Source organism: Rhopalosiphum padi, chromosome 1, assembly GCF_020882245.1.
Source record: "Rhopalosiphum padi isolate XX-2018 chromosome 1, ASM2088224v1, whole genome shotgun sequence".
Lineage (NCBI taxonomy): Eukaryota > Metazoa > Arthropoda > Insecta > Hemiptera > Aphididae > Rhopalosiphum > Rhopalosiphum padi.
In genome coordinates this window covers 12,411,456-12,463,315 of record NC_083597.1, presented here as the reverse complement: position 1 = coordinate 12,463,315, position 51,860 = coordinate 12,411,456, and the positions used below count along the sequence as shown (strand labels likewise).

At 24.1% G+C, this 51,860-nt stretch overlaps 1 protein-coding gene across 4 annotated transcripts; it reads left to right on the top strand.

The window, feature by feature from the left end:
* Positions 1 to 18,774: 18,774 nt before the first annotated feature.
* LOC132917820 (prothoracicostatic peptide) lies at positions 18,775 to 49,769 on the top strand. Of its 4 annotated transcripts, none has more exons than XR_009660342.1 (6): positions 18,775 to 19,167; positions 43,221 to 43,359; positions 44,428 to 44,685; positions 44,913 to 45,038; positions 47,486 to 47,578; positions 49,540 to 49,769. XR_009660342.1 is itself a non-coding variant. In XM_060978755.1 (6 exons), the coding sequence occupies exons 2-6, from the start codon at positions 43,240 to 43,242 to the stop codon at positions 49,584 to 49,586; spliced, it is 636 nt and encodes a 211-aa protein (XP_060834738.1). In that variant the 5' UTR covers positions 18,775 to 19,167; positions 43,221 to 43,239; the 3' UTR covers positions 49,587 to 49,769. The 4 variants fall into 4 exon arrangements, 2 of the variants coding, with proteins under 2 accessions (XP_060834738.1, XP_060834737.1); XM_060978755.1 differs by having other exon boundaries at positions 44,913 to 45,030; XR_009660341.1 differs by having other exon boundaries at positions 18,776 to 19,167; positions 44,889 to 45,038.
* The last annotated feature ends 2,091 nt before the right edge of the window (positions 49,770 to 51,860 follow it).

The following is a 51,860-nucleotide window of genomic DNA, read 5'->3' as shown; positions in this document are numbered from 1 at the left end:
ATCTAAAATTAATTTTATTTTCTCAAAAATAAACATAGACAATGTGCATCTGATATTAGCGTGGTCTTGAATAGTTTACCTATATCAGCAAAAGTTTAGTAATATACTCGTATTTTACTTTTGTATCTACAAATTACAAGTTATTTGTTGGGCTTTAAAAGTGTTAGTTCTCAGGATGATGATAAAAAACGTGTTTATACATGTATGATAGTATTTACGATGGTTTAGAATGCTTAGATTTTCATATAATTTTATTTCTTTTAGACATCAGTTATACTGATTTTTTTTACAAAGAAATTTTGTCAAACACATTATTATAGACTGGGTGGTCAACTTTGAATAGATTTTAGTCTCGATAAAACAGTTTTCGATCAAATTAACATATTTTGTACAATAATATTATAATATCTATAGGCTATAACGTACATTTATTTAGTATTTTAGCTGTTACACAAATAGGTATTAGTATACTAAAGGTCTATGCATAGAATTTTTAATTATTTTTCTATAACAATTTATTTATTATATTATTATTAATTACAAACATTTTTAACGTTGAATTCAATAACCGTACGTGTTATATATACCTACTTAAAATAAAATGTAGTAGTTATACACTTTGGTAGGTTAAAACTAACCACTTTTGTAAGGTTGTTTCATTCTAAGTTCACTATTTATAATTAATTTATAATTTGTTAAAATTGATTATTTATAATCATACTATTTATACGGAAAAACATGTATTTTAAACACATTAATATATTATTGTGTATGCGTTGTATATTGATGGTACAATGTGCACATGCATAAGTATAAGTATACATTAACTAATCCTCTGTTGCAACTTAAAGCTTACTTACTGACTTTATGCTTATGATTGTAGGTAATTGAGTATTGTACTATAATATCTGTAATTATACTATCTGACAAGTCTGTAGATTAAAAATAATAACGTGCGGTATTTTATTATTGCAATGAATCGACAAAGTTTCAGATTTTGTTTTTTATCTTGGAGTCAAAATTAATCGTGTGTGGTACTTTTAAACAACTGGTTTTTAATTTTTTATATTTTCTTTCAGTTGTGTTGTTGACGCATTGTTGTTTAATTACTGAATTATTCTAGTAATTAATAATAATATTACCATTCACTCATCTAATTAAACCTTTCAATTATCTTATGTACTCACCATATTTGATAGATTGTTTTTTTTGTAATATTTTATTCTAATAGAAAAATAATTTAATACAAATCTATATTTTTAGAGTTTTTTGTATTGGTATTGATTATTTTTCTTTTTTATTATAGTGCCACTTTAAAACTCAAAACAGTGTTTGCAGTGGTTTTAAAGTTATAATTCGCAATAAAAAAAATAAATTATAAACTGTTAGAAGACTTCATATCTTACATAACTTTGAAATGTTTTTGAGAAATAAAAATACGTAAGTATTATGATTAATATTCAATTGAAAAATATATCTTTATTTTAATGAATAATTATAATTAGTTTATTTTTTATTTGTTATCTAAATTTGTATGAAAAATGAAATATATTTTTTGAGGCTTGTTATTAATTAAATACTGTAACTATATTGTATATGTACTGTATAGTCATTCAAAATAGTTTTTACTGTGGTTATACCTTTTTATATATATAGAAAAGTACTTTAAAAAACTATTTAACGATTCGTAATGTTATTTGCTAATATGAGATTATTTTTAGATTTTCTCATTAGTTTTGCTAAGCGATATATTATTTTATTTAAGATAAAATAACGTTTCGTTAAAAATAAAATTCGTGGAAAATGTTTTGGTTAAAATACAATATGTTAACTTTGGAAGAGTTGTAATGTAAAAGTAATTCTCTTGGGGGTTAGGTTAACTCAGAATTGTGATAAAGAGTACTTCTCCTTAATAAATAAATTAAAGAACGTAATTATTACAGCTCAAAGGTGGAATAACAGACAGTAGGACAAAATACAAAGAGTAGTTATGAACAAAGTAAACTTATCTTTATAAAATATTTGAAGGATAGTAATATAATATATGTGTGCGTGGACAGAAAACATAAACAATGTTAGATATAAAAAAATCAAAACCAAAAAATTTAGACAATTTAATTTCATGGTCCATTAACAAATTATCCTCTATAATAATACTACCTACTGTAAATATTGCGCTTGTTATCGTGATATAAACAAGATTATAGAAGATAAAATAACTTTGTTCTTAGGCATTTTTTTTTTTAGACAATATGGTTTAGAATTTTAAATACTTTGTATATATATCTATGTTTAAAAATATAAATCGTGAATGATTGTGTCAAACAAACTATACTAATGGTCACTCGTGTATTTGCTTTCTATTGCTAGTTCATTCGATTTATTTACTTTTATTTGTTTTTATTTGAAGCATTGTTATTGATCTGTCTTGTGATATATAATTTAAAGTTAATGCAAGTAAGAAATTCTTCTAAGAATAATCACTGTATTCTCACTAAATATTTTATTGTTCACTTTTTATGAATTTGAGATATTATACTTATATACTCGTATTCATACTTAGAATTACACAACTTTCAAAAAACAGAATTATATTTTTTTTTTAACTTAATTTCATTTGAAAATATATATACGACAAATATATAGTTATTTGAATATGGTACTAGGACATAATCGTGAATATAAATCTATTATTAAGTATATGAACATATATTAAATTTGTGTTTCAGGATAACGTTGTAAATATATATAATAATAATGATATATTTTGAAGTTAACGGCCTAGATATGATTTAAAATCCAATTTTATAGAAACTCACGGAAATCTTTTGATGTTTTCTTTATATCCCTAGTACAACATTTGATTTCTATAACCTGTACCTAATATGATATTCATAAAAAGAAGGCTGAGAATAACGTGAATCACATAGTAATGAAATATTGTATGGGATTCCCGGCAAATATAAGTAAAACATTCATGAACTCCATTTGTAAATACGTAAATACTGTAGAGATATATGTGTATTTAAAATCAAAAATTATCTTGGAAATAAAAAATAAATGTGTTTATTGTTGTGAATATTATACATAAAAAGAATACAATTTTTTATTGTGTTCTCAGAAAATGTTTAAAACTGTTGAAAAATTGTTGAACTTTATTGAAAATTATGTAAATTAAAACATCGCCAACACTCTTATGGTCTTAGTCTTGTATAAATGTATTTAATTGAATCAATACGTTTTAATTATTATCATTTTATAACCCATATGGTATACAATAAAAAATAGATTAATAACTGAACTAGCAATGTGAGCCATTTTTCGTTGAAATTTGTATTGAAGTGATGATATATCACTATATCAGAAACATCGATTGACTTGTGCACGTACGTATAGGTAATATGTTAACATACTTAATTATAATTACATAATATTATAATATATTTACATAATTAGCTTATACTCAATAGTGATAATTACTATTAACAAGTACTATTAATACTATTAATTAAGATTTAAAACATAACTTCAAAACGTCGTTGTGTATACGTATATATGCATAATATTTATTTTTATTTCGGGTGTTTTTTTAAAAATAATAATACAATTAATAAAAACTAAAATATAAAATACAAACAGAAAATTATTAAATAAATTAACTTGGTACTTATATAAAATTTAACATAATAACACAATACAATTATTTTTGTTTTTTATTTTCTTAAATTGTTAAATAAGTTGCACCGAAATGAAATAATACTTAATAATTAGGTATATTAATTGTAGTTAAATTATAGTATATACTATAATATAGTTATCGTATTATCAAAAATATTTATTTGAAAAATAGTTATATTTACGGGGATTAACGCGCCAGAGTAATATACTTTGATAATAGTTCGGAAAAAAATTAAATATATTTTTATTATTTTTTATCGTGAAATGTTATCGGCGGTGAGAAAGGAGGGAATTTGACTAAAATAATTACATGGTTGACAAAATATAAATTTAGTAATACACATACTAATAAGCTAATAATCTATGGAATCAATATCTTCAATCTGCGAACAAATTTCAATAAATATTATACTAAATGGTATTTTAAAATACCATCATGAATAAAATATAAGCATAATTTTTCAATTTGTTAGGAAAAAAACAGAAAAATATGAACATTAGTTTTAATATAATACGTATATGTACATTGTACATATTATATAACAATTTTTATATTTTTAATTTCAGTAAAAAATATAAAACTGCAAATTTAATTTGTAGCAATATCCATATTTTATATTTTTATAAGTATTTATTTTTTCTATATATCTTTAGTTATAACAAAATTTAATGATTAACATTTTCAATTTACATATAATATGAAATTACAATTATTTTTACTAGTTACTGATTTGTCATTAATTAATTAGTAAACTATTCGTTTACAAATAACTTTTGATTTATTTGTTAATTTTTACAATAAATAACCAATTATTAATCATTAAGTATAATATTTACTAATAAATATAATTTATGTGTTTGTAAATTATAGTCATGAAAAAATAAATAAAAAATTTTAAGATCTAAACAAAAATCATATAGCAAAATATGTAATAATATAATAGTTATATAACAGTATATTTATAAAGTGTAATTAAGTTTTTAGAATTAGTAATTAAAAGAGTTAAAATGATTAGTAAAAATAAAAAGGTAGTTATAAGGTAGTTAAAATGTTGAAAGTGGTTTATAATAAAAATATTATTATACCTTATTTTATTTTATTTAGTTTGTTGGAAAAATTTTGATTTGTTTTCCTAAAATGTATACTTGTATATTGAATATGATATTATTTAGTTTACTTAACTTAGTTAAATATATTAATAAATATAGCACAACTGAATTTGTTATAGCCATTGGTATTTAAAAAAATATATAGGTGTAAATGCTACTAAATCCACCTGATATTATATTTTGGAATGATTATACCTATCGTTTAGCTGTACACGTCTATATTATCAATTACTAAATAAGTGCTTAACTTATTCCACGAAAAATATGTATAATTGCGTGAAACTTTAATAACATAAAAATGAATTGATAATTAATATTTAATCGAATTTTGTAATTTTTTAGATAACAAAACTTTTTGGAATTTCTAACTTAAACTAAGTTCGAGTTACCAACTTTGTAAGTTTACGCTCAATTAAACATTATATTATACATTTTATGTTGATTCCTTAATATTATAGTAAACTTCCTTAAGATAATTACTTTTTTTTTCACTAAACCATATCATATCTTACAAATTGTACAGAAAAATAAAACATAATTTGTTACTTAATAATGTTGATAATTGATTATATTATGATAGTGTCTCAAGTTTTATGTAATAAACTCTCTAAGTTGATTTAAAATTCGACCTAATCAATATAATGGTGTATTTTAAAGATATTTAATATAAGTAAAATTTCAACAACAAGGTTAATCAATCCAAAATTAATTGTCTATTATTTGTCTTATAAAGATTAACCTATGATTATTTTATAAAAACACGGTAGTCAGTAAAAATGTGATATTTCACATTATTCCGATAATAAAATTATTTTCGGTATCGTTTGAAAATAACAAAATTGTAGTTAAACTGTTTTTTTGCACTATTTCTAGTACTTAATGCTAGTTAACACGAAAATGTTTGTAGTTTCATTTATTAGATTATCAAATGAATCTGATATGAGATTCGTTGAATAACATGAAATTATTTGTTTCTTGGTTTTTATTTACGGGTAGTTGCTGGTGACTTGTATACGTGTGTGTGTATCAAGTACTATTGTTGTAAGTACATTTAAATAAACATTGTATTATTTTATGTCTAAATTAGATACAGAATATAGTATGATGATAAGACATAAACATGCAAGTCACAAGAGCCCCGCAGATTACACTTGCAAAAATAAGTTTATAGAATTATAGATCATGCCACGAAGAAAACCAAGATATAAAGGACAAAGAAATTACTTTTTGTGAAGCTATAGTTTAGACTTTCCACGCTGGTATTGCGTCACTGTGAATAAAGTTAAACACTTTGTGAATTCATAGTACACATATAACAATTCGTGTTTATCGTAACTCGAAACTGGCACATTGATCGTTACGATTTGTCAACTATAGATAATATTATTATATCATTGTGAGCATTTTTTTTAAACATTTTATAGATATCATAAAGGCTCCTCCATATAATAAAAATGTTAACACTATTATATTATATTCCAGTATTCAACCATTATATTTTTGTTGTTTTCCCGAGATTTTTCCCCTGTCATATATAGTCATAAATTTCAGGTGCCTAATATTCAAAAGAAACTCGTTATTTTTCATATCTGGGATGCATTAAAATCATAAAATTCAATTTTATATATTATTATTATTATTATTACTATATTAAACATTTTATTTTATCATTAACATTTTATTTTCGAGAAAATTGTAATTGTTTTTTATTTTTTTATTATTATTTTTCTTGGTATAGTTTGGGTATAAGAAATTTTCGTCAACAACGCTGAATTGACCCATCTTCCTCCTAATTATTATTGAAATAGAATATAGTTTACGGTACCTATATTTAATTTATATTTTATAACAATAACATATTATCTTGATGAATTATTAATCAACAGAGATGTTGAATAAAGAATTGTATCTTTTATTTTACCTCAAAAATAATTGCAACTTGAAAATAAAATTAATTAAGTTGTTTTATAATTAGAGCTTACTTGGTCATAATAACTGAGAAGATAATACATTTGTGTTTGGTGGACAATTTAAAATATTTATGTATTTTTTAAGTTTTTTATACAGCAACAATTAAATTACATGGTCTTATATTAAAACAACTTAGTTTATACTTTTATGTTAAGAAGTTAGATTTTTAATGTTATTACTTAGTTGTAATAGAGTAAAATTAATTTAAACTCAGTAAGTTGGAAATTGTTAAAAGTTCCACAAAGTAAATATTAAAAAATTGTCACATCTTCTTAAATTTTAGATTTTTAATTTACGTTTAATGAACACACTACATACACCTACACAAATGAATTTAAAACATGAATTTAAAAAAGCGACTAAGATACCTACAGAATCATTGGATGTGATGTGCATTTAACGCAAAGCTCGATATTTTTGATAAACCGCAACAATAATTTGTTTTGAATGTACCAAAAAGAGAGACAAGAATCAATTTAAAACTAATGACAAATTGGTATAATCTTTAGATGATTTTAAAAATATTGTGGAGCCGTCTGTCTATCAAAAATGTACGATAAATAGTCTAACTTATTTTTAATAATCTAAAATAAAATCAAAATTTATGAAATATTTTATTACACAAGACTTTCAATTTTTTTCAACACGTTTAATGTTGTTTTTAAGTTTTGAACAAATCATAATTATATTCATAAAAATAAAGAAAAATAAAGTATATTATACTTTAATATTCTATTACGAGTAGGTACATGACATTTTTTTATGAGTATTCTTGTCAAAATATTGAAGTATACATTATGTTTTAGTAAAGTTTTAACTGTAATATGGTTAAAAAAAAGAAATGCATCTAAATATTTGTATCAAAAAAATTTATAAAATGATAATTCAAAATTTAATATTATATTGTACGTTCTGTAATTATGCTTAGTCTAAACAGACGAATTCATTTTATTCATATTTTATTAAATAATTATTATAGATTATAATTCTAAATATTGTGTTAAAGTGTAATATTTAATTTTTTTTTCCATAATAAATTCATCAATATGTATTATGTTCTCACACAATATTATGTTTAGTAAATAATAAATCATAGTATCTAACAGTATCACAGATAAGAAATAAGTATACGTATACAAAAGGTATCTTAAATGTTTTTTGATGATTTATCACTATTAATAAGTTAATATGAGCAATAACAAATGTGTAAGTTTCAAAATGCTTTTTAGTCGTCATTGTTTCTTTAAGTTTTGTTTTAATTAATCGTTTTCATTCTTTCGTTGTATTCTTTTTAATATAATTTTTACGCACACAATATAACATTTATTTTAAATGTGATAAACAATGGCAATAAAACAGGGATTTATAAAATATTCGTTGCGACTAGACGTTTCACGGAAAAAATAAAATAAAGAATAAGCTGTGTGGTGGTAAGTACTGGTAACAAGAAATATAATGTAAAACAATCTTGTAATTTATTCTATTCAATAATATTGACAAGGGCTTAAAAATTATGACGCGTACGTACTACGTATTATTGTAGAACCCGACACATTATTAGCATTTGATTGCTTTATAACACATCAAAATATCTTTCTTTACAGGACGAAGCAACCTAACATAATCACAACATAATATGATCACGGATCGAGGCAATAGTTTATTTATGAAAAGGAAGATCATATTATCAATAATCATTTTATGTTAAGATTAGGTATATACTTTTTTTCATGTTTACAATTATTAAAATAGGTAATACGAAATAATTTTTTTTTATTATTTTTAAATCAAAATTGACCAATTTCAAAATCTGACGTTTTATTGTGTATTGTTCAATATACGGTATGAGTAAATACCATACATGGAAGTATTTAAATCACGTAATCAGCATACAGTTTGTATGGTGGGCACGATACATCACGAACACGGATCTCCAAAAATGTATATAATATTTTATTATTAGTAAACAAAAACTGACGTTTTGAATAACAATTAAGATCGAACCATTTATTTTAAGTTATACCATATTAAAATGAAGTAATTCAAAATTAATTGAATATTTTAGATAATCAATTCATTTTTTTTTTATATCATTTACATATGATTCGAACATGTTGCACATAAAATCTGTATTTGTTTGCTACAATGATTAGCCAATTATAATGATTAGATTTTCTTGGTTTTTGTCATACTAGAATATTTGTGGACCATGGTAAATCATTGTACCTATCTGAAACCGAGTGAGCTACCAAATCGTTTCAAGGTCAATCATATTTATAAATACAAAGTTTGATATCGTGTAATATGCTTACATCCTTTAAATATATTTGTGTATCCGTTTGTTTAAACGAAAATCAAATAGACAACAAAAATGAAACAAAACTACCCTCAGCTGTTGTCGAGGATGATCATACTTGATATACAAGGATTAGGTAGAAAAAATGAATATCGAAAAGATCAAAGCTGATCATCTTTAACCTAACATGCAAGGGGTTTTGATATTGAACCATATTAAATAAAAAATATTTTATATTAAATTAAAATAGTTATTAAAAAAATATTATTATAGTATTACCACTATTTATTGATTTTGCTTTTTCGTAATATAGTAATATGAATGATGGTTGTACAATTTTTAAGAAGTTAGTACTTACAAGGCTGTTTATTATATCAGTTTTAAATTGAAAAAAAAAAATAAACGAATTAAGTAAATAGACATTCAACTGGAACTTTAAAACATTTTCAAATTGTTTACTGACTCCGTCTCTTTATACTATTTGGGACAGTTTATACATTCAAAATAAAAATATAAAGAGATACCTCTGGGAGAGAAATAACTTTTTTTTAGAACACACAATGGGATGGAGTAATTCTAAATCGATCAACTGTTAGGGTTGTTTATTTTTTGTATATCAATAGCAAAGATTCTAGGATAAAGTAAACACCATAATTTAAACAAATATTAAATTCATAAACTATTTCAGTTACTTTAAAATATGATAATTTTGTAATTTATGATATTTTGTAATACTGATAAACTATTATTTTTCTGAATTAAATATATATATATATTCTATAAGTTTATAAGTATATGTATGAAAACCGGAAAAATGGTACAAATTCTTCACCACAAAATAATTTACAAATTGTTGTGGATTTCACAAATTTTATCAAAATTTTAACCTCAAACACTTATAAAATAATTATGAATAAGTGTTTTTGATATCATATTGTTCATTATAAGAACAACTCATGAGGAATAGTGTACTAAATTTTCAAAAAGTTTAATTTTAGAATCAAAAATTAAAAAATTAGAAAGTTATTTTTTGGAAATCGATTTGCTGTACAGTAAATGTGGAGTGTAAATAGACGCTCTAGAATGTCTCAACCTATATTACTACCTAAATATATTTTATGATATATTTACTATTAATAGAATACAGTAGGTCAAAATTGTCGAATTAAATTTTACTAAATACATAACATATTTATCATTTTTTATTAATTTTTAATTATTATGATAGGACCTATCTATTTATATCATTATGGCTGTGAATTTGTAAAAAAGTACTTTTTTTTTGGTGGTTGTAAAACGTAGCTTCATAAGTATATAATTTAAATTATTTAACAATAAATCCATTTAAAGTACTTTTATTTTGCATTTTATGATGTTTTTAATTTTTAGGTCATTTTTTTGCCTCTTTAGGTCATATTTTCTTTTTTTAGTTAATTTGTTGGTATTTTTAATTAAATTCCTTAAATTAAAATCTTGAAAACCAGAAAGATTTTTTAAAATGTTTCAGACAAATAGCATTATTAAAAAATCAATAAATTTCAAAATCAAAATCAAAATTAAAATTAAATTAACTTTTTATTAAATAATTACATTTTTATGCTTATAATATATTGATATCAATATAAATATAAAAATCAAATTAAAAACAATATTTCAAGTGCATTTTTTTCTATAATTTTTGACATTTTAAATGCATTTTTTTCATTTTAAGTGTATTTTTTAACATTTGAAATGCAGTTTTTAAGGTTTTTTATTGCATTAAATTCACAGCCCTATACATCATATATTATCATTATTAATTTTTGAATCAAAAAAGACTTACTGTAAAAAGGTGTAAATAGTTAAGTGATATAAATATGTAATAGCATTAAATTAATCTGGTTTGAAATTGTTTTTTTTTATTTTTTGTATATAAATAAAATTATAATAATAGATACTTTAAAGTTTCAAGACTACACAAATAATAATTTTGAATCACTACAAAATAACTAAAATCGTTACTCTTTGTTTTAATATGTCATTTCGTTCAAATTTAAACTTCAAATGTCCATAAAAATAAACGATGCTTTTATATTTTTGGTTCAATGGTTCAATATGAACTTCTAAATATAAAATTATGATAATAAAATATTTGGTGAAAATTTTCAAGTAATAATTTTTTATGATTATTTGCGTTTTTGAGCTACACGAAATAAAAACAAATCGATTTTGTAAAAAATTGGTTTTACATAAAATTTCCCGTTTTGAACGGCTTTATTTTTTGTTTGCTTTCCTGATTATTTTAAAAAGGACGTGCACATCGGAATTAGTGTGAGTACTTTTGACCCCTCAAAGTTCTAACTAGAATCAATTTGCCATCAAAAACCAACCTCGAAGTTGAAGATTAAAGCATTTTTACTGTTTCAAAAAGTAATGTCCGATACAAAAATAAATAAATAAATTAAAAAAACTCCACTTTAATTAATCTTATTATTGCTTCGCTTAAAATTTAAAATACAAATATTGTATACTATAAATGCTGTATCACGAAGTTCTGAAAAATGAAATAAATTATGTTTTAATCAATATTTTTTTCAGAAAATTAATAAACGCTTGAATTACACATATAATAGAACCTTTTTTTTCCTTTTATTTTTTTTAAACGGAAAATAAAAAAATTTCATTTCATTTAATTTTTTTTTTTTTGAATAAATTCAAAAGCAAATTTATAAACATATATTGAAAAAAATAGTTTTAACGTTTATAGTATTGAATTTGAGTTATCCGTTTGCGACTTATGAACGTTTATTCATTCAACTTTCTGCTACTGAGTAATTTATATATATACTATATTTTAGTATTTTACTACCTTAAATATTTTTTATATTCATAAGTTATAATTATGTCTAAATTAATATAATATTAAACAAAATACATTTATATATTAATAATTTCATAATTTCTTAAGTTAACTTAGATAATTGTATATTATATATACCTCCACCAAAATACAGATTTACTATGTGTCATAAAAAATAACTATTCAACGCTTTACTGGTTTAACATATGTCGATAGTAATAATGAATCAACAGTCATAATTTTTTTTTTAATTGAATAAATATATTGTATGCAGTAAAAAGGCTTAAAATGCAATATTGGTAGGTATTTTTTTTATACTTAGTTATTTTTAAAATGTATAATTAATATTCAGTCACATGTATAGGTTTAAATTAGTGTAACTGACATTAATACACATCAAATTATATGATTGAGTTTACAAAATAAGCTTTTTTATAGTCTGCTAATCAATCATTAATTTTATTTATAAAGTATTTTATATTGAAAAATATTACTATTGTCAATGATTTTTCATTATTTTACATTATCAGTTCACATACGTTTAATTATATAAACAAAATTTTATATTTGAATACAAATAGGTTATTATAAAAATAAAATTATAAAAGATTATTACTACAAGGGGGACCACTGCAAGTGTTATTTAAAAATTGACAGTCAAACGTATAATAGAGAGTGTTAAATTAGCCTGTATTATATGATTATACAGATTATAAATCCATTAACTATCTGAATTTGAAAATATTTTTTTTGATTTAATATGGTTCAAATAAAAAAAAAACTTTTAATTAAACTTTTAAACTTAAAGTCTGTTTATAAAACTATTATTGTTATACTGTATGGTCTGCTTTTTATACACATTTAATGTATAATAATATTTTCGTCAAGCATTCTTACTCCCATTTTTTTTTTAATGATATAAAAATTTAAGCATTTGAAAACGTGGTATTTTTTAAGTAGGTTTAATGTTTTATACTTAAAAATAAAAATTTAAATAAATGCATTATTAAAGGATAAAAGGAAGAGATGAGCATGCTTGGTAATTAGTTTAGAGTACTAGTATAATACAGTTGCAAATCCGTGTGTAATATTTGTTTTTAACATATTAAGTCATTTAATAACGAGTATTGAAAAACCATGATATAACAGTAAAATATATAAATTTACCGAAGTCTACTTTACACAAGAATATTAAAAATGTATAAAACATCAGGTAAGAATTGTTTTCTACAAAATTGCTTCATCCGATTCAATTGTTATCCACATCTATGTAATAGAGTTGTAAAATATTCTTAAAATAAATAATTCAGATTTTTAATAACATTTTGACGTTTTTACTGAATGGAAAATATTACGTTTGGTGTGAATACAAACATTCATACCCATTCTATATTAGCTTAAATGCTATCCCTATCTATGGGCATAGATTCAGGGAATGTTATAGTTTATAGAATAATATAGTACTCATACCAAACTATAGATACCACAGAATTAAAAAATTTAAACATATCTACGTATTCTGAAGCGTTTTAAATACAAGTTTTTTTCATTTTAAGGAAAATTGCATATTTAGAAGGGAATAGGGGTGAGATAAAACAGTAAAACACATTTTTTTTTTGAACCTAATGAATATTTCATTGAATACATTTTGTACCTACTCACTTGTTAATCACATAAATTGTTGAATTGTATACATGGTAGGCAACCAATTTACTGAAGGCAGTTATATAGGTTATGTACAGTAAACGATTTATTAAAAACATAATATTTTAATGATGTTTATTGCACACTGGATTTTATTTCTCTATTAAATCAATTATTTTCAAAATGACAAAATAAAAAAATAGTAATCGAGTTGTTGTATGTGTCGAGTCTTATTGATATATGGTTGGTTTATACAATACTTAAATAAATAATTGGTCACAGCTGTCCTTACGTTTGAATATACAATGATTCTGAGGGAAGCTAAAAATACTTCTTAAGCCATACTTTCTCTTGTTTTAAATGTTTTCTTGTTACTTAATATTATAATATATTTGTCAGTAAATAAATTGTACATATTGCGTAATTAAAATAAATAAATAAGGTTTATTTAAAAACTTTTGAAAATGATATGCATAACAATTTTTACTTCAGTTCCAGTATGTATCCAGAGCAGTGATTACTATTTTTCTGCGTAAACTTAATGGAAAATTTAAAACTCGGTTGTCCATGTACGTATTGTGATGAAAACATACATATACATATACGATTTTATTTTTAAAATATTTTAATCGTTAATATACAACAGTGAAATCTTTAAATACCAAACACTCTCGGTCATTGAAATTTTTTCCGCTATTTGGAGGTGTCCGTCATTTAAAAATGCAGTCTGTAGAGAGTTTGTAGTTTGTTCTTAAAAAGACTGTCTACCGTTTAGAGGTGTCCGTTGTACTTAGTATTATAGGCATCTAAAATACTACTTTGTACATAATAATATAGCAGCGAAAATATATATAACATAATATTATATTATTTATAAACCTAATTAGTTGAAGTTTGTGAACTGTGTACTATAGTTTTAACCTTTCATTAATCTTGTCAGGCATTACACTTGATATTCAGACTTTATGTATGCACGATCATTCTCACATATTTGTCACTTAATGTCGCGAACGAGAAATGCAAACATTAAACTGATTAATCTCAAATCTATGAAAACAACGTTTATGGAATGAAAATATTATCGTAACTCGTATCGTATTCCATGTAAATATATACAAAAATCTGGAGTATAATATTCGAAAAGTACGCAACACCTTATATCATTGTACCTATAGGTAAAGCTTCGAAACGAGCTCACCGTCACGCGTGTTGTTTTTCGTACAAAAATATTTGCACGTGTGTGTGTGTGCGCGCGCGCGCAGATTCGACCCTTTTTTTTTATTTTTTAAATCCAAAGACTTTTAGCGTATTCGAAACGAAAACATTTTCATGTTAATGCTTAACACTCGTCACTCGCGTATTTAGAAAACACACATAAATTGCGAGTGCGAGTTTCACTGTAGTATAATGTAAATTTGTTAAACAAATATAATATGATTGTACCTATACCTATATAGGCGCTATATACAGAAATACTATTTTGACAAAAACAATATTGTGTTAGCGTGGAATACAATATATTTTAACATATCCCTTACTAACCTATAATCTTATTCTATATCTCGCGCCACTGTACTGTTCCTACATCATTTTGTGTAGTATCTACCCATCATGATGGCTCTTGTGTCTCCGCGTTTCGGACAATATCGTTATTGTCGTATGGTTTTTATTATTTTCCCCATAACAGCTATTCTTTTTAATAAATTATCGCAACATTGTCCTCCTTTTAAATAATAAGATTCCTCTTATCGCTCCTTTTTTATTGGTATGCTTTTATTTATTTCAAATATGTTTCGAAGTTTCTCAAATTAACTCTGTTATTAATTTCTTTCGCTCCGAAGGCTTTACATCACCACTATATCGTTTATTTATATTATTATTTAGTTAAGTATATAAAACAACGTTATGTATTTACACGTTTCCGGTCTAATAATTATTGAGACGTATATTATTGTTAAATGTTTGTCTCGCTTAAAAAAATAAATTTATTCTTTGAAAATTGAACAGCTTATACCAATACATATTTTAAACTACCTATATAAACTCTCGAAACGACGAAACAAATAAGTTCGTTAGTAAGTCTTAAATTAGTACGTTATCTTGTTTCAATTTAAAAATAAGGGATATCACAATATTTTTAGTCCGACACACCTACACACAGGATAATTGTTGTAGAAAACATAATACTAATAATTCTGTTTTTTTATTGATTTTAATAATATTTATTTTTTGTGCTTTTGAATAAATATAAAATCTTATACTTAAGAAAGCTTGTACTTATATAAAAACATTAAGTACCTTCCCACTATAAAATCGTTTGAAATATGAAATGGTATTGAATATATTTCTACTTAACATAGTATGATATCTATTATTTTATACAAAAAGTATTTGTAGATCAACATTTTAAAAAGAGAGGACCTATACTTTATGTATCATACATATAAATAATGGAGTATTTCAATTTAAAAAAGCAAAATTATCACTTAAAAATATAAAAACAAAACATTAAGTTTCTAGTTGCAATATGTAATATTTATAATTTATAGTGGTGGAATCGATGGTATATTTGTAGAATGGATATTACACGTTTGGGCGTTTTATTCCAAAACAGGACACAATGGAGTACTATAGTCTATATTTGATATAAGTATATCTTTTTATGTAAATTATTATTATATATGCATTTATAAGTTAGAAATAATGTATTATGATTTTATGGACATGAATTAAAACTAAAATCCATAATAAAACTAATCTCGTAAATTTTTTAAATTATACGTGTGGTTGTTCAACGATAATAGAGAATATAAAAACTCGATTTGTAATTTTTAAACATCATTTAAAATATAATAATATAATATAATATTAATTATATTTATTATTATTTTATTAGTTGTTATACTAAATTTAAGGTATCTAACACATTTTTCGTGTATACGAATAATTTATCATAAATATTATTAATACCAATTATAGTATAAATATATAAATATATTTATTCATGCCATATTAAATGACTTATATACTTCTTAACAAAAAATACTTCAATTATTTTAATGCTCGATGTGGTATCTTTTATTGATATATCGATAGCCTAAATATTATGTTGATTTTGAATATTAAATAGGTAAAAATGTATAATTGTGCTGCATCGTTGTGGAATTGATGGATTCAATTACAATGTCCTATTTTTTTTATTACATTATTACAAAAAAACAAATAATCAAATAATAACACTGTAAGTAAAAAATAACAATTTAATCTAATAAGTTTGTAAGGTTTAATATTGTACTTGTTTTATCTATTAAAAAAAATATTAACTGTAGCTACCTAATAAAAAATAAGTAATAACTATCAACCTGTACTAATATAAGTACTTCAGTAATTTCAAAATATGATATGTTTTTATTCATAAACGATAAAAAATAAATATGCTACTACATTTTAAATCAATTCTGGCGTTGCTGATATGGGTCTGTCAAAATTAAATTAAAGACAGTTCATGTCAATCTATTAGATACGTGTATAGGAACATCGTTACTCAATAACTGTTTCGTTTTGAATTTTGACATGTATTTTTCATTTATCAATATTATGGTATTATGCCATACTATATAAGGAGAATAATTCACAGTTTAAAGAGATAAGATCAGTGAACAGATTTAAATATAAATCAACTTTTGGTTTTGATTTTACAATACTTGATAACAACTTATTACTAAAATATTTACATAAATGATAAAAGTATTTAGTCTTGATGATGAAAAAAAACTAAATTCGTGAACTGTTAAAATATGTACGGAGATTTTAGAAATGATTACGTATTGCCGTTTAATATATTTTCAAACTAAGATAGTAAGATATCGATCATACTTGTAGTACCTACTATATGTATACCTTTTATCCTTCTAGGATTGTTCCCCGAGGATTTCCTAATTTATTTATAATGTTGGCAAATTGAAAATACTATAGATTGAAAATTCAGACTTAAAATATTTTCTGATGTTTTTGTCATGGCAAAAACTATTCCCAAAAACTGGGAAAATAGCTCTGCTCTATAATTTTGAAGAATTTAGCTTTTCCTAATTATTTAAAAAAATACTACAAGTGACCCCAAAAATTATCAATTAGGTCCAATTTGTTAACAAATACTATCCTAAAAATCTAATTGACGGATTCTTCTGTTATAAAATCTGATGATGACAGATATTAAAAAATGTAAATTAATAATGAAAGTTTAAATAAAATATAAATACATGTAACGATATTGTATAATACTGTCGTATTAGACAAAAATATATTACTTTTTTAATTCATAAAGATTAAACTATTATTTTAGACTATTTAGTTGTTATTGCAATATATCTGGATACTTGAATAATGAATATATCGTAAGATATATCACTCGTAAGATTAGTCAGGTTTACATTTTTTAATCTCATCAATAAATATTATCACAGCAAATTTTTGACCATTGTGATTAATAATGATTATAATAACATGATTACCGTAGAGGTATTAATTATATATATTAACACCGTCTTGTTATTCCTATAATACTATATTAGCTATATTATTGAATCAAGTTAGAGTAGAGTATAGGTATACGCACCGAACAATATTATAGACTTCCCATTAAAACTTGTACAAAAATGATTTTCTGATATAACAAGTAAAACATATCTATTTATTACTACTTTGCCGAGCATGACAATTTGTTATTAATATTTAAAAAATTTTGATTTTGAAATGGATCGGTGCAGTATTATTGATTTACCTTTATTTTTTTATAATTATCAAATTTTATTTTTTTATTTTCCTCTTTGACATTTGGTACAAATGATGTCTGCCCGAAATGAATATAGTCTCGGAGAGGGGATCCAGGACCGGGAACATCACCCTTACCGGTACAGAAGGTAAGTATTGAGGTAATAAGAAACAGTTGGCAGCAGAATTTGACGACCGACCGACAAGTGGCATACACACACACACACACACACACGCGTACACACATGCTTTTCGGGTAGACACTTTAGAGTTTAGAGCAGTATTATCACTGCATGTACACATGACTACTGTAAGTAAATATATATATATATTAGTTGCGGGGGAGTGTTTCGTTTGGCGTGGGGGGTAGCGTTCGCGCGGGCGCGCGTGCTGGCCGGAGGGTGTAAAAGATTGCGGGGGCGGGACCAGCGCGGAATTTGTGTATATAACGTGTTGTCACGGGTTGTCGAGCCGCACACGACGTTTAAAAAAATATCGCGGCTGACTATAGTATATATTAGTTATAATAATATTATATTAGATCCACTTCCGGCATATCTCGTCGCCGTATACATACACGCGACCGTCGTCGGTCCGATATCCGCGATCGAGTCGATCTTTTTTTCCGTCCCAAAAACATATTCCATAATATTTTCGCTCTTCGGCGCCACACGCGCACGTTAGTGCCGCAACTTGCACCCGTACGCCTTTGAGTCGTCGTCGTCGTCGTCCGCACACACGGCGTTGTACGCAACAGGCTTTTGATCTGCCGCCGCCTTATACGCCAACGGCACGCAAACGGCGTACACGCGTGTACATTTAACACCGTTCGTCTGACTACCGGATAACCGCAGAAAAGGTTTGTACATACCTTGAATTAATCATAATAGTAATAATTGTATATTTTTAATAACCACCTCCGTAATACGATAAGCGTCACAGTATCGCTGATATTTTTTATTTTTATAGTAAGTGTATATTATATTATTACATATCGTTTTATTTTACTATATAATTATGTTTTTTCTTTTGTTATTTATTATTCAAATAATAAACATAATATTATGTATCGATATTATAAGGAACACTGTGAAAACAATTTGGTTTTAGATTTTTTAATATTCTTAGTAGACATTTTTAAATATACCTATAAAATATTGTGCAATCAGCATAATTTTAGCATCAAATATATTCGTGTACAGTGGAATGGCTTAGTTTTTGAAATATAAAAAAACTTCAAACATAAAATTTATTTAATTATTTTAATGCTTCATTATTTTTAAACATACCTATACTTACTAAAATAATAAAATACTATTTTTAAATAATAATATGCTATCAATCAATACAATTTTCAATAACTATACTTCAATATATTATACTTCTTAGTTATCAGCATCGTTCCTTTAAAATAATTTAAAGTTTTTTCTATTTTAAAATGCTAAAAAAAAAAATAATGAAAGCAGTGTTATGTAATATTAAGCCAAAGAAAATGTAAAACTAAAAATAATAATAATTAGTCATACTTAAAGTATACATAGATACTTTAAAATCTATTACTGTCATATAACGTATAATATTCTTGTTTTTCTGTTATAATTTGACCACTAAATACTAAAAATATTTATTGAGATATAATAGTTCCTTAGATAATATTTACGGAGAATTAATTAATAACTTGTAAAAAAGAATTAGATGCATTATTCATTTTTTTCTTGAAAGCAGTTGTTCAGTAAAATGTTTGTACTGTCACTTAATAATTAATCAAATTAGTCCTTTCCACTTAACCGATTAAAAAAAATGTATAATTTCATCTTAACTAGTTAACTGTATTTGTCGTGATATAAATTATTTGTTTAATTAATTTAACTAAGTGATATTAATCCACTGATTAAGTTGTTAACATGGAGATACTAATAATTCTCGTTGTTCATACCCCTTATTAATATATCATGTAACAATTATATTCATAGTAATATTGAATATAAATCCCAATGTTGTAATTTAATCAAGCTAGTTGCTTTACAAAATACCAAGTTGTAAAAATAAATATTATGTTAACAATACACTTTTAAATTATTTAAAAAAAAATTATTAGACATAAAATATTTATATATTTAAATAAAAAGTATTTACTTTTTGTAAATTAAAAATAAATAAGAACAACAGTTTGAAATGTTTGAATACAAATAAATTATTTTTGATAATATTAATAGAATTTTTCATGAACGTTAAAGAATAATTTAACGAATATTTTTAAATCATATTACAAAAACAGATTAAATAATAATTTTAAGTGTAATACATTAATCTAAGTAAAGTATTTGTTATTCAAATTTTAATACCTAGTAAAATGTGTTTATAGATAAATAGAACACTGTGTAGCAAAATTGTTATTGATTATTGTTATTAAAATGTGGAAATAAACTTCAATTTTAGTTAGGATATTTTTTATATTATTCAACAATTTAAAAATGACAGACACTGATGTAACTACAGACTACTTTATTCGAAAACGATTTATTTAATATATATGATTATAATAAAAAGTTAATTGTTAATATACAATTATTCGTCAATATTAGTTGAATAAAATAGATCTCGAACACTTAATTATATTGTGTTGTTTTCATTCAAGATGATGGTTATATAGTTTGAGATTATTTTAATCATTTAATTATTAATTAAATAATTAATTAGTTATTTGAATTGGTAAATTTGGTATATTTTGTAAATTTTAAATTCTATGAGACAATATGCATATGTTGTTATAGAAATAAATAAAAGTCAACAATTTTTTTTTGTAAAACATAATTAATAATATAGCCCTGGGTAACCGATTTTATACATATTAATTATATTATAACAATACATTGTTAAGTTATTATTAAAATATTTACCTATTTCTATTATCACATATATTGTGATTTTTTCAAGATCGGTAATAGGTATAAGTACCATAGTGTATAAAGTTCAATAAATGAAATATTATTTTCAAAAATTTAAATAAAATAATAAATAAATCATGGTATAAGTGTAATAGAAGTTTAAAGAAATACTATTTAAAGTTTAATATTAAAGAATTTAAACATAGGAAGAAAGAATCATTTTTTATACGATTATCAAACTTCTGTACAATAATATTAATAATGCTTTAACTTGTGAACATACATAGATCTAATAATGATAAGTTTCTATTCCCATAGGTCATCTAGATTATTGCGATGTTCTAGGTCTAATATTTCTAGATTTAGCGGACTGGCCCAATGGTGGGGAATGAGAAGCGTTGTGCACTTATATAAAAAAAAACCTTGATTGCACTAAATAAAATTAAATAATTTTAAAATAATTGTTTGCGCCCAGTAATACATTATAATTAATACATTGATCAACATCGCTAAATAAGCAGTATAAAATGTATTATAACTATTCTGGGGTGGTTAAAAATTAGTACGTTTAATTGTGTCATTTTTTTGGTTATAAATCATGAATAGTTAACATTTGCATGTATAAAATGGTGTAAAATGAGTATAAAATAAAATAATGCACCATCGACAAATTCTAGGTAATTCTATCATCAGAACTCATTATTTTAAAATCTATTAACATTTTTGAAAATATTGTTTTTATATAATTTATTGTCAAAATAAAATAATATATTTTTTAAATTTTTCACTTTTTTAATTTCATATTCTGAAGCAGAATATTTTGCGGAGTATTTCGATACATATAAATCAAAATTTGGATGAATAGCTTATGAGTTATAAGTTTTTAAAGTTTAGGTGAGCGGAGTAGTAAATAACATTTTCGGGGTATCCCCGTACCTCTCTACACCACAGATATAAACTTTAGTCTTTAAGTACTTATAATTCATAAGCTTCTCGAACGAATTTCAATTTTTATGTATCGAAATACAACGAAAAATATTCTGCTTCAGAATATGAAATTAAAAATGTATGTTGTCATTCAAAAAAAAAAAAAAACAAAAAACTTAAAAAATTTAAGGATACAAAATATTATGTTGTTTTATTTTGATTAAAAACTATATAACAAAAATATTTTCAAAAATTTTAATAGATTTTTAAGTAATGAGTTATATAAGCGCAATCGAGGTTTTCTTATATAGGCGCTAACATATACCTGCTTTTAAATATATTACTATATAATTATATAATGCTTATTTAAACGCTCAAGTTCTTTCGCTTAATCGCTTCATTTAAGATTCAACACACTTGTTTTTATTTATTTGTGTATATTATAAGTAGGCAATAATTCCGTCATTGGTCCATATACCTTAACTTTCAAAATAAAAATAAAAAATTCTAAAAAAAAGTTTAAAATTTAAAAAACTTAATATGAAAAATTTATTTTCTTATTTATTCGATTTCAGAATAATAATAATGATTAATGTAGTTATGTGTGACATTGTATGTATATTATGCTAAACCGTATGTCAGTTAAAATATATATTCATATTTAAAAATAATTTTTAAATAAATACTACCTATTTAGTATTTATAATCAATGCTACTAATAAAAATATTATATAATTATAGAAAATTGTATTGTACACGATAAGGTAGTTGTCGGAGCATAAGTAGTTATATACCAATTATCCATCAAAAAATAAGACTGTTACCATTTCATTAGTTAATATCACAACATCGTCAATGATCGATGCAACTAAATGTTTTTTAAACGTATCAACTATACGTAGAAATAATAAAACAATAGAATATTAGTTATTCAAAACAAATTATTATTAATATTCCAACTGTAGATTCGATTTTTATTTGTGTGTATTTTTTAACAGAGCAATAGCTAATATTATACTACATCTATATTATAATATATATATTAAATATTTGTTTTCGTTTTAATATTGTTTTATGCCACAGGGTAAAAGGCAGATGAAAAATATATAGGTTTTTATAAATGTTTTTTTTTTTTAATCTATTTATTTTTAGATTCTGAGTGAGGAGAGAAATGTACCTTTGGTTTCTCAATGTTTTTTTTCGTTTTTTACTGGTTGAAAAAAAAACTGTACTGCTGCAATGGTTTCATGTGTAAAGCCCATCTGTACATCGGCAATAGGACACTGCAGATTAGAGAAGCTTAGAAAGATCATTGTTAGAATTGTACAGTCGTTAATTACCTATTAGCCATTATCAAGAACGTATAAAAAACTAGAACACATTATGTCCATTATGATATTTAAGAATCAACTTTATTTTTAATAAAATATAAATTCAATATAATCCAGAGAACAACAATTAAACAGCCTCAAGACTATTAAAATAATTTTGATAGGTTACCGCCTTATTTTTTATAATATGCATTTCATGTAAATGTTTTATATAAGATTTTATAATGTCAATCAGTTATCTTTTTCTCATCAATTTTAAAAACCTAAAATTGATTATTTAACGATTTTATTTAAACTATATAGTAAATAAAAAAAACACCTTAAACAATTTTTTTTTCATACTCGTTTAAAGTTTGATTTAATGTAAAATTGATTGCTTTCGGAAATAATGCGGATTTCATAGATTTTGATCAGTGCAAGGCTGATATGAGTTTTACAATGAAGTGGTTTTTTTTATTTCGATTAACGCTTTTTATGGCTGTATAACTTAAAATGTAACACGCATCACATACGTAGCAATATATATTATAAATTTATAAACAGAGATTGTCTTTAAAATATGTAATTTCTTGAACAGAAATTGATAAAGATCTGTAAACAATTACTAAATAACACATTTTTTTTTTTACAAAATCCCGGTACTATATAAGAATTTAAAATTATCTTCAAATTTTTATGTGGTCTATCAAACACCAATTTTATATTTATTTCACTTTTCGCAGATAAATTAATTCATACATTCTTATTTCTTTAATTTATCGAATGTTTAACATAATAATAACTTATAATACAAGCTAAGAATTATTTTTTATTATCATTACCTTTAAATATAATATATGTGTACAAAGTATAAATAGGTATAAATATTAGTATTTAGTATTATAGGAACATCAAATGTATATATTAATATATGGTGCAGCATTACTCATTAGGTAGTGAGAAGATGAGTACTCAATGCTTATTAGTACACAGTTTTCCAGTTACTCAAGAAGAAAACAAACATATTATGAATTTATTAGATAGCTCATTTCTAAATTCTAAATTCTATATTTAAACATATATTTTTTTTAAATATATATGTACATTTTTTAATGTTATATCTTTTGTCTAGTGTGTTTACTTATACTGTATAGCTATCACACTATCACGTAAAATGCTCACAAACATCAAAAAATGACCTATGAATTTCTTAGTATTTTTTTTCAATTAATTCTATATTTTGTAAATTACAATAGCTAGATAAATACAAATTTAAAGAGTACTTACTCACAGAATGAATACATATTATAATAATGCTGTTTTAAAATTATATTTATAATATATAATAATAAAAAAATCGGTTTTGGAATCAAAATTGAATACACGAGCATATTATATAGCAAAAAAAAAAATTCTAAAAGTTTTTCTTGATTATTGTGTGTCTAATATTAAACCCAAAATGCATAATATTTATAAAATTCGACATGATTAGAAAAAATATAGATACATTATTAATCGTATTTGAGAATTATAAAAAGCATATAAATAGTAATCAATTACCTAAAAAATTTACATTTATTTTTTTATTCGTTCGCTTCGATCTTTTAGCACATTGTCACTACTTGAATTAAAAATGTTATAATTTAATATTTACCTACATTGTTAGAATATCAAAATAACATAACAAGAAAGAATTAAAAATAAAAATAACAAAATATTATTATCATAGTATACAACATTATATGTACAAAAAATATTATGATTATATATATTATATTTGTTGTTGTTATATTTATTATTTTATGATGTCTTAATGATAATAACGTTACTTAGTAATAGTAACAATAACCTTAAAATGTATAATGGTTATATTATAGTTTTGTTATATTACCGTTATTTACTTATAGACTGTATGTTATACAATTATCTTAATTGTTAGTGATTTCAAGAAACTATTGTATTATATTCATTCATCTGATCAGAACTTAGACTTCTTGCTACGTATGATAACTTATTTTAAGTTCCAATCTATGTTCTTCGTATTGACCGAATTCGATGAAAATATATGAAAGTATGTAAATATGATCTCTATATCTTATCTATAACTCCCGTGCTTGATAAAAATTTCAGTTATTAGACTTATTATAATACTTGGCCAGTTCCCCATAAAGTCCTATTACTCCTATATAAACAAACAAAATGTTGTAAATGATATTATTTGGTGTTGGTTAAATTATTTTTTTTCTAAAATTATATTTATACTTTACTTGGAAATATTTCTCTTGGCACTATTATTCATATTAATTGACAAAGTTCAGAAAATTTCAAAAAAGTTCGAATTGTCATGAAAAAAACTTTCAAAAACTCAAACAACAATTGATCTATATATTTATATAATAATATATCGGCTCGTTATTTATTGTTATACCTATGTACTGGATTGTAAATAGAAGTTGCCTTTGTAAAATTAGTTCGTGAAATTTAATTTTCAATTATATTATGATAGTTATTTCTTATTTTAAGCTTTGAGTATTATATCTACAGTAATATTTTTCAGTATCGACTGGTGTATATAATAATAATAATAATATAATTGACAAACTGTAATATTAACTATATTAAACACAACGGTAAATATTTCTAGTCATCGCAATAGGAATTTAAAGTACGGAAAATGTATACATGATTGATTACAGTATTATATGCAAAATATTTATTATTTATTGTTATGTATAACAAATACTTACCTATACTGTGTGTTACGCTCAAGCGGTAACGATTGTTAAATTTGAATTTATAGAATTTACACCAGCTGGAGTATGGGAACTTTAAACCATATTCAGCGAACTTGCTCGAAGTAATCACATTTTATTCATTCACAATCAATTTTGTAACGTGAAATGATGAACATCACATTTTTACAATTATACGCATGTTTTATATAATAAAATCATAACTATATATTTAAATTGTACATTTTGGTAGTGCACAAATATAGTATACGATATAATATATATATATATATATAGTCACAGACCAGCCATAATATAATTTATTATATATCGATCGCAAACATACTATATAATGTACATTGAATATTTTGCGACATTCGTATTTTTCCGGCACGTTCATCAATGGCGGCTGTGTAGATATTTTCGTATAGTATCGCATGGTCTTGACGAACATATTTTGTCCGCCGCCGTTTGTTTTAACGAAGTTTGAGAACGACGCTGCAAAAGATGATACCTTGTTTAATATAATAATAATATTGTTACCGTCTATAAGAAATACGGTATACGATATACGGATTCGTCCCCCGGAGACTTGGTCCAGATGGATTTTTCCCCTCGGTGACGCAGACGCTACAGCTATAGACCTGCAGAGGAATAAAAAAAAATGCATTTCAAATGGATGCGATGTTGCAATATCCCCACGCGATTATAAATTACGACCATCATATACTGTTACGTCATCGATTTTTTAATTGATATTATGTATTTATTTACTACCAGCTATTCTAGTAATATGCTAAATGCACAACTATATTATATTAACCCGTAGGTATATTAATAATATATGTATATGCGCGAATTATATTGCAACCAATCGGCGAAAGTTCACTTAACATAATGTTATATTATACATTATCTACAATATATTTACTGTATATCGCTGGCAGGTATCTGCACGCTATGATGCAGCTGGTCACGTGTACGTCACTCGATCGTAACAAGATAAAATTAGATGTTTTTTAGTATATAGTGTAAGATCATTACCCAATTAATCGTTGTATAATATTATCAACCACAGTTTCTTTGAAATATTAAAATGTAAAAATATTTGATAATTTTAACGAATTTTGATGTAGGTAATTTACTTTTAATTTTTGAATGAATAATTTAGTTCATTAATAGTTATTAAATATTTAAGAAATATTTAGGTTTCATCATGATCAATCTTAATTTTTCCTTTAAAAATGGATTTATTCAAATTCTGATTTTTTAAATTGTTAAATTTCCTACTTATTTAAAAACCCTATTTTAAAATTTTTGAATTTTTTTGTATTACTTATGGATTAAATTTTCTATTTTCCAGACGAAAATTTTTTTGGTGATTTTGATGTATAAATTATTAATTAAATAATTTACAGTAGGAAAGCGGGATTTTAATTTGAATTAAAGTAGTTTATTTATCAACAGAATATTCCTTACTTAGTACAAATATTTTTAACAATTTAAAAATATGGTCTTTAAACAAGTGTAAAAATTTAAAAAATAAGATTTTGAATATCTGTATAATTGAAGAAAAAAGAGGAAGTGAGCATGCTTGGTGAATCACTCTATATAATATAGTAAACGAAGAGATAAAAAAGTCGATTTTTGAAATACATTTTTTGGATGTAAAATATCTATATTATATATGCTATGAATAACCTAACACATCATTTTATATGTTATGAGTGTTATACGTGAGTATATGTCATACAATTTTCTTTTTAAACGATGAGTCATATACCACATAAATTGTTTATTTTGTCTTCATTTCGGGAATTTATTTATTCTTTACATGGTGAATTTATACATTTTTTTTATGTATTTTTATAAACCCTAATTAAAATTTTCTAATTTCCGTTGACTTATAGTAAAATTTCATTCAATCTTCCATTCCGTATAATAAAATAACGAAAACATAACATTTTAACATTCTAGTTTTATACCCCGAAATCTCTTTCATAAAACACCAACCTAGCTATTACAATGCTTAGCTTTTAAACAATTTTAAATTTTATTATTTTTATTTTCTAACATAAAATCTATTTTTATTATTACAACTAAAATATTTTAATTTTTTGATTTCTTAAAATTATTGTAAATTTTATATTATTATATACGTGTTTACATACTAGCTTATTATAAATTATAATAAGCATATATTATATAATAGGTTCATTTATTATAAATAGCATTTTATTAAAAAAGGTTTACTTTTTGAATTTGAATTACTGTGTTAGACATTTTATAAAAAATAAAATATGAGATATACACAGTGTTAGGTTAAAGAAAATACTCAATGATTAAATTATGTTTAAAGTCTATAAAGATGACTATATATCTCATACAAAATTCATAAATAGGTATCATTAAATGTACACGATTTGATTTTGTATTTTTGCCACCAGTAATCACCACTCATATTATATCGGTAGATCAAGTATAATAATAATAATTATAATTTAAAATGTAATTTATAATACAAATAAAACTAAACATAATCAATTATGGATAATGATTGCATTTTTATTCACAAAGTATGATTGATTTGAACAATTCGTTTTTTTAATAGTAAAATTTAATTTATTTTATATAATCAATACTTAATCTTAATTTTTCAATCCTTTAGTATTGATGAATTCAATGACTGTTTATTTATCAATTTCAAATTATGAACTTTATACCTATAACTATTAAACATTATAAAGTTTATTTTTGGTCTAACACCGAATTCACTTACCTGCGATATTAATATATATACTTTTGTATTTTAGATAAGAGATGACAATCAAATATTTACAAAAAATAAAATATTTAATTTAAAAAGCCAAGCCCTAAAAATATCGTAGTATACTAGTATAACCTATGTTGATAGGAAGAATCATTAGAATATATATATAAATCGATTATATTATACATTTTAATTTAAACTCAATAATATACAACCTGTTAAACGGGGTGATCAAATGAAAGCAATTTTTTTTTAATCTGTTCCAGTGACTTATTTATGACGTGTATTCTATCAGACTTTTTCTTAAATAACAAGACTTGAATTGAAAAAAAAAATGACCAGGGGCGTACCAAAGTAGGTAAACTGTAAAACTACGTGATTCGAATCACGTAAATCGTAATAAACAACTATAAAAAGCTATTTTATGATAATTTATCGTATTTATAGTATTACGATGCACGTGGAAGTGAACATTATTGTAATAAGACAATCAAATTCAAGAATGTGAATGGTATACGGTCATACAGGCATATGTTTATATACACTTATATACACACATTATTCACAATATTATGTTGGCAAATATTTTTACTTTTAGTCCTAAGGCAAAATACATTTTTAATAATACATTATACCTACATAATTTAGCCTACTTTTTTTTTTTTTACATATTATGTCTATTGAATGTGAATTTAATCAAATCGTTATATAAAATAATGTGAATATAAATACATTTGGGCTTAATATAACCAGATTCTATATAGTATATACCTATTAGAGATTATCAACAATAAAACTATCGTTTGCATATTATGGTTTCAGAATGATCACTGACATGCATTGATTTAATGATTTCTATGCACTTAAATTAGGAAGAGCAATTTTTTAAAACAAAAATTTATGATATTCCATTTGTAGAATTCAATATTTTGTTTAATACCAAAATAATAAATATAATATAATGTGATATGTGAATGATTTTAGCTAAATATTTATGGCCTTATGGGTAATGGGTATTCATAAATCATTATAATATATAGTATTAATATTTTCTTAACTTATATTAAATTTAATTTATAGAGCAATAAAAAGAAAGTCATAAATTATTTGTATATATGTTAATCAGCAGAAAAACTGGTTGTAATAATACATAAGAAATGTTGAAATTATTCAGTTTATTTTTCAATGTTTATTGACAATTATCAATTTTGTTTACATAAAACGGAAAATAATTATAATTTATTAACTATTCACATAGTGAGTGATATGAATGGTCCAAAAGAAAAATCTTGAAACCGAAATGTGGATGTTCGGTAGTCTGTACTTCTGTATAAGAATGCTTGCGTATATAATCGAATAGAATAAAATATAAGTACGTGATTTCTGCGTTTTGATTACTTGTTTTTGTTATACTTTACGGGCAAGACCTACCATACTGTAGTTTTAATTTTGTTTTCATCACGTTTGTTAAATAACATTTTGAATCCAACGAATTACTACGTAATGTTTATTGTCATTCAGTCATTCTTATGGCCTTAATGTAAAAAAAAGTATACATTTATAATTAATGTAATTGCTTATTATTTATCGTTGTTTTTTTTATCATATTATATGTTATATAATGAAGGCTTGCATTTTTAATGCCAATCCTGTTTTTTTATGATTGTTCTTGTAGAACTAAAAAGAAAAAAATGGGAAGTCGCTCAGCTATGTGGTAGTTTTTGAGTATACCTCTTAATTGAGTAGGTCACTGCAATAATGAATGTGTTCAATTTGAGTTGAACGATAAATCGCATTATTTGTACGAAAAATAATTCTGAGTGAATAAGACGGGTGAATGAACAAAAATTTTTAAGGATAGTTTATGTTACACTTTTATATTTATATTATTTTTTAGTATTGTCTTAATAATATGATAATTTCATCTAATTTTTGTCAAAAACATTCTATATAACTTAATTAATGTTGACATACCATAAAGTGGTGAGAATATTTAGAAAAATGTTATAATATATTATGTTATATATAGCTTAAATTTATTTTTAAGATTTTGGAAATTTAATTTTATTTATATAGAAAAAATTATATACGTAATGATAAAACATTTTAAATCTTTACGATTATTCTTTTTAAAAGTATGACAAAAAATATGATTGATTTTAATAAATATAATATAAGACTAGTGTTTTCCAAGTATTCCAGTTTTACCGTCAATATTTTTTATATATTAAAGACATTTACAATCTGTATATATATTTAATACAATAAGTAAATTAGTCAATGTTTCTGCAACATTTGAGAAACATAAGGGAAGGGAGCATTCATCGACATTACTTCCAATTTATGACCTCAGGGATAGTAAGTTGTTATAGGATGTTTTGTAAAGCCTACTATTTAAGCTAAAAATTCTTTTATATTCACTATTATTTAATTATAAGATCCTTGTTAAATACGTTATCTTCAACAGGGACAAATGACAGTTTGTAGGAACTGCCTCACTGCATTTTAACTTATTCAATATAGATTTGATAAGTTAAATTCGAATTATACTCTAGTTGGTAAATTTTCTAATAAAAAGCTATCATAATTATTATTACAAATCTTTACTTAACTTCTCTCTACTTCTAAGACCACCTACACAGTCCACATGTTTGAAAAGTAATAATGAATGAGATTTGATCCATTTATGGTATTTATAATAGATAATCTTTTTAAACAACTGATCCAGAATCCTCACCTATTATCTTCTGCGGTGGTGCCCAAACTGTGCACCTTGGTGCACTATTGGGGCACCGCGGTCTACGGCTCATTTTAAATAATTTATCGTTATCAAAGAGTATTCTTTTGTTCTGTCTTTCATGAAATTTACAGCAGGGCACCGCGGCTAAATTTGGTTCCAAAAAGGCACCAAAGAAAAAAAAGTTTGGAAACCGCTTATTTACTGCATACAATACTTTGGCTAAATTCAATCTCAAATTTCTCTCGGATTTTTATCAGATGATATTTAGATAATATTTAATAACAAGAATAGATATTTACTACGCTGAGATGACAACATATTTAGTATAATATGTGCGAGCAAATACTTAGACCATAACTGACATTGAAAACAATATCTTGAGTTTAGTATGCTGCAATACATATCATATCATGTTTATGTAGTTGCGTGAAAAATTCGAACGTGAAATAATTTCAGAAACCAGTCAACATATATCCACACGCCATAATTGAATGACAGCCTACCTAGCGCCGGGGAATACTATAGACAATATGCATATTATAATATGTTTGGCTTTAATATTATTCGGTTACAGCTTCGGACTCAGGGTCCCCCGGGGTTACGGCATATTATGTGTTATTTTGAGACGTACAATTTTAGCTCCGTATTTCAGACAATTAAACTGAAAATAAACAGATGACAAATTTTGATAATTCTAAGTATTATTGTAAATACCTAAAACCTACTAAAACTAACCCAATACTTAATACTGGAATTTGAAAAAAATTCTTATGACGTTATTTTAAAATATAATAAACAAAAACAATATTACACGATAACTACATATATAAACTCTACATGTGTCATAGTTATCAATAGTGTATCTTAAGTTCCATCAAGGAGTGAAGGAGGGTGGTTACAATTTTATGATTTTATACCTATGATTTAAAATGTTTCTTCCCTATTGTAGCTAGCCCATCATTAGTCGAGTTCTTAAGTTTTTGTAAACTTTCTCGTAGATTTTTTATTTAATTTAATATTAATTCGATTTTAACAATATCTTATACAATTATAAAATACGATACACGCAAAAAAAAAAGGCACGAATTTCAATAATAGATCGAATACGCCACTGTCGTGTGCACAACACAATATAAGATAAATTTTAAACCTAATTTAACAATATTGATATAATTTACATTAATTATTTTGTTTTTTCAAAATTTAAAACGGGACGTACCTAGGCATTATAATTTTTAGGGCCCCATAAAAATATATTGTACAGGCTCCATAATTGTTTGCATTATATATAGACTTGGAGGGTTCTACGTCACAGATTTACCAAAAAGTAATCTAATAGTGATCCTATGTTAACAAAGTTCATATTATACTATACTTTTTAATTATACTATAATAATATAGGTACACGAGTTTGTATAATAATATATTTAATGTACCCAAAATCTATATAAATTGCACGTTTTTATTACAAATATACAATTATTGAATAATGTATATACTATTATAGTATAAATAACCTTATAATATAGTTAAATTAAATATTATTTATTAGTATTTGTTTAATATTAGACTGCCGTTACATAATAATACATAATTTTTTATTTTAAAATTTATTATACTGTTTTTTTAATAATTTACTAGCATTTGTCCAATAGTTATTAACACAATCATCATGATCACTGTGGTAAATAACTAGACATGAATTTTAATGGAAAGTATGGTTGTAAGTTATAATTTATAAATAATGTCTATTGTAGAAACTCATAAGAAAAGATTAAAATACCATATTAATTATCATATCTACAACTGTTTTATTATTAGTTAAATATAAAAATAAAAGTATTATAGGAATATAATTATACTATTATGTTTTTTGTACATCGAAAGCATTCTTATTATAAGGAATGATAATATAAAATTATAAAGATCCCATAATTAAAATAAAATTAATTTAAAGATTTTTCGCGTGCATCATCTTATTGAACTTTTGATTTGACACAATTATTTAAAGTAAGTGTAGTGTATTATCCGATAAACAAATAGATTTTTTATTTCAAGTGTCATTTTATTTAATACACGTGGCAAAAATATAATTTAAGAAAAATAAATTGTCGAGTCTTCTTTATACCTATGCAATTTAAATAAGAAACTCTAATATAGCTTATACCATAATGGTATTTATTTTAATAATATATTTATAATTAAGTGTTTGACTTTTAAATTTATTAGACAAAACAAACTGGGTAGCTTTTTTTTTAATAGAATCCTAGTTGAATTATTTTCGGTTTTTTCTTTAGATATGAGCGAAACATTGATGTATTATATTTTTAATTTAATTATAAGTATTTAAATTATATATAAAAGATAAAAATGAAGCTAAATAATTACACTCAGTATTACAACTCATTATACAATTAAAAATTAAAATCTAAAACATCACCTTTAACGTTTAATTTTGTTAAATCAAATTAAAATAAGCATCTTAATATTCAATTGAAAACACAATTTACTTAAATGTAAGAGAATGGTTAAAAAAAACTGTTTACAATTGCGGTTGTAATAGTTTCTTGATAAAACAAAAACAGAAAAACAATATTAATGAGAAAATATTTTTTAGTGTTTTTCAAAAAAATAAAAAATAAACAAAAAACAACAAATAATAATAATAAATAACTGTCGTTAAGAATAAATTAATTTCAATCGTTGACTCTGTTAAATTGTTTTATTGATTTTTGGCTTATAATTAATAGTTTATGCGAATAAACATAATTATATTTTTTTAATTTTTATGAAACGAATCGATTACGCACAACACAACTAGGTTGCTATAAGCCTATAAAACCGTTATTTAAATTCTATTTGAAAGTACTGACATACTTTAATATAGTTTTTTTTTTAATTTTATGTAATTAAAATAATAATTATTAACTAACAAATATAGTCTTGTTAAAGTTGAACATTATTTTTTTAGTCGTATACAACCCACACTCTTTCTAGAGTTCTAGAAAAATATTTTAACTTTTATGTTACATGTATATAAATTTGGTTTTTGATTTAAGGAAATTCATACAGTCGTAGAACTAAGTAAATGTATATATATATATATATCATAAAACAGAATCATGACAACCAATTACAACGTTATACGCGTAAAAGAATTGATAAAATCCACAAACCAGAAAATAGTAAAATACTTTGTTGCAGCCTATTTATCTATATGTAGGCGAAGGCTATACATTAAACTTGAAATTTATTTTTGGGAGAAGGAAATGTAAACGACTAATCGTTCGCAATGACAATTAATAATTCGTTCAGTGAACTCTCATGGCTGTACAGTTTTATCAAACCGTGGAGGAAAACGGCGGGGGTGGAAAGAATAGAAAAAAATACGTTGTACACGAAAGATACATGGATGGGTTTTTTGAAGCGGAAAAAAATAAAAGAACAACTCAAGTATAAAATGATCGTACAGTCATAGATCCTTAATGCATCGAGTGTATATATATATATATGTATTATATACTTTATTTACGAGTGCTAATATAGTACTATAGTAAATAGATCTTCTTTCCCAGCAGTCAGTTACAAACGATTTAATGGTGGCAATGAATATTGAAAATCTTAAAACAAGACTGTATGTTTCAATAGTAAAGAAAAAACGCATTACACAAATTAAATGTTTCGCTTAACCCCGACTGACTGCGAATTTTTTTGTTTGATAACTTATAAATTTTTTCTCGTACGGTTTCAAAACTCTGTCACCATTTACAGACTTTTAAAATCGCTTATAGACAATGTTCATTAAAAAGCCGATTTGTTAAAATTAATTTTTCAATTAAAATTCAATTTTTAAAAATTACAAGAAAAATACTTAGTGTAATAACCAACATTACAAAAACACTACCACTACCAGTTTTGTTAGGATGATATTCCAAGTATGGTCATAAAACTTTTGTACGTCAAAATCCTTATTATATCGTGGAAATTATTTGATAAATGTTTTCAACATTTTTTAAAAAATAATTACTAAGAACCTACTATTATTCTTATTGGCAGATATTGTTATTGGCAGCTTACTACAAAGTTATATTTATTTTAATAAATCATAAAAGGAGAATTTATAGTTACAAAAATCATTAAATTATTAGTTTCTTATTATAATATTATAATTAATTTGATTCGAAGATTTATGTAATAATGTTATATTTAATATATTTAAAAATTAAAAGTATAAGATATTTAAAAACGGTAATTTGATAGTTCTAACTAAATATAACATTAAAATTACAATGTAACAGATGAATATTATTAATTACGTTAATAACGTACAACATTGACTGAAGAGAAAGTGACAGAGACTACGCTGAACTTGTGTCAAAATATTAAAATAAAAAATAATATACAGTGACATAAAGACGTATAGCCACATAGGTAATATAGGTGATGCAGTCTGGCTTATAAAACTGTTATAATTAATAATTATATACTATGTAACTTATACACTATATAAATTATATTCTAATGAGTAATGATTAATGATGAATTATGATCATTACTTGTACGTATTTGCGTATACATTTAACTATTAACCTTTATGAAATACTAAATAGTAACCAAGCTTGGAAAAATGCCAAAAAAAAAAAAAAAAAATTGTCAACTGAATAAAAATGTATAAGTATATAATTAACGAGTACCTATCCTATATCACAAATTAAAAATGGTAAATTATATTTTTGTTTACTAGTTTAAAAAAAATATATATTATTGAAAAATGTATTGTAAATTAGTATCTTTTATATATTAAAAACAATATTTATTTCATTGTTTTTACGATAAAAAATCTAATTTATACCGCTTACATAAAATGTTATTAGGTATATAATATTACGTCGAATTTAAAAAAATTATACTACTGAGTAGAAATTAAAATTTTAAATTTGCTAAACGAAATGAAACAAAACAACCATTCATTACCTACTTAATAAAGTTAATAAATTATTAATAGGTAATAATTATAATTTTTACTCACTATTACATTGAATTTGTGTAAATAATTTTCGTATGGAATGATTAGAATCGTGAATAACAGATGAAAGACAATTTATTATAAACTGCGCAACGATTAACATTAATTATTATCATTTATCGTGGTTTATAAAAATGTCCATTTATTTTAACCCGACTAAACGGAATGATTACAAAAAAAAAAGTAACGTTGTAAACACAAAATTCTCTTGCTATTTTAACAGATAAAAAAGTTTTTGAAAAAAAGAGACAAATTAAAATTAATTATTGGATTTATTGCAGAAAGTTTTTTAATTCTACTTTTACCTCTGAATTGAAAATGAAGGAATATTTCAAAAAAATGTACATGAGAGTTATTTTCATTGTAATTATGTGTAATGTTATAATTACAATTATACAGCGGAAGGGTGTAAGCTGCAATTGGTACGGAGTATAATGAAAAAGTTGCGAAATAATTCCACACAAACTCTAATTGGACGATGGGTACAACAAATTTTTCAATTAAGCTAGTATGCTCATTTTTAAATTAAAATCCTCGAGTATTTATTTTTGTCCGAATCACTGAAATCATAAAGTTAAAAAAATATATACCAAACCAAATTAATGTGACAATGATTAGTTTCGGTGAAAATGAATCGACAAAATAATGTTTTTAGTTTATACATTATTCTTAGCATATTGTAAACGTGTAAATAAGTTAAACCTATATTTTTTTTCACAATCTAATAGCTTATATACATTATATAAATATAGAAACTGAAGTTATAACTTCTTTCTATCTCACGACATATAAATCTAATATTATTATATATTTATGGACCTGATAAACAAATCAGCAAATGAGTAGTTACTTATACGTATCCGAACTCAGTGTTTTTAACTTAATGTAATTTAATGTAAGACAAATATAAGTTCAAATGCCAAGACTAAATTTAAATATAAAAAAAAAATATTTTTATTTATGGGATAAATTGTGATTTGTAAAAAACAGTTATAATAAATAATAATGCTAAATCGTTTTCAAACTCTCGTTCTGTTTGATTGTTTGAAGTACGTTATAATTATTCTTTTATTTTTAAAAAAAAAAAAAATAACGAAATTAATGTACCAACACTGTCACTTTAGTGAAGGTATCCGATGCATTTATTAATCTTTCAGTTATTATTAATATGACATTATTTTATTTATTTTCTTTCTAAATTACTCTGCGATTATCTCGGTTACGTTTTTATTTATTACCATGTAATTTCACACGATCCTTTTTTTTTTTTTAATAAACATGATATTTTATAATAATTGTTCTCTCGGTACAGTTCGATTACTCTATCGTTTCAGATTTCCCATTAAACATTTTAAATATCATTATCCGTGATTTAATTTTAATTTTTTATAAGCCAACACTACATTATGTAAATAAATAGCCAAATGCTATGCTTCCTGCTTAGTACTTATGTTTCTTTTGTATTCTACGTTTGTCCATATATATATTATTTAACATTCTAAGGACATACGCTCTTATAGAGTTTCTGTAAATGATCAAACTTCTAAATTTACGGGTTGAGTGATTTTTCTCGTTTTTCCCAAACTTTTACTTCTACATTGATGTCGGGTACCTATGCCATCAAACTTTATATTTACCTAACTTTTAAGTTATATCTGTATACCATAAGATACTTTTTCAAAAAAAAAAAAACAATTTAAATTACAATATAAAACTCAAATGCTATTAAAATGTCAACACATTTATATATGTATGGTTTTTAAAATAATATATTGAAATATTGGTATTTATCACAATAACTAATATAGCAACATATTACATAATATAATACATAATATAATATTTTGCCTATAGTATGCCTATATTAAAACTATAATTAATTACACGTTATACGCATGTATTGCCATATAGTATATACTGATAGCTAATCATAATTTTGTAAAACCAATTGTACAGATTAATTTATTTTGAGATACTTATAAAGAATATAATATGACAGGATACTTGAACATAAAACTACCGACATTAAAATTATACATAATATTTATTTAACTTCTATCCGCCGTTACAACTATAGTATCTAACTATTAAACACGATTGCTTCATATAATTACGTCCAAAGGTATAATTCACAGTTCTTGCTATCGCTTTTATTTTTTTTAGAAAGGTTAATATCATATAAATCTTATTAACTAATTAAAAATCACGTTACACAATCTATCATGCACTAATAATTTATAAATGCAATTACGAATATTTTAAATTTTATTTATATTATATACTAGATGCTTATGTTATAATATGCGGAGCTATGCAAATTGAGTTTATAATAATTAACTTGATTACATTTTGAAACACTATTATTTATTATGTAATTACTTATATTCATTATTCATATAAGGGGATATTGGATTATACATCGATAGTCATAATAGATATTAAGACTTATATTATTGTTGTATAAATATATTGAATGCAATGGGCAATAATATCTGACTTGATAAATGAATCAACGGTCACTGTACCTACCTACCATTTTCAATGTATGTATTATTTATTTGTTATTAGGTACAGTTGCAATGTTGCACAATTCCCGACATGATACATCATTTAAATAATTATTAACACATTTTATACTATAATATAAGGAAACAATGACAAAAATAAAAAATCAACATTCTGATGATTGCATCACTTAACTTCACACGGACGTTATATTTTTATAATAATTTATTTTCGATTGTTTTATTAGTTATCTAATGATTAAAGCGTAACTATATATTACTTAAATAAACCGCAAGTATTAACACAGTTATTGAAAAAAAAAATAAGAATACCATGTTGAATATCTCAAAAAGTCTATATTTCTAGTGTATACATTATAAATGACAAATAATATTTACTATCGAAATCAAACGTACGTATACTACGTGTACTATAGTAGTACCTGACGTAATTTATCAAAAGAAAACAGAAAAAAAGTAGGAAAATCACAACGTCATGAGTTACAAAATAAGGAACGTGCACAGTATTATTTTTTCGTGTAATATGTTACGTGGAAAAGTTCTCAAGCGCATGTGAACTTTTTTTTGTACGTCAGCTAATATAAGCGCATTCATCACTGCAAGCGGTTTGCATCATTTTCGCATTACGCACACCACCACTCCCCTGCTCGTCAACCGATCTTCCAGACGCGGTCCCGCCGACACTTGCAGGCCCGCACGCACGTTGCTCAATACTGCAGAGATTTAATAATTATTATCAATTTACATTACGTACGAGATGTTACTTTTTATGATTATTATTATTATTATTATTATTTTTGTCGACTGCTGAAGAGATAGTGTCTCTACAATACAGATGACCCATATGGTGGGCAAACGCGGGAAACAGGTTACGCGGGACGCTAATTTACCGATGCATTTCACTTTCCCTACTACTTTGCCGTATAATTTACCATAATAATATAATGTGTTATTAAATTGTTGTTTACCGCTGAATTATGCTAAACTATGTTTATATGTTTAAACCGTGAATTGTACAGATAAATTACGTTTTATAACATACTTTTCTTATTTTTTTCGTATGCAAGTAAAAAAATGCACAAAATCATAAAACATTTATGTAAAATAATACCAATTACTATTTAATGTTATTATATTTATTTGAAAAAACCGACAAAATAATATAACATTAAACAGTAATTCCGGTGGTGTGTTATAATAGTTCTTTGTTGTTGTGTATTCTTATAATGTACCTATCTACACAGACTACAGTATATTATTGTCGAATGTCAAGTAAACAAATGCCAATATAAGACGCAATGTTATATTATGGCGTTTATAGATAAATGTAAAAGTGCTGTACGATAACATTTTATTTTGTTTAAAACCACTAATATTTACTAAAAATAAACGATACATAATGTTTGCATAATTATTTAATAAACATGTACAACTGCAATGTTATGGTTGGGGTACTGTAACAAGTCCAGCCATTAACCGTAGTTAAATATTAATATTATTATAAACATGGACGAAAATACTAAAACTCATCTGTCAGTAGGGGAAAATAGGAGACAAAGCGTCTATGACCTTTTTTTTAATTATTAGATTATTTTTATTTACATTTATTAACATATTATTTAGACATAATTTAATATTTATTGTATTCGATTAGACGAATTAAACTAAACTATATATTACATAGGTATAGTATTTAGTAAAACAGAAGGAAAAATAATTTATTATTCACTAAAAACAGAAAGACGTATAGTCTAGGTAAAATGTAAAAATCAGTGTTGCATTTATGGAAAGCAAAATGTTCAAGGCTAAAAACTTTCCCGAATACTGGAATAGGTAGATACTATTTAACTTTGTAAACGCTGATATATTTCCCAACATATTATATTAGTTGTTGAAAATATTTTACACATTTCTTATGTCAATTATTAAACCTAAACGGATGTTTCTTGTTTTAAAATATTGAAAACTATTTAAGACATACCATGAGAAAATTAAATATTTGTTGTTCAGATTTAATGAGTAAAAGTTTAGTAGATAATTTTTATTTTGTACAAACTACTGTGTACTTTAAATAATTCTTACTAATGATGATCAACTGTTCATTAAGTAGATATTTAAATTTTAAACTGTGCTACTGTGTGGTCGTGTTTTTATAAAACCATCTGAATGCATTTATATAGCAATACAAAAATAAATATTAAAAACTTTGGATGAAATATTAGTTGAGTTAGAAAAAGAAATTAGATAAATGATTATTATGAATTAGACTATAAAGTTTGATCACAATTCTTTCAGTTTTAAAGTTTTTTTTTACTTTAAAGCGTTGCTGTATGATAATAAATTATATTATAAAGTCGGAATTTAAATGTATATTTTGTGTTGTGTACTTATGTAAAAACTTACAGTTGGATTGTGCGATATAGTTATATTATGTGTTATACAGATAATAAACTTATATAATGCCATCGGTTCTTTTTCCATAAATAATTTTATAATCGTCAGCCATGAGAAAATCACGTGTAGGTATACGCCCCAGCAGTGATTGACACTGTATGACAGGACAGCCCTCCGTGTTTATACAAATGTCAACTATTTGAGACAAAAATAACGTAGATAAACATTAAACAACAATGAGAATTTCATTATCGTGTGAATGATTTATTTAAAAAAAAAAAGAAAAACAAAACAAAACCGGACATTAAGAAATTGAAAGAAAATGTAACCTAAGTAAACCAATGTAATTATCGTAATTCATAATCATCAAACAGCAAAAGAATTTTACTAGTTTGTAAAATGATGTTAAATACGATATAACCTTTTAGTCATAACTGTATGTAATAGTAGATAGTATAATAAACCTACCTTTTACATTTTTAATTTTATAATATCATTAGACTACATTGAAACAATATATGACCTACGTATATTTTTTACTTTAGTATAAAGCAATTATCATTAAAATCGATTGTAAATAAGTATAAAATATACATAAGTCATATTATTTACATTTATTCAACGACTGTGTATTTGTATACCTAAAAAAATAGTCACTACTCAAAGAGTAATAATCAATGATAATAAATAATCCAGTTTTATGATTTTTTTATGTAAAACATATCTACCTGCCTATATTATTTATTCTAAATGGCCTATTTAATTTAAATGAAAACATTTTTCTAGAGTTTGAATGTAATCATATTTATACCGATATGTTTAGTTAATTGATGATTAACTCAGAGGACATTTGAAATTATTTTAATATTATACGTGCAACTTTTTTAATATCTAGTGAAGATTTTTGCCTGGAAAAATTATTAACACGGTTATCAATATAAGGAGATTGGACATACGATAAGAATATTATTATAAGCGTCGTGATTAACATATTAATGAGGTTTTTTTATCTGCTGATTGCCTGATTATGGTAATATGTAGTAGTTATTTTTTATGTTCAATTTGATTCACTTCAATCAATAAATTCAGAAAACTTATTTTAAAAATCTAATGTTTAGCTAAAAAAATATAAGTAAATGTAATATACCTGATTAAAAAAAAAAAAATGAACATTTAATTTAAAATTTAAAACTTTGTAATAATAAACCTTTAGAAGCATTTTAAATTTAATTTAAAATATAATAAATTTATTTTTTAAGCTATATAAATAAAACCCATTCAACTATGCAACATTTTACTTAAATAAAATATTAATTATATATATTGTCTTGTAGACATTTCTAATATTAGTTTTTATTAATGAAAATATTTATATAGACATTGTATTTTGTATAGTGATGATAAAATAATATAAAGTACCGTTTGTTTTTATACGAAATGAATTATAAATAACTATAATAATATAATAATATTATGTTTTGAGTATTTAATCATTTAAATAATTGTGTAGGATTCGTATAATTTACTTTTAGCTGGAATATAATGCTCATAAATCATAACTATCACCAGTGAGAAAAATTATTGTATTTCTTTGTTTTAGGATTAACTTAAGTGGCGGAATGCAGAATGTTTTAGGGAGGATAGCGGCCACATTGGTTATTTTATGTCCAGTAATTGTCTTTTCAATACCGGAGTCTGCTATTCAAGCATCATCAATCAAATCAAGTCAATCTGAACAAGTAAATAAATATTATTATGAATTGTCCATATTTATACATAATAAAAATAAAATTAACTTTTTTCACCTGATATCTTCACGTATATAGAAAAACTACGAATTAACACTGAAAGCGTTCGCCGGCCGTACGAGCACGTGGACCATATGTAGTTTGATACAATATGATACCACTATATCGTATTAAATAATTCGTAGTTTTTTTCAAAACTAGAAAAATATTAAAAATCAGGAGATTAATGAAATTAAAATGTTGAAATGTCAATATTTTCATAAAAATAAATTCTACAAAATGGTTATCTTCGATTTTTTTGAAAATAATTAAATAACAAAATATATTTTTAACTTTTTATTAAAACATTAAAATAAATTAAAACATGAAATATTAGGAGTTCTCCCTGTGAATCTTATTAAAAAAACAAAATTACGATATCACCATTATTTTAGGAGATATCGCTATGGATAAATCCTCACGGGACACTGTATACATACGTGAATATTCACGGAAGCCACTTTTATGTATACTTACAGAATAAATACAAATATCATTAGTTAGAAATAGAAGTGTGTCTCGTTTTATTACACATTAAGTTCTGACAAACAAAATCATATTATATCTAAATTATGTCTATGATTAAAGTATAATACATGAGTAAATGAAGTAAATATGTTTACTTTATACTTTTTAGGTATAATGCTTCTAAATATATTTAATTTTTTTTAAAACATATAGGTACAAAAATTAATTAAACATTTTATTTTTACTTTTATTAAAAAAAAAATGTATTTTTATATTTCGACGTAAACATACACTCTATATTTATTAAATATACTTACGCAGTCTTGGTTTTTTTTTTAATTACAAAATATTCGCACTATAATTCTTTTACTTTAATATTTTATAAACTTTGTGTACGTATGTACAAATAAAACAATAAAAGTTAAATAATATTCAAATAATTATTAATTTTAATACTACATATATTTTAAACATTTTACTGATCAACTCTACATTTTAATGACATATCTACTTATGCCAAATTATAATATACGTTTAAATTACCATGTATAGGATAATTCGGACTATACGAGATCTTTTGACGAAGATCAAGAGGAAAAACGGGCATGGCGAGATTTGCAGACGGCTGGTTGGGGCAAACGTGGTTGGCAAAATTTAAAAACCACGTGGGGCAAACGGGCACAGGACTGGCAGAACTTGCACTCATCGTGGGGCAAGAGGCAGGGCTGGCAAAAGTTACACGGCGGATGGGGAAAACGCGGATGGAAAGATATGCAGTCTGGGGGCTGGGGAAAGAGGTTTAAGGATCAGGTACGTGGAATTTAGTACTTACGCGTAGGCCTTTGTACAGAGTTCTATGATTTACGGCGTATACTTGTAGTACTGCACATTTACATATTATAGTTTCTGTCAATAATTATTTAAATGTTCATCATGCGCATAGAGATAATAATACAATATAAGTATATATTCTAATACAACTAATATAATAAATAATTTTTATTATGATATAGCCCAGCAGTGATCAATTGTTTCAGTTTGACGAATATTTAGACAAATACGAAGACGAAAATCCTAATGAAGCAGAAAAACGATCATGGGACAATTTTCAGGGATCTTGGGGCAAGAGAGCAGCTGATTGGACAAGCTTTAGAGGTAAGCCGGTAAGCTAAACATTTTATTTAATTTAGTTTAAGGCGGTTTTTTATTTTTAATATGCAAAATGCTGTAATTAACGATAAATAACAATCGATCTGTTAAGGTCTGCCTTTATTAATTATTTATTGTCTATTGACTCTTTGAAATACAAAATCTATCATTATTTTTTTTTATCTTTTAAGCAATAGTTTGTATTTTTGATTTAATTATTCTTGTTATTTGTGTGTTATCAAAATGAACATTACAGTATATTATACACACTATAATAATATATAGGCTTTTATAAATAATAACACAAATATGCTTGAAATATTCTTTATTTGCAAAACCAACCAATATTTTAATCTTACTACTTATTGAGAATTATTTTTATTTTTAAATACATACTTTTCAAATTTGTTTGTCATTGAATATACAAATACATTTAAAAATAAGTCAATTGTACGTGTTTCTCAAGGATTTATATTTATTAATAAGCATGGCTTAAATATACTACCGTTAAAAGGTTTTCTAAATACTAAGTAGTTTCTAAGGAGATTTCTATGAGCTTCTTGAGTGAGACATTGGAGATTCTTTCCTCGAGTATTCCTATTAGGAAAAAAATAACAAAACTGTCAATTGTACTATAAAGATGGTAAGATTTACAATAATATATATTATATATATATATAATTAATAATTAATTAGGTTACAAAAATAGAAAAGCTAAATTATTATAGTTATTATTATATTTATGAAGTTATAATTTCTTTTTTTTTCATTGAATATATTATTTATTTATATAATAAAATATATTATTAGAACAATAGCTTTTGATACATGGTTTCTGAATTGGAGTTAAATAGAAGCTTCATTAATACGGAATTACCAGAAGGCTCCAGCTGGAAGCATACAGGAAAATTATCCTTGGATTAGCTTTTCTATTAGAGTTGAAGACTGAATATACTATAAGTGATGTTTTAAGTTAAAAGGATTATGATAATCTACATTTAAACAAAAGCAGCGTTTAGCATTTAAATCCTTCATGTTAAAATTATAGTTATTAAAATATTAGGTTATATTCTATTAACATTATGTGCTTATGCAAAACCATGTGAAATGTGTTTATAAATTATTATATCCTACATTTTACATTTCAATATTACACAATAATATACATACGACCAAATTATTATTTCCTATTTCATCGCATTAATATATTATTGTTATAATATAATTGAACCAAAACCTTTTATATTGATAATATTTTTAAAGATAAAAAAATTAATTCCGAAAAAAAAATTATACAAAATATGTATTTGTATTAAATTAATTTGTTACCCACTTAGATAGATTTTTAAACAAATAAACCAATAACAATTAATGTTTGGAATGTTTCGTGTTATTGAATAAAAAATGTTTAGTAAATATACACTTACTTTACTTAAACAGTATACATGGAAATGTCTCGAGTGTTATGATGTAGTTTTGTAAAAATTATATTTTTCAATTACCTAATAATTAATAATTATTCAGTCGATTAGTTATAGATAATTAAAACGATATTATTTTTATTGTTACATTGCATTATATAAGTAGTTTAATATTTTGAAAATATATTATTTAACATAACAATCCTTTAAGTCATTATGTATGCAATAATTATTATGGCGCAATAATTTAATGCGCGTAAGAAGGGCAGCTGCTCTAAATGGCAAAATATTCATAGCATATAGGTGGTAATATAGGTAAACAACATTATACTTTTGGTTATTATTCATTATAATATATAATAACACCTTAACACGGGAATTTTAATATACATGGACGTTTTAGCTATGAGGGATGTATAAATATTTAAACTTGACTCTTAATAATGTCAATAAAATCTTAGTTATGCTATGGTGTTACAATATAGTTACAAGTATCTAATTTAAACTTTAAACATAGGTATTTAATTTCAGTCTAATGTTGTTAGATTAAAACTATTCATTTTTATTGAGACATATTTATTTTTAATTTTATAGGTCTATACGATTAAAAATTTATTTTATTTTATAAATTATTATAATATCTTAAAAAAAATATATTAAGAAATTCCTTATGAATATATTTTAAAATCGTTTTTCTAATGTTTTTAAAATAATTTATTATTTCTTTTATATGTTTAAATAAAATCCTAACTCAATATTTAGTAATTCCATACAATAATATTATGATGTAAAATGTATAAATATGTTTTGTTTTTAAATTTGTATAATATACAATTTTAAATTATAAGTACTTATACTGGCTGCGGTTGCTAACGGCGGGCAACTTATCAACACAATTCTATTTTAATGTGTTGTAAGTATAAAATGAATAGATTAAACTCCTTGTGCTGAAGTTTATTATGCGCGTGTATATTGTAAATAAAAAAAAAAATGAATAAATAATAATAATAATAATAATAAAATACTTGGTGTGCAAACAGGTTCATGGGGGAAAAGAAATCCCGTGGACTACATGAACGAGTATTCAGGATATGGAGACACCGATAATTACAAAGCTTATATTTTTCCGCCAGGTAAATTATGTTTAAATTGAATACTTAATATATACTATTCGTTTACAATATGGGTTCGTAGACGATTGTTACGCTTGTAATTTGAATTGAAAATACGTGCTAAGCACCTGTTATTATGTATAGTCATTCACAACAGGTGTATATTACTTTGTTAACGATTAAAGTCATGTATAACGGTTTTGAAAGAAAATTGTTTAACAGTTATTCAATAAATATCATCATGAATACAATAAATAATAAACGTCCAATATAATTAGGTATCAGTGAAAATAATTGCTTAATTTAAAATTAAAATAATAATATTATAACTAGGTAATTAAAAAAATATATTAATTGTTACGTTGCTTTAAAATTTAACTTAAAAAACGATAAACTTAAAATAAATATCTTGAATATTTTTGAATGTTTTGAAAATAAAAACATTGTGTGTATATTAATTTTTGGTTAAAATGAATGCTGCAAACATTTTATTTTATTCGTAATTCAATCTTTATAGAAATTAATTAGTGGAGATAAATGGTACTTTAAAAAGCTAATTTATGGAATTTCCCAATAGTTTTCTAGAAAATACGAAAACTTGTGACTTGAAAAGTGTTTGGCAAATCTAGATTTGATTCCCGATTGGGAGCAAAACTTTTTACATGTTATTTCATACTTGAAACGTTGACGTTAGACTTTGTACAGAAATTTCCAATTTTAATTCCAAATATTCTAAGAAGTTTCACCATATAGCATGGTATTTATTTATTTTATTTATTTATTGAAATTCAACTATACAATACACTATATCTAAATTTATATTTACATTTACAATTTTATATCGGTATAAGCATTAAGCAAGTTTGTGGTAAGAGTAGGGAGTTCATAGTCTAATTCTTTATTAAATTGTACATACCTATGTTTATCTAAATACAATACTGAATAATAATAATAACAACGAGGCATTAGAAAATCAATAATATCTTTAAAAACAACACAAATTGGCATAAATTTTTTTTTTAATTACGACGACGTTTTTTATTTGAAAGAATAATGAAATAACTGTAATTTCCAAACGATGTTGTATTTAAATTTGTATAGGATTCTTCTCCGTGGTTATTTTACTTCGCGTTTTAATCTATTTTATGACATTTTTAAATTTAAATTTATTAATTTTTCGTTGGAAGTAATTTTAAATTTAATTTTAGAAAAATCCATATGATTTGTGGTTTTATGGTCTATGATTTTTCTCATTTTTAAGTCATATTTCATCATTATCTCAGACTACCCGTTTATTATGTCTTCTTGATATATTCTCTACCGTTTTAATTCCAACTTATCACAACTGAGTGCGCATCATAAAATCCTTAGTCTATCAGCCCTACAACGAAGGCCCTACACATGCAGTTCCTATAATGGTGATTCATATATTATTATGTCATTGTATGAAATCAGAATACACAATTTCATCGTTTCTTCTCGAAATTTCCATAAACGTTTTCCATTTACACAGATTTTCGCTTTCAATATTCTGGAAAAATATAGTGTTAGTGGGGTGCAACTCACTCATTCACGATCCCGCACTAACCAAAAACATGATCTTCCTTGCTCACTTTTTACTAGGCACAAGTTATTAGCGTCATCAAGGGGAATGATAATTATTAATTACTTATACTTAGGTACCAATTAATGACACCACTATCTCGTTAACTTAATTTATTTATAGACTTGATAACATAATTTAGATTTCGCTTTGTTTTACTTCTACAAAATTCACTCGTTATCTCCCTGTACCGTTTCCTAGACGAACCACACGACACCCATCAATTCATGTTTCTCCTGTATATATTATATGAACTCTAAAAACCTTGTTGTATTTTATGCTCACAGTAATAAACTACCATCACGTTAAAATATAATAATAGTTTAACCATAACATTTATTTAACATAAGCATTGATGATTATATCTTTTATATTTCAGGTTACAATAGTTATTTACCCAACTTCCAAGCGGAATACGAAAAATGAGACGTAAATTCTCAATTTTTGAAAGTACTACCACAAAAAAAAATATTAACTTTTAGCCCTAAATTTACAGACTATGTACTATTACATCAGATTGTGAAATAAAATTAATATATTATGTACCCATGCCTCCGTAATAATATTATTACATTCAAGTAATCAATTAAAAATATTTTTGTGCATTTATATATACTGATTTTTTTTTTTTGTTCAGGTAAATATTAAATATTAATAACCAAAATTATATTTATTTTTTTTTATCTTATGAACAAAAATTATGTTTCCTCATTCATAATTTGAACTAATTTAAGTTTAAATTATACAATATGTTTATATGTATAGGGTATTTACCTATTATATACATACTCATGCATATTCTAATAAATGCATTAAAAAAGAATAATACAAAAAGTGAATAACAATTATTCAAACGTAAAATTGCATTGACTAGAAACAGTTATATTAATCAGTTATAACTTAAAATTAACTTACGAACTTATATAGAAGATTGCTATTGCAGATGTCTTTATTCAAACATGAATAAAATGAAGACCATTATTAGACTATAAAAATTAAATATAGCAAAATATGCTCAAGATCACGGTCACATAAAAATAAATATTACCTATACAAACTAAACTCTAAATTAAACAAATTATCAACTTACAAATGTATTTTATGTATAATACACTTAACAAAAAATATGCGCAGTTAGGTTATTTGAAGTATATAACGAATATTTAATATTAATCAAATTAATTATACTTAAAAAGAGTTATGAAATAAACATTAACATTTCTAGTATTCGAGTATGAAATTACAATTGCTTTTAGATTTTGTTTAAACTCGTGCGGTTAATTAATATTAGTTAAGTAGACACCTTGTAAAGCTTGTTAAATTTAAACATCAGCTACTTTTACTAATGTTAATTTCCGCTTCTATTAATGGTTTATTACGTTTAATTATTTTAGCCCGTTCAAAGTCTGCTACCTATGTAATTATTTATTATTATTATTATAAAACATTAGGATGTAATATACCATCAATTATCAAACAACAAAATCAAAAACCATGACTAAGGCTAATACAACGTTTTAGATTTTTATTTTTCAGTTAAATTCCTGTATATAAAATTAAAATAATTTATACTTAAAAATCAATTAACTTGCTAACCAGGTAAAACGTGTTTTTCAAATCTGTGAAAAACAACATGTCAACGGTAAAATAGGTTAAGTTTAGGTGGAATTCATAACCCTGCGGATATTCAATTCTTAAATGTCAACAATAGAAAAATATACATTTTATCCCCCCCAAAAAAAAACTTGTCAGTACATCAAGTACTTGCACATATAAATGCAACACCGTCCCCCAAACAAAAACAATGTTATAATTGTTCACCGTAGCGTATCCGTATGATTTCCGTTCATACATCGTTGAATTTCTTGGTATAAACTACCGGAATAAAACATCTGTTTAACCTTAAAAGTTGTATAATAATACATTTAAGATTTGTAAGTAAAAAACACGGTAGTGTATAGTGTATGTTGCAAATAAATGCATAACATATCTATGTTCAAATACAAAATAAAGTATTCACTTGTACGTACTCAACTGATGATACACAAACTAACTATAATGTAAGTATATTTATATTCATACTTAATATTTAGATATTTAAATTTAAATAAAAAAAAAAACAATTCTTTAGAACTCATAAAGTAATGACAACAAAAAATAAATAAACAAAAATATATTTACATTTTGAGTTCAGACTAAACAATAATAATATGTCTAATACCTACGTCTTTTTAAATATAATACTACAACAAATACTAAACAAATCATGAATAAATTGTTGCTAATCAAGATAATTACAATATTTTACTTTACAAGTATTATATTAAATTAATTTATTCATTGCCGTTAGAGAAATACAACAACCCAATTTAAAAATTAACTTAATTTTTATTTCAATGACGTTTAATATTTCATTATACACTTTGAAATTTTAAGTTAATTCGCAGTAAGTGAAAAATAGCTGATGCAAGTTAATGCAATTTTATTTTATTTTTGTATGAGTGCATGACGAGGTGCATGACCTTAAACATCGTGTAGATGTGTGGAAATTTAGCCTACAAGTTTTTAAAATAATGATTACGTTCTTAATTATTAATAAATAATCTCTAAAAATCGCAAAATGTTATACTATTTTTGTGTGATACAGAATCGGAATTACCTTTAAAACTTTAATACACTTAATAAATATTAAACAATCGC

Excerpts from the sequence above, each read along its gene's own strand:
- LOC132917820 (XM_060978754.1), top strand. The coding sequence starts at position 43,240 with ATGCAGAATGTTTTAGGGAGGATAGCGGCCACATTGGTTATTTTATGT. Across the intron at positions 43,360-44,427 it reads AATCAAGTCAATCTGAACAA|GATAATTCGGACTATACGAG; the intron begins GTAAATAAATAT and ends TACCATGTATAG. Across the intron at positions 45,031-47,485 it reads TGATTGGACAAGCTTTAGAG|GTTCATGGGGGAAAAGAAAT; the intron begins GTAAGCCGGTAA and ends GTGTGCAAACAG.